Genomic DNA, 68052 nt, shown 5'->3' with positions numbered 1-68052 from the left:
TACACGAATGACTACGCTTTTTTCCTCGAGTAGATCCCGTCGGGAGGTCAAAACGCGAAGCGGCTCCCAAAGCCGCTTCACTCGAGTCGCATTAATTGATCCCGCATGCGCGATTCTGAACGCGTGTGCGTGCGCGCGCGTGGCGCGTTTTCGCACGAGGATAATCCGCGTGGAATAACAAATTTTTAACCGCGTTTTCTTGCCCCCGCCCGCCGGTAACCGGGCCGGCTTGTCAACCGCCGCTAATTTACGACCGCGTAATCCCGCTAGATTGGTAGGATTTATCGTCGGGCCGCACATAAATTCCGCGACGAGCGATTATGCGGACTTATCTCGCCGGTGGCCCGCTGAATTCGCGAGTGATACCGCGAGTCGCGAAGCGCCGCTAAACGCGCGCGGTTTTACGCCCCGGGCGCGATGTCGACCGCTCTATTGGCCCGGGACTCTGCGTGATCCCGCTTTAATCCTTATCGGACCGACGGTGATCCACGCGCCGGTGCGCTGTGTTATTTCTACAAATAGGGGAAACGATCGGGCCCATCCCAGAGCTCCGCCGTTGCCGGCACACAGATGCCGGCGGAGCCAATCATGTAAATTCATCCGTCCATTCATAAGCGCTGTCCAATAATACGGCGATGCAATTATTACGCGCGGCGTGATAATGGAAGAAAATATTTTTACGGTCTAGCGCGAAATTAGGACGCGTCGATACGACAGCGGTGCATGGCGCGACGCGAAAAATCGACTGATACGTCCCTCGCCGGAGACGATTCGTCAAGTGACTCCGATAATTCAATAACGTTGGAGGAGGTTTGCACAGGTTCGCACAAGGGGCAGGTTAGCCAGCCGGAAGCTCGTACGCAATATCCCTGATTGGTCAATCATATTGTTCTTAAGATGCAAATAGGATTCAGCACATTGTTAATAACGACGAATCGATACCGTAATCCCGGAGAAGCAAATTACGCTATTAGGAGTTAGTCTGAGCAAAAATCACTGTGCTCTGACCGCCGAAGATATTCTTGCTTTTTCGTCCGAAGAATAACGCGGTGATTGTAAATCTCATTCATCACTCGGACACGAAATTTCATCTTTACTTCTTTTTATATTACAGCACATTGTTAATAATGACGAATCGATGACGACCGTAATCTGGGTGAAGCAAATTACGCTAGTAGGAGTTAGACTGAGCAAAAATCACTGTGCTCTGACCGCCGAAAATATTCTTGCTTTTTCACTCGAAGAACAACGTGGTGATCGTAAATCTGATTCATTACACGGACAGCAAAATTTCATTTTTACTTCTTTTCATGTTACCGTTCCGAGCTACGCGCGCGTGAACCTGCCCCGGCAGGTCGGATCAGGTTATTCCGATTGTTGCTGGAAGAAATAAATATACGCTGCTCTGCACGATCGTTCTTGTTATAAAAGCGCAGAGGAGCAAAATTGCCTCCGTCGTCTTCGATCGGAGTCGCTCGAACGGCAACGGACAAATTACTCGCAGTCATAATTCGCCTCGCAATCGTAGCCAATCATAGTTCCGCTCGAACATACGTACGAATGGGTACGTACACGGGTAACTGCTGCTGCTGCTACCTGTTTTAATCGATAAATAACTAAAACGGAACCGGGAGCACGCTACATGTATACGCGTACCATGATCGATAAACATGTAATCATGCTGAGGTGCATTTCCTCTGTTTGCGAATGCAAGTAGCGAATACAGTCAGCACGTTCCGCGGGCGCTGCAATAATTACAACTAACTGTCGGCGTATTGAACCCCGACCGCGAATAGCTGAATAATGGAACTATTTTCCGGAAACGGGGATTATTCTCGGGAATCTATTTACGCCACCCGGAACAAGGCGTTTTCGCCTGGCGACCACTAATTACCGCGCGAGCGTACTCGTATATGCCTCTCTGCATATATCGCAGGATATAAATCTCGTGTAAATCGCGGCTGGTCGCGGCACCGGAAATGGTGCGCAGGTCCTTCCATTCTTTCGTTTTCTATTTCTTTACCTTTAATATCTTTACACATCCTTACGAACGCGAAGGATCGTCGATGTATCATTAATAAATAAGTCGTCCGTATATATATATATATATTTATATATATATATATATATTGGGTGTACAAATTAGTTCGGTCCGTTTTCAAAAGATGGCTCCGGCTGTTATGAATGGTTCATAGTGACTGGCGATTTTGGCGGTTTCAGAGAGATTGGACATCTGCCAATAATATTCAGTTTATATCGCTTTGAGTTTCATACAAAAAACTTGCTTTTTACAGTGTTGAAAATGTCGAATTTTGTGTTAACCAAGCAGCATTTGCGGGAGGTTTTAATTTTCTGCTTTAATTGGAAGAAAAGTGCAGCTGAAGCCCATCGAATGCTTGTTGAAGTTTATGGTGACGCTGCTCCAACTGATAAATCATGTAGGGAATGGTTTCGACGTTTCAAGGATGGAGATTTCAGCGTCGAAGACAAGCCTCGCTCTGGACAGCCAAAAAAATTCGAGGACGAAGAATTAGAGGCATTACTCGAAGAAGATCAGAGTCAAACGCAAGAGGAGCTTGCAGAATCATTGGGAGTGACTCAACAAGCCGTTTCCGTACGATTGAGAGACGTGGGATTTATTCAAAAACAAGGAAATTGGGTGTCTTATGAACTGAAACCGAGGGACGTTGAAAGGCGTTCTTCATGACAACGCTCGGCCTCAAGTCGCAAAAGTCATAAAAACATATTTGGAAACGCTCAAATGGGACGTTTTACCGCACCCGCCGTATTCTCCGGACATTGCTCCTTCTGATTACTGGTTGTTCCGAAGGATGCAGCACGATTTGGCAGGTCACCGGTTCACTTCTTTCGCAGATATCGAAAATTGGCTCCAAACTTGGATCGCCTCAAAAGACGAGTCATTTTTTCGAGATGGAATTCGAAAATTGCCTGAGAAATGGGAGAAAGTAGTAGCCAGCGATGGAAAATACTTTAATTGATCTGTTCATTCATTTCGTATTTGAAATAAATACATCTTTTAACACAAAAAAACGGATCGAACTAATTTGTACTCCCAATATATATAATATTCTTTCCCCGAAACTGAGCGAAATTCGACTTTCAGCTGTCGTTGCGAGTCAAGTTCGCCCCGTCATTTCCATTCACACATTAATTATTAATTATCTGTGTCTCATTTATACACGGTCGGTCCACATTTCGGTCATCACGGTATTCGCGTATCTCCGTATACGCGCAGGGAAAATTTCCCTTTCTTCTCCTCGGGGCGACAAGGGTCACCTATAAAAATTCCGCCGTTCACGAGCGGGGACAAGGGGATAAGTCGACGATATCGTTGCCTAATGACACCGCTGATGTTAGACGTGAAATTAACAGCGTCAAAACTAATGCTCGTCATCGACGGCGATGACTATGATGACGAAGGCGTCCATCGTTAATACCCTCATCTCGGGATAGATACGAGGTCTCGGGGCAGGGGTGCGAGCGGGTGCAGCCCGAAACGAGTTAATCGACCGTCGCCGTCGTCATCGGACGACGTGTCGAATTTCGGATCTCGGCCGGTCGAATTGGCCGGATTTCCCGATTCCGCCGCGGAAATCGGCGCCCGCGCGCGCCACTTCGCGAGCCGTTCGATGCCGCGGTGCGCTCGCCACGTTCGAGGAAGCAATCGCAGTTGCGAAACAACTCGCTATCTAAATCACCGGCCCGCCGCCGCCGCCGCCGCCGCCGCCGCCGCCGCTCTCGTGAGAGAGGGAGGCCGCCGAAAGCTCATTTAACGAGCATGCAATTACACGGCCGCCTCGCCCGCCGGCGAGTGTGTTCACCGCGCGGGAAACTTCTCGGATCGCCCGGCCCGATAACATATCTTAACTCTTGTCCTAAACCGAAAACGGGACGCGGTGCATGGGACGGGAATGGGAAGCGAGAGTTTTTTCCTCTCTTTTTCAGAAACTCCGTTCGGTGGGTGCGAGAGGGCGAGAGAGGGGTAGATTTCGCCGTTAAAAGGAAACGCGCGTCGAAAGTGGTTTCCCCCGCGCGCTCGAGGGAAACGGCGGCTCGTTGGATGACAAATTAACACGACCACCCCTCGGCGCGGGAGACGGACTCTGGAATAATAATATAATAATAATAATAATAATAATAATAATGGTAATTCGACAAACTGGTCGCGATTCATTCCTTCGCAGTCAATTTGCGAAATGTTATTTGTTAATTGGCTGATGATACATCACGTCGCGTCGCGCCGAGCCGAGCCGGAATTCGCGGCGGGCAAAAAATCCAAGAGGCAATTTGCCGCGCTCGTTCGGGCGAATTAATTCGCTAATAAATCCCTATTTTTCATCGACGTAACAAATAGTGTCGTTATTAACCGATTATTTCCGAGCGGCCGCGGCTATCGGGGACGCCGAGCGGTTCGATAAACGGGAGGAGGAGTCATAAAGTACCGGCAGCCGCGCGACTGTTTATACGACACAGTTCTCCCCTGAAATTGTCACGGCCGTCGCGAATTCGTCGAGTCCGTCGTTCTCGTGATGAGACGAACATTTTTCACGCTCAGTTGCAGCGACGACGATATATGACCGTTTTCTTCGAAGCTCGCGCAATTACAGCGCTAAATTGAAGATTCTCGTTGAGCAGAGAGACGCGACCGATAGCAATCGCACGATCATAATAATAATGTATGCGCGACCGGAACTGCCGTGCCGTGACTCTTCGTATTTTACGGGAAATTACATTATTTGCGCCTGTCATCCTCGTAAACGCCCAACTCTGCTAAAATATTATAGAGCCGAGTGAATTAATGATCGCAGAGAAATTTCGATATTTATATATTCATGATATGTATGTATATATATATATATATATATATATATTGATTTTATGCGCGATATATTAACAATATATATATATATATATACAATATATATATACAATACATATATACAAATCCGGCACCCGGTGAAAGCGACAGAGAGAGAAAGAGAGGCGGAGAATCATGCCTTTCGGGAAAGCGGACAAGGGAGCGGTCGTGCATTACCGGCGATGTAGTCGATGATACTCCAACCGCTTTCAGCCGAGAACTTCTGCCGCGCGAATTCCAGCTATCTCGTCCGCGTCTATCAACGCTCGGGACGTTTGTTTTCTGCACTCGAGCTTTTTCAACTTGCAACGTCTCCAGCAAAGCGTTCTCTTTCTCTCGTTCCCTTTCTCCCCGGTCCCGCCGTCGTCGTCATCGTCGTCGTCGTCAGTTATTATCCCGGCAAACGACAGAATCGCGAGAAAGGAGAGAATCGCCGCCCGCCGCGCGATTCTACTTCCAAAGCGAAGCTCGACTCGGCTGAATGTTCGGTCGGACATGACACACGACGTCCGCACACGACGTGTGCGCGCCCGTAACGAAAGCAGGAAAATTGTAATCACGGGAAATGGGCGAAACAGCGTATCACTCGTGCGAGCAAAGCGGCGAGGGAGGAGCTGGAGGGAGGGCGTGTGGTCGTTGGATGATGTAGCTTTTCCACGTTTTCGCGACGAGCGAAAATATCTTGCCGCCTGTGCCGTGTTCTCGTCTCGCTTTGATCAGAAGCTCGACCGTGGGCTCGATAATAGCTGTTTCTTTCTGCCGACCGCCTTTGACTTCCTTTTGCCTTCCTGCCTTGGCGTTTCCGCTCGCAAACGAAAAAGTCGAGTACTGCCCGAGGTGCGGCCAGCCGGACGATATCAAGATAATTAAACTCTCAGAGCGATGCGTGCACGCGTCCAATAGACCGTGGCGGTTTCTCGTTTCGCGCAGATTCCACCGCGGCGCCGACTGAGAAATGTCTAAAAAATGTGTAAAAATCGTGATTTATCTAGGAATCAAAAGTGATTTCGCGACGACGAGTGCGCGGGTAATCTGAGCTTACCAACAGCCCGGAAAGAGGGAAAAAAGGTGGGAAAAACAAAAGAAGAGGAAAGAAAAAATATATAGCATTATATAGCATTTTCTCACCTGAGGATTAAAAGGAATTTCGAGCGTGACACACGCTGCGAGCGGCTCATGAAGAAGCGGCAAAATATCGGAGCGCTGCCACGTAAGTGCCGCCGTAAGTTTCTCGGATAAACGTTCTTTTATCAGAAGAGTGTGCATTTTTAAGACCTGATCGAGGCGGAGGGGGGAGAAGAGGAAGGGTGGAGGATAGTAGCGTGCATTACCGATAAACGTTATGATACAGGTACGTGCGACGGCGGCGGCGGCAGACCGTGTCGGATTCGCCCGCCGCGAATTTACGATATCCGCTTACGGCGCGCCGGCGCTGATAAAAGTAGACGCGGCCCGCGAATTATCGCCGGCGAATTTACGGCGTTATCCCGTTATCTCGATTGGCGTGGCCGAAACGTGTGTACGTGTCACCGTCCCGGAAATGGCCAGCGTACACGCCGCAGCCGATGTTCCGTCGCTGTTCCGCGCTGCGTAACGAGTCTCGGGACGAGACGTTATTCCGGCTTTATGGCGGCTTGACCCGCCGCGACCCGCGCGCGCGGCTGGTACGCGCCGATAGTCGATCCTCGTCCATCTCGCCGGAAACGAGAGACGTTTTCATGATTTATCCGCGTATTAAGAGGGAGAGGCAACGCGCGGCATAAGAGAGGGTCGTTCCGATCGACGACGTAGAACCGACCGCTGGTCGAATTACGGCGAAATAACGGCCGAACGACGGAACGTTCCAAGAGTTTGGAGTAACAACATGCTCGACGATATGGCAGAAAGCTCTAAAAGCGAGCGGCACGGAAGAAGCTGTAATAATATCCCGCGGTGAATTGGCGCGGTGAACTAACGAGATCGGACGCGCGCGCGCGCGCGCGGGGAAAACTCGACGGTAGGAAGCGGTAAATGGCGGCATCGCGGGAACGGGAGGGCTGCGGACATCTTGTGTCTTCAGGTTCGCGCGAGAGCCGAAGCGACGTTGCCGAGGTATTAATTACGAATTAATTGCGCCGGTGGGTCGCAACAAAGGTGACGAGTGTGCCGTTTCGTGTGCGACGCACGGAGTGAACGCGGCGGCAGACGATCCGGAATGTCCGCGGATCGCGGACATTCTCCCTTCGAGATCGCGGTCCATTGTTGAAGAAAAAGGTCTCGAGAGAAACCGGGAATGACACGGTTCTTTTATATTGCTCACATAGATCGGCGAACGAGCGAAGCGCAGCGAAGTCCGCGCGGGCGCGCGTTTCCGCTAGGCTACGCGCGATAGTCGGGATTACGAGGGACGATATTGGCAGGACGAAAAGAGGACGAGGACATTCGGGTCGGACCGTGGTGCGCGCCGGTCCCGGGAAACGTTCCTGGTATGAAGTTTCTTGCGGTGCGGGACTTTTTATGGTGTTCCCCTCCTTCCCGCGGTGCGCCGTATGGCCGCGCTTTTAACGCCGCGGATAAATGCGATCTCTCGTCTCGACGAGTGAGCGCGCGCGCGCGCGCGCGAAACCATAAAAGGACCAAGACTCGGCGGACGGGACGAATCCCATTCCCTTGGCCGCCCTTCCGTCCTACCGCCGCACGCGACTTTCCGTTCTCGTAAAGTTTCTTGCCGTCTAGGAACCGCGCATTACCGTACGCCATTAGCGTATCCGCCGGGCCGCGCGCAGCAGCCGCGATCGCATTCGACGAAATGCACATGCCGCTGCCGCCGTTATGCCCGCGATAACGGATTGCAGATAGGACGGCGGCCCTTCGCCTTCTCGTTTTTCGTCGCAGCGCGCTTTCCATTCGCCGAGCGTATCGAAGAGGCGCGGATCGCCCGTGCCGCTCGTGAACACGCTCGGGAACACATCAAATGGTCATCACAGTAGCCGAAGAGTGTATTCGACGTCGCAACTAGGACGAAGAAATAGGACGGGAATGGTGTGAGGCGTGTCTCTGTTGTTGTATTCTTAGTGGATAAAGTGTGATAAATGGCTCGAGGCCTAACACTTGTTGCCACTTGGATTCCACTCGCAACCGATTACAACTTTCTTACGCTCTTACCCGATGTATCATCTCGTCATCTTGACGTCGCTGTGATTCTCTGTTCTATCTGGGTTATACCGATTACTCACACGAGCCGCCCATTTACCCCCGAAACGATCACGAGAGTGTGCGTGCCTTTCTTCCGGCGTCATTAATTCCCGAAGTCTGGAGAGACCGCGACGGACGATCCCTCTCTCTTTCACGAGAGTGAGAGAGAGAGAGAGAGAGAGAGAGAGAGAGAGAGAGAGAGAGAGAGAGAGCGAGAGAGAGAGGAAGGATAGAGCCTTTGGCAACCTCTTGTTTATTCTTCGATGCTAGTGAGGGGAGAGAAGGGGCGAAAGAGCCCTCCGGCCCGAGGCACCTCATCGATCTTCTCTTTTACTTTGCCCTCGGTTTACCCCACGTGCAACACCTTTGGCCCCCATCGAACCACTGGCGACTGGCCGCTTTTATTTCGCCACGCTGGCCGCCGCTTACACGCCGGAAAGCTTATTTATTTCCTGCCTCCGGACGTGCGGCTCGTATATAGTTTCGCATTCGTCTGTTTCCGCGAGAGCGGACGAAAAAACAGCGCAATGGGCAACGGGTGATTTGGAGCGGTGGAGAAAGGTCAACTTTGATTAAAGCCGCATCCGCGCCCGCTTGCCCATTCTCTCTCTCTCACTCTCTCCCTCTCTCTCCCCCTCTCTCTTTCTCTCTCTATCTCTCTCGAGCGCGCACGGATTTCGGCAATATCCCCGGAAAAAAAAAAAAGAGGAACGTGTGTCGACTGCATACACACACACACACACACACACACACACACATGTCCCTTACAGTCCTCCCTTCGAAAGAACGGTGGGCTTGCGGAGCGATATCAAAGTTATATGATCTCGTAAAAGCTTTATTTCGTGAATCATGAACGAATAGATCGTCAAGGGGAAAGTAATTGATTTTGATGTACTGATCTCGGAGGTGGATACGCATGTTCAGTAGGGACGAAAATAAAATAGAAAAAAACGACAGAGAGAGAGAGAGAGAGAGAGAGAGAGAGAGAGAGAGAGAGAGAGAGAGAGAGAGACAGAGAGAGAGAGTGAGAGAGATAGAAGCGTAAAGTTACTCGAGCGTATTTTGGAAATGCGGGTTAGCGTTTGCAGATTCAACGAGGGACCATAGAATTCATGAACGATATCTTCGACCAGCACCACACGCAAACACACATACACACACACACATCACACACACACACACGATGGGAGTTCTCTTTCATTTTTAAAAGAGTTATATAATTTATTAAAGATACCTCTCTACACACAGCTTTCAAGATTCCTTCTTCACGCGATATTATTCGAGAACGAGGATGTGATCTCTTGAGGATAACGTCGGCTGAGCGGAATGAAGGAAAGTTGTCGGACGGAAAGCGATAGTCCTCTCTAATGAAATTGGAATTCGAAATCGTCCTTTTACGACGTGGCCGTCGCCACTCGTCGACAATTATATCAAGCTGCGGATATAATATACATAAAAGAGAGAGAGAGAGAGGGAGAGGATCAAAGTGCGCAAATAGAAGGTTGGTATGAGTGCTGACGATTCACTCCGGCGTCACTCACTCACCCGCTCGCCTCGCAATTTCACCGATCGGCGGGGGGGGGGGGGGAGAAGTAAGACAATCGGCCGAACGTAATTTCCACGAGCGGAGTCGCCGGCTGCTGACGTGCCGTTTCTCGTCGCGTGACACGGCGATTTAGCAGTTCCCGTATCCTAATTAAGAACTCCATTTCGCGATTCTTATTCCCGATAGAGTTCAACAACGAGGTCGACGTGCTAGCCGACAGCGGTTGCTGGCAATTGAAATTGGCCAACTGACACGTAGTGGCGGCTGAACTGAAACGAGAGGAAAGGGTATTCTCAGCTCGCGCATGGCACGAAGTTGAATTTCCGGCTACGAGAACGACGACGACGACGACGGCAACGACAATGACATTTTTTTCCACGACGTTGAAATGCTTGAAATTACGATGATCTCGTCTTTTGTCAACATCACGTCGTCGTCGTCGTCATCGTCGTCGTCATCGTCGTCGTCATCCGTCGCGCAGACGGGAATATGATACGAATTGATCCTTAATGTTTCATTAAGTAATGGCCCCGAGAGTTCGGTTACCGTTGAATATACTTCTCTCCACTTCCAGCACGGTCGGTTTGCCAGCCTTTCTCGCGCATCGCCGTAATTAAAGTCAATATTGTAGCTGTACTTACCTGGGATGATAACCCGAAAATGGAATGTCGGTAAGAAAGAGATAGATGGAGAATGAGACAGAGACCAGCCGAGAAGGCTGAACTTGACGCAGGGGGATGCCGGAGGGAGGCGGGAGATCGCTGAAAGAAATTCACTACTCGAGCGCGTTTTTCTCTCTCTTGTACATGTCTGTGTGTACATATATGTATATATTTATAATCGCGGTCATCATAAAAGTACAATAATAGCTTTATATCAAATTACAAGGAGAAAGTCAATATTCACACGAGTAGGCGTGGGCGATGGCTTTTCGAGAATATCGATTCGCTGCGGATCGTTGCGTGTGATTTTATTTTTTACACTTCTTTTCCCTTTTCCGTTTTTGTTCGTTTTTTTTTTTTTCCATTTAATTGTTCGTCTCTTCTGCGGTTTCGTTTCACTACTTTTTTTTTTACTGCTTTTTGTTTCTGCTCGACGAGTTTGTTCTCTCGTCCATGTTCACTCTTCTCGTGGCGATCTAGGAACGAAACGCGGGGGAAAGAACGGACGCGAACGACTGACAAGAAGAAACAGTAAGAACAACGCGATAAGCGTTGTGATGGGCTATTAAACAAAACATCGTTGTAGACAATCAAATAATAACAACAAACAGTTTACAAAAACGCAAAATGGCCGTTGTGGGCACGCGTTGGGTCTCGGGAGGTACTGGAATGACGACTGACGTCGCGCGTCGGATAACTGGACGATCGCAGGTGGCAACGAGAGTATAAGAGTCTGTTGGTTCTGCCGTGTATGGTGCGGATTGTGTCGATTAGTCGAGAGACAATGTCGAGGTGGGAGAACGAAGTTCATGAGCGCTCACGGTGAAGACCCTTTTCTCTCTTTCCGCTCTCCTTCTTTATCGTAATCATCATCATCTTCTTCTTCTTCTTCTTCTTCTTCTTCTTCTTCTTCTTCTTCTTCTTCCTCTTTTCTCTTCTCTTCCTCCATTTCGATCTCCACGTTTCGTCCTCCCTCCCCCCGTGCTCATTATCTCGCAATCCATTTCTTTCGCCTCCCTCTCATGATCCTTGCGATTACTCCCCCTTTCGGTCGCTCACTTGTTACTATTATCCTTTGTACAAATATATAACATTCATAATTCACGATTAACGATTACGATTACGTGGTCCGTGGTTCAGCCTAATGTACGGAGGCCACTTCACGTGTCCCTTTTCACCAGCGCTGAAGCCGGGAGGTGGGGGCGGAGGGTGTCGGCGTGGTAGCCTTGTCTGTCGAGGAGAAGTGAAGAAAGAGACGCGTCTTCGCGAACTTCACGGTTGTTGGTTGTGTCAAGAACAGGTGTTCCGCGAAGGAGATAGATACGTCGATAGGTAAATAGGTGGATACAATTCGAGGGGATACTCTGTCGGGCGAACCGTCAGGTAAACCGTTTTGGCCGACTGTCGCAGCGTGCAACACTCGTAGCTTGTTCGTATTGTTACCCGTCGCCCGGCCCAAGTTCTACTTGTTCTACTTGTTCTTGTTGTTCGGTGTTTCCGAGTTATCCGTTTTGTACGCGACGTTAGTTCCTCGGCGGGACAATCGACGGGGGGAAGTCTCCTTGCTACTTCGTTACTTCGAGGGGGGCAGACAGAGATAGATAGAGACAGAAAGAGAAAGAGAAGAGAGAGAGAGAGAGAGAGAGAGACAGAGAGAGAGAGAGAGAGAGAGAGAGAGAGAGAGAGAGAGAGGGAGGGGGAGGGAAGGGGAGGGAGAAAGAGAGAGAGAAAGAACGTCGGAAGGGGAACGCGAAAGGGTGTGGGATCAAGGGCGTCACTAATCAGGCACTTTATAATGTCCTTCACCCTTTCTCTCCGTGCTTCATCCGCCATCCGGAATCGAAAGTGTTTTCGGTACGTGTACGCTCGACGACGACGGCAGTGGTGGTGATAGCGACGAACGACGACGACGACGACGTACTCGACAACGACGACGGGCAAAAAGTATACTTCTAGCTATGGAACATATCTCGTACACACTCACACATTCAACAATTTTTCATTTTATCTCTCGCTCGCTCGCTCTCTTTCTCACTCACACTCTCACTCTCCACTCTCTCTCTCCCTCTCTCTCTCTCTCTCTCTCTCTCTCTCTCTCTCTCTCTCTCTCTCTCTCTCTCTCTCTTTCTCTTTTCTCATTCGTACATTACTTTACGAAGTTCTTCTACTATCACGTTTTCGACGAATCCTCCTTCGTTTCCTCCTCTTGCTACAACTCCTCCTTCTCTTTCCACTCCTCCATTCCTCCGTGCGTGTTCACCACCGTCTTCTCATTGTTTACCCCTCATCGTCACGCGACGAATCTTATATCCCGTCGCGCTCCATTATCTCCTGCGCGCGGCTACCCCCGAACCTTTCGCCGGCGCGAAAGCACGTAACTTCTGACTCGCGAACCAATCACAATCGAGACTCGTCGATCTCCCTGCGACTCCTCGACGAGAGGAGAGGTCCTGTCATTGGCTACGTTGCTGTTAACGAGGTCTAGGTCATCAGTTCCGTCGTGTCGTCGACGTCCGCGTCGTCGGGCGGCTCTACTCGTACGGCGAGCTGCGTGTATCCCAGGTTAGCCTCCCTTCTGCCGGACCAGGCCTGCGAACAGAGCGATAACACACGCGCATTTATCTCCCCTTGTTCTCGCAAGGGTTGTTTTCCTCGACGAGAATTGCTCGAGTAAAATTCTCTAAACACGCGATGATAATCATAATAATAATTTTTTACAAAAGAAAACTCGTATACCCGATAAAATATAAAGCTACTGATGGAAAGACAGAGGAAAGAGGAGGAAGAGAAAAAATATGAAAAATTTTGAAGAAAAATAATGTGACAAGAAGTATGACAAAAAGCAAACGACAAAGACGTTTAGTAAATAAAGATAATAGCAGAAGATCCGTGAAATTTTGACAATTTCTTAAGTAGGTGTCGCATTTCTCTTTTTTTTTAATAGATGTCATCGGATGTGTTCACCTGTAGAGCGATAAATATCGTCGCGAACAATGCGATCGACGCGAGGCAGATAGCGACCGCCATGGTTGTGGCCGCTGTTACAGCCAACGTAGCCGAATCGTTGTTACTACTTGTTCTGCCGTTCTCGTACGCCTCGGGGACCCCCGAATCGGTCAAGAACTCTGTTCCCGGTACCCTCCTCTTGCCAGCCGGCGAGCTATTTCTGCAGCCGCCTGGGAACACCGAAGAAGCTATGAAAACTCCATTTCCCAGTCACTTTAACCTCGTCGTGATTTTTTGCTCTTCCTGAGATCTTACCGGTTTCCGGGTCACAGAGACAACACTCTTCAGCCTGGGGCCCCTTCTCGTTGCCCGTACAGCACGGCACGCACTGGTTGTTCAATTTATCCAAGTGCAAGGGCGGCGAACACGCGGAACAACTGAACTTGCCAGGACCGGTGCACCTTCGGCAGTCGGAATGGCAGCTCTTGCAGAGCTGCGTTAAGGGATCGTAGTACTGAGCGCCCAGGCACTCCATGCAGAGGCCGCCTTCCAGCATCGAGTGTGGCGGGCAAGAGGTGCATTCTAGCGGACCCTCGCCTGGAACAAACGTCTCAACGTAGCGCATTCTCCGGCTCGAGTGGCCTCCGGAGAAGCGTGAACTCGATCGATCGGCCGATCGATCGGATAAGCCGGCCGATCGATAGTGAGTGAGGTACCTTTGCACGTGCGACAGTAGTGGTGACACTTCTGACAGCCGTAATTGGACTTGAAGAACCCTTCCGGGCATTCCGGATGGCACTCGCCGGCTGCCAATTGCCACCCGCTCGGACAAGTGACGCATTGGTCCCTGCGTGGTCCCGAACACGTTTTACACGACAAGTAACACTTGGCGCATTGGCCTCTGTCGCTGTAGTAACTGAAACCGAGAAGCCACCCTCAAGAAAGATACGCATACACGCGTGCGTACACGTACGACCATCGAACTCGCTCCGTTACGTTCGTCTACTCTTTCTACCCGCACGACGTGCGAGAGAGAGAGAGGGAGGGGGAGAGAGAGAGAGAGAGAGAGAGAGGGGGAGAGAGAGAGAGAGAGAGAGAGAGAGAGAGAGAGAGAGAGAGAGAGAGAGAGAGAGAGAGAGAGAGAGAGAGTGCGTCCGTGTGTCCGACGACAAGCGTGAGCGCGTAAAAATTCGGTGAGTGATCCGATGAACTTGATCACTGCGCGTATGACATTAGAAGAGAAGAAAAAAGATAGTATCCTCACGACATTCTCTCTATCAACGATATTTTTCTCGTGCCGATGACGAGGAGGGAGAAACGCAAGTATCCCTGCATCGTTTTCTCACCCTTGCGCGCAGGACGACCTGCACTCCCCGCTCTGCAGCTGCAGCCCGTCCTGGCAGGCGGTGCAGTTGAGGCGGGACACACAACTCTTGCAAGTGTGCAGGCACGGGACGCAGACCGGCCGCGACGGCTGCACCACCGAGTAGTAGCCATCATCGCACTGGGACACGCAACGTTTGCCCTGGAGGAGCGTCGGGTTCGGGCAGGAAATGCAGTAATCCTCCGTGGGACCGGCGCAGGTCTCACAGGACGAGTGGCAGGGCTTGCACTGGCCGTCCTCGTAGTACTGGTTGAGGTCGCAGTTGTTGCGGTTCTCAGGCGCGCACAGGCCCTTCTTGTTCAGGCTCCAGCCCTCGACGCAGCTGGTGCAGCTCAGCGTGGCGCAACTCGCGCAACCGGGCGGGCAGGCCACGCACTCTCGCCGCTTCTTGTCGGCGCTGTAGCCGGCCATGCACGACGCGTGGCATGTGCCTGGGACATTCGGGCCCACGGGGACCGTGCGTTACACGCTACTCGGATGCTTAATCCCTTATCATGTGAGGCGAGTATCATCTGTTAAGTCTTTCTAGGTGAGAAGTGAGAAGGTGTGGCTCCTTAAGGGAGTCCCAAATGTTCAGGAATTTCACCGTGCAAAATTGCTCAGATAATATGGATTATGTTCCGGCCATAAAAGGACGTCCGGACGTCCAGATGGAAATCGAATTCAATCGGATGCAAATCAAGCAAAGAAAATGTATCAATTTAACGTAACGTAAAATTGCATCACGACATGAATAAGTAAAGTTGCAAGTCGCAGAGCATATCGCGTCATCGTTGCGCGATGCAGCTCTTCACAGCGGAGAGAACGAGAAGGGAGGGAAGTGGCAAAACTAATCGAGATCACTCACCGTTCAGAGCGAACAGCCCAGACCGACAGACGATGCACTGATTCTCCGCGGTGCCGTTGCAGGTCTCGCAGGTGGAGTGGCACGGCGCGCAATTGTAGTCCTGCGTCTCGTACGTGTAAGCGGGACAGGCGGCGTAGCATTTATTCTCGTGCATCACCAAGTGATGCTCGCAGCTGGTGCATTTGTCCGGCCTGTCCTGGCAGCTGGCGCAGTTCGCCTCGCAGGGCACGCATGTACTGTTCTCGGTATCTGTTCGCGGAAAGACGCGGATCACGTTGATCATTAACTGTCTCGACCTCGGCGGGACGTTTCGGAATAGCGCGTCGCGGAATGTCCACGTACTTTCGTAATAGCCCTCGGGGCATTGCTGAAGGCAGACCGCCAGGTCAGTGACTCGCAGGTGGGCGGGAGCGCACGACAGACAGGAGTCTTGACCGGCACCGGCGCACACCTCGCAGGACTCGTGGCACGGCCAGCAGACGCCACCTTGATTGGGGAAGCTCCTCGGCGGGCAGCGGCTGACGCACGTGCTAAAAAAAAATAGAAGGTCCCGCGTGTGGTCGACTGCAGGATAGTCGCTCTCGTCGAGCGAGCTGGAGGTGGTGAGACGGGTGTATGAGGTGTGAGAGCGGCGACGTGCATCCGACGACAAGTGTGAGCGCGCAGAGGAAGCGCGGTGTGACTGACCGGCCGACGCTGGTTCGATCGTTTTTCAGTGTCTCGTTGCGCATACGAAGCAGAAAGAGCAAAAAAAGGAAAGGAAGAAAAAAGACATCTCGCCCACGCACAGAGTCGTGTCGCACATTTAAGCGTTCCTACCGTGGTCATCCGTAAGGTGGCTTCGTAAGGTTACGTGTCAAGTTTCCATTAGTCTCGTCAGCATCGCATGTGAGTCAGTCGGTGCGTTGTATATATTGTGTGTATGCACGCGTCGCTAATCGCCTAGCTACGTTTCGGCACATGTGTGAACAGAGAATCCGAGAAACACACAACATCGGCATCTCGCTGCAAGCGAGGAGACGGGCATGGGGGATGAAGCAATTTTACCTTGAGGGGCCTCGTTTGCGATCGGGGGATCGAGAATCGGCGAGCGAGCTAAAAAATGTATACTTTACGGGCTATATCTTCCTATCGAAAGACAGACATGACAGCGATTATACTCCATCCATAGACTGCGCCTTCTCATGAGAGCTCTCATCAAGTCAAGAGATTCGTTTTCTACCGCTGGGATAGTGTACGCTCTCGGAATTCAAACCGAGACAGGTATAGACAATCAGATTAGTGAAGTGAGCAGGAGAGAAACTGGTGCAAAAAGTAGCGCAGCCAGTTCGGCAACAGGAAACGAACCCAAGATACGAAGGAGATTCACAGACGTGCAATCTTCGTCCAGGCTTGTTCAATAGGAGTCAAGTTGGACGAAGATCGAACGTCCATGACACAGGCCATCCTTCTTAGACGAAGTCTCCTATGTATATGAGTTCCATCTCACCGCGAGAGACTCCATATCTTACCGCGATTCTATGATGAAGGGAAAATGAGAGAAGGCCGGATATAGTCTACTCACTTATCGAGTCGATAATTTTTACAGGCGACGCACTGCGTCGGGCCCTTGCCGTAGCAGCCTTGCGAGTCACACTGGGGATCGCAGTCGTGCAATATCCTCCTGGTGGTGTCCAAAGAGCCGTCCGCTTGCGCGGACGACGCCGCCAGGGACGAGTCATAAGCGGACGCCGACGAGACGTCGCCGGGCAGTCGGTTAGTCAGTAACGGCGCCGACGAGCCGTCCAAGGTCGCCACGGATGCCTGTACGTTCGACGCGGCGCCGGTGTACGGACCTTGGTAGCTCTGAAAGGTAGACGGAGAAAAGAAGTCGCTGTTGTCCGGATAGTCCAGCTGTAACGACGGTACGTCTACTGTGAACGGATAACGCGCGGAGGCGTATGCGGAATGTACCGGGTTAAAGTGCCGGTTGCGCAAGCGGATCGGGTTCGTCGCCGTGCCGTAGAAGATCAGCTGCCACTTCTTCAGGATACCTGTGAACAGCGTCGGCGTAGGGCGCCGGGTTATGACACGGTAGCACGACTCTGGCCGGTCGCGACGACTTGCAGCGTCCGCGCGCGAGGAAGGTTCGAGGGCGAACGGACGGTTCATTCGACTTGGTTGTATTGAAAAAAAGCGGAATGTAATTCTCTCTCCTCTCTCTCCTCTCTCTCTCTCTCTCTCTCTCTCTCTCTCTCTCTGGAGCGCTTGAAATTACTTCACCAACAAAGTTATTAAGAAGAGTTGCCCCCGAGTTCGAGATTGTTCCCGAACGGACCGTTCTGTAGTCGTCGAACTTTCCGGTCGCGCTTTGCCGTAAAGTCGTACGATTTGCGCGGGATCAACGGGGGGGAATGAAGGAAGAACTCGCCTGGTGAGTTGACGTGTCGATTCCCGGCGTTAATGATCTGCAGGGTCCATCGACCGTCTGCCTTCTCGCCCCAGAAGTGCACGCTGAGGAAGGGCCAGTCGTCGAAGTTGGAGCTGAGGACGTCGCGCGGCCGCTCGAACAGCAAGGTCGAAGTCGTGCCCATCGGCGAGGTCAGCAGCAGTCTTAGATTGCCTCGAGGGAAGAACCGCAGGGACACCTGTTTCATATGACGCACCATTTGAGTCTCATTGATTTAAGAATCTACCGAGCCGATAAAAGCCAGAGAGCTATCTGTTATGTAAATATTTAATTAATCGTTGTAATTAGTTGAACACTATAATTAAACTTTTTGTAGGCAACTTTTTGTAGATAAGTTTATTTATAAAAATCTATATAATTCGATTTTAATTATATTTATGTATAAATTATTTATTTATAAATTACAAATTAAATATTATGTAAGTTCAGGCTATCATGATAAATTATAACAGTTTGGTAAAAAGTTATACATCGCAAAGTACTCCTCAGGAAGCCAGAGATCGACTGATTCGAAATTACTACTATTTACGAAATTACGAACTAAGATGTTCAGTTGGTTCTTGAAAAAATACTGCCGAAAGTAAAATATAATAATTAATCAAATATTCGTTATACTTAATATTTCTCGCATTGGCTCTTATTGACTGGTTTGATCCTCTTTCGAATGTATACATCCGAATCGGTACATCGAACGTACCGAGAAGTACCTTGACAAAATTTCCCGGATTTTTCTCGCGGGTTTAATCCGACGATGGTAAAAGGGGAAAGCAAAGAGGATTCGAGAGACCCGAGTTTCACGAAAGACAACGGATCACACATCATCACGCAGCGTCGATTCCGAGAATCGCTGGGACTTCTCGCCGCACGACGATCTTACCTTGCACTGCACATGTTCGAGGAAGCGAACTTCGTTCAAGGAGCCGGCGCAGCCACTGACGTCCATGTATACGCTCAAAGTATAGCCATAAGTGGGGTCGATCGGCCTCTCCTCGTTGATCTCGTCGGACTTGCAGATGTGCTGAGGCGGCACGTTGGTCCACTGCTCGGCCAAGGTGACCATCGCGCCCGCGTCCATGAGGCCGTAGCCAAACTTGTGGGAGACCTTTCTCTTCACCCCGTTCAGTATCCAGCCCGACTCGTTGCTCAACGGCTCGGAGCGCGAGGTGAGCACCACCAGGTATTGCATGTCGCGCCACGTCAGGCCGGGGTTCGCCTCGAGAGCGAGGGCGGCGATGCCGGCGGCGAGCGGCGCCGAGGCCGACGTGCCGGTGTGCTCGACGGTGCAGATGTGGTCGGGCCGCAGTTTCGCGTCCATGTCCACGGTGGCGACGCTCTTGTCGTTGCCCGGGGTGCCGGACGAGTACGTGGACGCCAAAGTGGAGCTGCACTCCTCGAGGTACCACGGCTTGTAACCGCCTTGGGTCGCGCTCGATATCGAGAGCGTGAAGATGCTGTTCGTGTAGCCGTCGCAGTTGCAAGAATCGGTGTGCCTGCCGCCGTTGCCCGACGCCCACACGAAGATCGAGCCCTTGCCCTTACGGCCCTAAACGCCAGTGGACAACAACGAGTGTGTGAGTGTGCTGGGTGTTGGTGACGCGGCCGTGGGCGAGCAGCGAAGCGATGGGATGCTCTTTCGAAGCGGCGCCGGCGCGAGCGGTTCGCGCGAAGCGGAAGATTCGGGGTGTGATTCGGGCGTAAGACAAAGCAGGACACTCTCGGCGACACGTCTTCTCGTCGCTCACTCTGCGTGCAGCAAGCGTCGTGTGTGCCTTCACACTTGTTTGTTTGTTTGTTTGTTTGTTTGTTTGTTTGTTATTATTAAAACAAAGCTGTTTGATCTTCAACCGATTTCACAACTATCAGAAATTATTATTATTGTTGTTGAATTATTATAATTTATTCAGTGCTCTGCGGCAGAGACCACACTGAATGTGTATCGATGAAAATATAGTTCGCTAAGGTTCCCTCTGAAGTTGCCGACTTTATGCATCAGATACAACGTTCAAGATTGCACAAGTAATTTGAGATATAACACTAAGACACGTATGGTATCTAAATGTGAGCCGATAATTTTAATACGTTTAATGGCGCAATAGTAACGAAAACTTTTTCATCGAAACAGACTGTGTTTACATATACGCGCTTCGGAATTCTCGATTATTGATTATTCGAGCAAATGACAACGATACTTCAAATATTATTCTTCAGATGAGCAGCGTTTGTAATAAAAAACACAAAATCGCGTAAGCTGAAATAATATTGAACGTACCATCGATGTTTGCTCGAGTAATAAACAGTCGCAATGCGCGAATGAATACGTACGCACAATGCGTGCGAATGAAAAATCCTAGTCGTCATTGTGCCATTGATGCGGATGTTTAGGCTATTGTGTCGGTCAGGGTGTATCTACGTCAACGTCCTTTGCCGGCGCGAGGGTCGTGGAAATGAGTCTCGTGCGCGCGGAATCATCGCGCGCAATTTTAATTAGCATCCGTTCGCGGGCGGACGGAGAGGAAAAAAAAGCGCGAATAGCGATCGAATTTTTCCGGGCAAAGTAAAGTACACGCGGAAAAAAAAAAGTAATTCCGATGGCGTATCGCGGCGAGACCATTAGTCTGCGAGAAATTACGGAAAATAAAATTCTCGATAGAGAAAAAGCAATTTGCCGCTGCTCTACATGTTAAACAAATTATTCCTCGCGAATCGATATCTCTCTCTCTCTCTCTCTCTCTCTCTCCTCCATCCCGAGCGAGAAAAAAACAAAAATGAGAAAGATAACACGATCCAACGCGCGCCGGAGTAATTTGTTTACATCGAAAGCGGAGCGCGGTTGCGTCTGAATTCCCGGCAAGTATTCGTACTTCGCGAGACACGGGCCTGTCGTATCCGGTGAAACTCGCTTCATCGTCGTCATCATCATCATCGCCGTCGACGTCGAAAATCGCGACGAGGAAAATTCTCCCGCGCACAATTAACGCCGACAATTTTCACTTCACGCCGCCACGTCATTGCGACGTCGAGCGACGTCGGCGGACGCTGAGAAGGGGGGCACCGCTCGCTCGAGATCCTCGAGGTGATGGAATAAAATGTCGAGGCGAAGAAGGTTCGCGCGACAGCAAATAAATTGATCCCTTCGCTTCGCGGACGCTTTCGCGCGCGCGCGCGCGCGCGCAGAAAGCGCGATGCAACTTACGCTCGTCACTCCGTAAATAAACGCCCTTCTGGCGAGAGGACCGGGCCCGTCGACAGTCTTGCCGTCGTCCTCGGGGCCCCAGGAGGCGCTGTATATGTCGATGTGATCAGGATTCAATCCCAGCGCTTTGGCTTCGACGGCGTCGTTTACCGGGCCATCGAGCATTCGCACGCCTGAGAACACGGCAGATATGTGCGTGAGAGAGTGAGTGAATCCTCCTTCCAGCCGGGCTCTCGCGAGCCGTGCGAACGACCCCCCCGTCGTGCTTGTCGTCGCGCGAGAAAGGAGCCAATGTGAATTAATCGGAACGCAAATCTCGATCGATCGCTCATTCGAGAGCCTTCTCTATCAGACTTTCCCAACGTTTGTCTGCGTTTGTTCTGTATCTACTTAGGGAATCTATATACTTGTGGTCGTCGTCGTCGTCGTCGTTGTCGTCGGGTGTGCGTGGATCGTTGCAACTGATGACAATGCAGATAATTCCAACGTGCAGCTGCTCACAGTGCGCAACAAAACAAAAAAGAAAAAATAGAAAGCGCGAAATACGTAGATTAATTGGAATGTAAACGCGAGTCGATCGCTCATCCGTGTCTTCGACTTCTCGGCGCGTCTGCTCATGTTTTCTGTATCTGCTTGGGGAATCTGTCTAATTGCGGTCGGATGCGCGCGGATCGTCCGGACCGATTTCGCAAAACAAGCCGACGTGCTCAGAAAAAATAGATAGCACGGAAATATGTAGATTAATGAAAAATCTGGACTTCTGATTCGCATCTGATCCGTATCTACTCGGAGATTCTGTGCGGCAGCCGAACACACCTTACACCTTAATCTTCGAGACGTGAGTTTTGCAATTGCGCGCGCTGCTTTGACGATATTCTGTCTATTCTATTTTTGCGATGTACGAAACCATTATTCAGTCGGCGAGCGCGAGGTTAACACCAGAAGGCTAAAACTTATATAGTCCAGTCATCTCCACCGGATTTAATTCGCGAAAGCACGCCGTCTAGTGGTAAAGATATAAATGACGAACATCGATATTCACATGATCGTATACTCGATACCCTCCGAAATTAAATCTAAAGAGATTAAACCGGCTGAGGTCTCCGGAGAAAATAACTGACTACGTGTTATTCTCATTCGCGTTCGTTGTGCCGTTTAAGCAGCCTCTTTTTGCCTGTTAAAAGGGGATTTAAGAGCACACGAATAGTTTCCAATTCCGCAATTATCCTCTTAACCCCTTGACTGTGGAGGCAGAAATGTACTAGTCGTGCTATTATTGTGTTGGAAAAAATGTCGAATTTTCTTTATGATATTTTTATAATAAGGGTTTTCGGAGTCGCCGAATCCAAATTTGATATTAAAATTCCGAAATTCAAAATGGCAGATCCAATATGGTGGGTCAAAATTATGAAAACAATCGGATATTTATGAAAGTGGGTATCTATATGTTTTTGGGGTCGCTGAATCCGAATCTGATATCAAAATTTCAAAATTCAAAATGGCGGATCGACTATGGTGTGTCAAAATTGTGAAAATAATCAGATTTTAATGAGAGACGATATTTATATGTTTTTGGGATCGCTGAATCCAAATATGATATCAAAATTTTAAAATTAAAAATGGCGGATCTAAATTTTGAAAATCAGATTTTCATGATTTTTATAATTTTGACTCGCTATGTTAGATCCGCCATTTTGAATTTCGAAATTTTGATATCAAATTCGGATTCAGCGATCTCAAAAACATATAGATACCCACTTTCATAAAAATCCGATTATTTTTATAATTTTGACTCGTCATGTTGAATCCGTCATTTTGAACTTCGAAATTTTGATCTCAAATTCGGATTCAGCGACTCCAAAAACATATAGATACCCCACCTGTATGCAAAGAAACAATAGTTTTATTATTTTTCTTCTTCGATGCGTGTATACACGTCATCCACAGTCAAGGGGTTAATACCGTTTATTAAATAAGTTTAAGAGATGAAGTGGGTTGAATGTAACATTCATTCAGCCTCTTCACTTACAGACCGAGAATCTGCTCAAGGAAACGAGTTTGAAATGTTTGGCAGCGGATGCTGACACTTCGTAAATAGCCTCTATTCCAGGCTATTCGTTTCTATTCTTGTTCTTCACGTGGAGCAGAAGGAGGGAGGGGACGGGTAGAGCCGCATAGAGATTCTCATAAACGCAGGACGCGATCCCGATCCCCGAGAGCACGCGGAGTCTCCGGCAGGGGCGGCTCATACGGACGTTTCGCTTCGAAGTGGGTTAGCGGATAGAATTAATAGACGGCTCGATAGCATCGTCGGGAGCAGCGACGGGCGCCCGGAAAAGCCGGCTTATTCTTCAGCGAGCCGAGACGTCGTAATCGGCGTCGGCTAGCAGTCCTGACATTTCCAGCGGCCCCGGGACTATTTATCCGCGCGAGCCGATCCGCGAGAGCAACGGGTCGCGCGACTGCAACAACTGCAGTCGGAGGCGGGGGAAGGGGTAGGGGGACTCGACGTAAGCAATAAAAGAATAAAATAGTTCTCAGAAAATGGGGCGCGCGCCGGCAGCAGCCTCGTCCGTTTGTTCCGCGACGCGCGATTGGCCATCGTCGTCAATATCGATGCGAGATCACCAAAGATGCGGCCGAGAGATGCGGCTTGGACACGAACGCGAATGATTGAAAAAGGGATTTTCAGTATTTTCATATTCCGGGAGGCTCTCACGGTATGTCGCGAGTCTTCCTTGCGCGATAGGAAGAAATAGAAGGAGCGGGAAGGGCGAAGGAGGAGCGGATGAGCGCACTCTCATCACCCGGAATGCTAACAACCGCGGATAACAACCTATCTCTCGAATTTCAACAAAATCCGCCAGGACATAAAATATCTACGCCAATTTCCGGGCTATCAAACGCAGGTCGGAATCAGTAAAGGGAAATATTGATCCTCGCCATACGTTATCCATCGTCGTGCTACTATTCAATTTTCGCCCGATCTGCAAGATATACACGCCGTAATTTAGGATTGTATAAAACTCAACTCAGCTCCCTCTCCCTCTCTCTCTCTCTCTCTCTCTCTCTCTCTCTCTCTTCCGTACCGCTCCGAGAGCATAATCTGTTCCACAGAGCGGAATGAAAATTTCTACAAGTGGACATATTCCTGGAAAATTGCACGTCAACGGAATGTGTGTGTGAGAGAGAGAGAGAGAGAGAGAGAGGAGGAAAAAGGGAAGGAAGGGAGAACGCGATACACGCGATCCGGATTAATAGGCGATCTTGCAACTTCTCACGGCGGATTCGGATCTCATTACGAGGCAAGCTCTCCAATTAATTTGCGCTTTCGAGGCTTTCCTCGTCTGCGAACGTTAAGATTGCATTACGCGGTAATCTTCTTGACTCCCGTTTTTATCATTCCTAATTAATTCCCCCTGCCTCGGGCCTGTAATCGCCTGACGATCCCCGCCGACGGGTCGGAGTCGATCGACTTCCCGGCGACGATCGGCTCGACTCGCGCGACTCTCTCAATTGACGTCGCGAGTGAGCGGAAATAAATCCTCCCTCGAGGACAGCTGTTTCTAGATCGATTCTCAGTCGCGGCCTCCTCATCTTACCTCCGATACTGGCGTTGTAGGCGACGCCGACGCCGCAGTACTGGTTGAAGGCGACGGCGGCGACCTCGCCGGCGCAGCGAGTGCCGTGCTTGTTGTCGCCGTTGTCCCTTGGCATCGGGTCGTCGTCGTTGTCGTTGATGTCGGTGCTGGCCTCATGGTCGTAGTTGAGCGCCAGGTCGGGATGGTTGGTCTGAATGCCGTCGTCCAAGATGGACACGACGACACCCTTGCCGGTGTAGCCCTTTTGCCAGGCTGGGGCGAGGTTCATGTCATAGCCGTCCTTGGCGCCGCCGTTCTATGGCAATGAAATGTCAAACTTCACGCTTTCGGAAGAGATGGAGCTTTCGAGCTGATGGCTCTCGGTTGTGAAATCGTAGAACAAGAGCACCTGGCCGAGTGGAGCGGAGATGCCTCGAGGCTTTATTGCGGGGCGGGATTACAATTTCGTTGACCGAATTCAATTCCTCCCCCCTCCTTACTCCGAGAGGAAGAATCTACGCAAGTAGGAAGTAACGTAAAAAGTACTCCTGCAGCCGGGCATCGATGTCACGATATCGTGAAAGTCCCCGCGAGAGAATTGGCGAAACGACGGGTGCGAATGTTCTCGCGCGCGGCATTTTACCTCGGCTAAAGATCACAACGATGATGAATCACGAGCGCGCGACACTACGTGATTCTTTGACAGGTATTAATTCATGAATTTCGTGTTGCCGTGGATGGCAACACGATGATTGATATTCGTGTAACGCCCGCACTCACACAGAAGTAACTCGCGCGCGCGCGCGCGCGAGAGCGAGTGTGATTTCCTAGATTAATGGATTACTAGCCACATGGCAAATTCGGACGTTCCCCTTCTGGGAATACCGCAAATTTCGCAGTGATCCGCCGCGCGCGCTGCCGCGGCAAACGACTTCGATTTCTCATTTTTCGTCGCTGGTCAAACTGGAAACTATGCGCGGGTCTAACGCAAACGCTGGACGAATGAGATTCGAGTTTTGAGCCGGGAAAACTGCAGTCGAGAGACCGAGCGCGCGACGATGGTGGCCGACAGTCCGAAACGCCGAAACGAGCGTGAAAAGCGGCCTTATTTTTCCACGTTCTTTTTGTGACACATATGTGACATCGCATCGTGGATAATAAATTAGATCACCGACCTCTTTGTCTGCTTGCGCGCATTCTCGCAAACCCCCATCCGCGAATGACTTCACTATCGAGCCTGGAGAATTTCGCCGGTTCGCGTTCGCGGCGGATTCCCCCACTTGGGATTTTTGCAACGGAGAAACGCGAGCTCTCAATTTATTGCCGTATATCGCGCGCGGCGCGCGTCATCGTTCGCATAAAAAATATCGAGCGCGTTAAAATTCCAAGCGAATTTTCGACAGAGCTATATCTCTTCCGATACCGCCACCGGTGGACATCTGAAGCTCTATATACCGAGCCGGAAAAAAATATACGTTATATACACATGATCGTGTGTGCGTGTGTGTGTGTGTGTGTGTGCGTGTGCGTGTGCGTGTGCGTGTGTGTGTGTGTGTGTGTGTGTGTGTGTGTGTGTGTGTGTGTGTATGTATGTATTCGAAACACGATCCAGCCGAGCTGGCGGCGCGATTTGTATCCTCTAACAAACGTCCATTTTATGCATTTATAATGGATTGATTATTGCAAGCGACCGCGGCAAGCGTTTGCATTTACGTCGTGAATTTGCGTAATAAATGTACGATATGGAAATACGCGAATGTTTCGTACGTGCCGTTCGCGGCAGGTAACGCGAGGCAGGCGAGAATCCATGTGTGTGGCGATCGTGATCGCCTCGAAACGCGGCGAAAAAAAAAAAAAACATTCGCGACGGTAACGAGATAAATTCGCTCGTGCGTAGAATAATATCGCAGCTCCCGTAGATTATATCCGTCAGCAGATTCACGCGCGCGCATGTGTGTGTGTGTAAGCGGGGGGAGGGGGGGGACGGGGGTTGGATGGCCAAGAATCGCGAGCGCCAATCGCAGGTGCAGCAAACATACAATGACGATCCCTCGGTTTCTCTTCCTCGCGAGAGAAGAAACCGCCCGCTCCCTTTCTCACAAAAATCATAAATATGTAAACTGATTATAAATTATCATAATAGATCCGACTAAAAATGTCTTCCATAGTTACGCCGAAGGCAGTTATTTCCCACCCGTCAACGTATGGGCCGACACGCTGAATACGTACAAAGCCTCTCTCCTGAACAAAATCTCTCTCTCGGCGCTCGAAAAGCGCCGGACCCCGCTAATTTAAAGACCACTCTCCCCCCTCCTCCGCCCTGTCCAGTTGCGCTGGAAACTTGGTGCGCACGTGAGGTAAAAAGCGCGCGCAGAAGGTACACGTTCGCCGTGATCCCGAGGATTTTGCACATTACGTCCGCAGCTCGTCGAAGTCCCAGAGAGAGAGAGAGAGAGAGAGAGAGAGAGAGAGAGAGAGAGAGAGAGAGAGAGAGAGGGGGGGGAGAAAGAGAGAGAGAGAGAGAGAGAGAGAGAGAGAGAGAGAGAGAGAGAGAGAGAGAGAGAGAGAGAGAGAGAGAGAGAAGTGGCAGGAGTGTATGCGCGTCGTACGTGTTCTCTCGCAGGAACATCAGCGGCAGAATGTGCCAATCTCCGCGACGATGCACCCTCTCAGCCGTGCTTTTTTACCCGGCCATTCGGTCGGGACGGTCCGCGCGCGCGGTGTACTCCGCTCTCTCCGTTTTCCCTGCGATTCCATTAACTAGATTGCGCATTGTCGTGCTCAGCCGAGAGGAAGCCGGGAGCATCGATGCGTGTCCCCGTCGTCCGTGTCAGCGCTTATCTACCAGAGATTTCGGCGCTGTAGTGAAGCGGGGAGGGAGGGAGAGAGAGAGAGAGAGGGGGAGGGGGGAGGAAAGGAAAGGAGAAACAGAGAGTGTTATGTGCGCCGAATGCAACGGGATCAGGACTCGATAGCTCGACGAGGAGGAGGATCTCGTCGCTGGAAGGGCCTTGATGCCGGATACCGGGCGAATACAAACACGGCATCACCGAGCCACCCGAGCCGAGGTTGTCTTCTCATCAGCTCGTTCGTCGACTGCCGGAATCGCCGACATTGAATTGTACCAGCAGACGCCGTAGACGCGTTCGACGTTCGACAAACCCTGTGTGGAACTTATCGCGTGGTTATCCCGTTTATGCCGCGAATAGTGGCGGCAGAAAGGAACAGCGGCCGAGGAGATCGCTTGGACTTTCCAAAATGTGCCACCGAGCCGCCTCTCACGTTCGGGAAGCTCCGCGAACTCTGCTCGTGCAGCCTCTCGCGACACAGGAAGAGGGAAGGACATGTCGAGGGAGGGAAAAGGTTCCTCGGATTTTCAAGGATGCCTCCGTCGCCGTCGGGCGATATCCAGCAAGGACCGGACTTAAAAATTGATAAAATGGAAACGAACTGTTCCATGCCAGCGGTTTAATTTTCCCCAACGCGGCTACGGTTTTAATCAGAAAAACGGGGGAGGGGGAGAAGGCCCGATTGCGTGGCGCCGCCTCACGTCGCTCGTCCTCTCTCGCGATCCGCGCCGGGTGCATCGATTTCTACAACGCGGCTTCTTCCGGTCTGGAGAGAGAAAGAGAGAGAGAGAGAGAGAGAGAGAGAGAGAGAGAGAGAGAGAGAGAGAGAGAGAGAAAGAGGGAGAGGCGACGTGGGCAAAATTAGCCGGCAAGAAACGCCGAATTTACGGAGCATCGCGCGTATAAGAACGCGTCGTAATCCCGTCAGTGGAACGCGCGCGCGAGCAGACTGGGGGCGGAGGGATGGCGACGGGATGGGCTCGTGCACACATTGTGGGCGCATATTGTGCCCATGGAGAAGACAATGCGCCCCATTGTCTCTCGCGACGCGTGCGGTCGAGCCGGCAAAAAGAGGACAAAAAACACCGGGGTCTCGGCCCGGAGGTTGCGAGGAGCCGACGCTCTGTGTGTGTTCGCTCGGAGGTGCTCCCCCTCCTCCTCCCCCTGTCTTTGGGAGCAACTCCGGCGTCTTCCACGGCCCGACAAAAGCGAGCCACCCATCCGAATGAAGCGTCGCTCTCATGTCGAGCATGAACATAAGAATATAACAGGCTGTAAGAGTACAGGCTTATTTAGAGACACGCGGTTGGGATCGCAGGGGGAAAGGACGCGTAAAAAGGCGAGGCTCCAATCCCCAGAGTACCGGCCCTTTCATCCGCGCCCCTCTTTCTCGGTCTTCCTCATGCAAGATTTACTCTTTGTATCGCTTCTGTTTGTCCCCATCTTCGGGACGATATTGCGCTCAAACGTCTTTCTTACTGTGCGCGCACCTGAAGGGTCGAAGATTGATAAATCTACCTGTCATGTTTATTTTCAGTCTTTTTTCACTGCAAGTCTAAGCAGCGGGGGCTGGGAAGTATAGATCGACGAGCAGCCTGACGATTAACCCCCTGTGTGCGGAGACCCTTTGCGGGATCGTCGGGATATCCTCGATGACGTAGTTGCGCTCACTTCTCCATCAGCGGCAAAGCGATCGCCGCGACATTTAGCGCTATTTATGCGTTAATTAGTATTTGTGTGCTGATCCCGATTTTTACGCTTCGATAACCAAACAGGAGCGTTAGCTTGACGTCAACTAATGAGCACACACATAAGCAAACTAACTAGCGCATAAATAACTCAAAGTGCTTCCAATTGTTTTGACATCGGCGTGGGTTGAGCTTGACGGGGGTGTTCCTTGACGTGTACCGAAAATATCCCGCCACGCTCGGCTGTTTGTTTAACGCGCGCCTCGAAGCGCGATTTATTATCGTACGAGATGTTGCGATCGAGACGCATATATCGGCAGCTGTTGTTTTTCTCGTTGTAAATAACAAACGCCAGCGCGCTCTCCAAAGCTCTCCAGTGTACCAACAAGCGTAATATAAATTAATTCTCAATATTGCGCGGACACTGCGGCAGGAGCACTGCAAGAAAGGGGCAAGGGGGGGTTGCAGTTATTGGATTCACCGAGAAACACGTCTCGCGCTTGTAGGAGAAGGGTCTATCAAAGTCGCCGGATAAAATATCGATGTTAATACATTTATATGAACTTTCTTCCGTTCCTCGTATTGTGCCTCGCTTCGTCGCGGATTTCATCCGCCGATGCAATTCCCCGCGGTGTTATGATTTCATACGGAGAACACGAGGGCGAGCTATGAAATATCTACTCGGATAGCCGAGCGATTCGAGGACCAGAAACGAGGAGCAGAAACGGCAATTGGCAATATCGGGGATGAGCTGCGAATCTAGATGTCGAATTCGTCTTCACCTTCTGACCTCTCTCCGGTCTCCTTGCGTCTCATTTGCTCGGCAACAAGGCTGAATAAACAACGGCCCTTTGAAACAATCCCCGTGAATTCGGGGACCGCCACTGCGACCCGACGTCTCTCCCCAGCGTTTGTAAAGAGACAGGTCGATAAATAAGCGCGCTTATCGACGCCTATCCAGAGCAAAGCCCGTTGAAAGCATCGCGGCCGAGTAAAGAAGAGCGGGGAGAGAGAAATTTATAGCAAAGTATGAAGACAGAGGTGGAAAGAAGAACAAAGACGCCATCGCCAAGATCGCCAAGGAAAAGCTCCGTCAGGAAGAAAAACCTCTTCGATGAGGTCGACAAAGCCGGCCGCCGCCGGCGCAAGGAGTCAGCTTCGTCCTACGCGGAACATAATGGAAGGCTGGCATAGCGAGACGGGTCAAGTGCTCCGACGCTGAAGTGTAGACGAGGATACGTCTCTCGTCTACGTGTCACGCGAGCGGCCGCATCCTCGGCACCCTCGCGTGCCTCCGCAAGCGGTATCAGCTCTTAATGAAGTAACATCGAGCCGCAGGGATTGAGCCGCTGGATTTCGTCGGAACACCCTTATGTAGCAGGGGGATGTATCACGCGAGAGGGGAGGGGGAGTGCTTTCTCGAGTTACGTAAGCGCGCTAGCCCCTCTATCTGGCACCTCGGGCGACGCTCCGGGCGCGTCACGAATACTGCATCCTGTGGTTTTATACGCGGTCGGCGGTTTCCGCCCCCCCCCCCTCCCCCTCGGATATCGGCGGCATATTTGGGCATCGTCGTTCGTAAATAGAAGCCCCGGATGCCTCCCCCCCCCGTTGCGAAGGGGCATCGCCCGAGCTGCTCGAATTTCATACCGCGCGATATCACGTCCATTATGCGAGAGATCCCGGAGTTCCCCGGAGTGCTCTCGCGTTCCTGCGTCTCGCAGCGACGCGTCAGATCGCCCCGAAGAGAGGTCTCTCGGTAAGCCCCTCGTACCAATGCGCGCGTCTCGCCGACGACGCGCTTGTATCCTATTCTGCTTTCCTTTCTTTCTCTTTCCTCTCTCATTTTCGGAACCGTCACCGAAATTCGCCGCGGACACCTCACGTTCGCTCACTTCCCCGCCGCAGCTGCTCGCTCGACCTCTTATCGTCAAGGATACCGAGGCGGGTTTCATATTTGAGACGCGTTCGATCCTTTTGTCTTCCAACTCGGATATCCTCGACGGGATATAATGGACATCGCTGCGAAGAAAAATACTAATCGCAAAATTCCACGAGAGAAAGAGTCTCGTCGTATGATTAACAGACGAGACGAGCTCGAGTCAGGTAATTTCCTTTGCCGATTGCGATAAATCCTGCGTCTCTGAAGACGCTCGAGTTCGAAAGTTAAAAGCCCGATCTCTCTCCGCGGATAGGAGTGTCTCAAGTGGGATTCCCGAGGGATAAATCGACGAAAGCAAGTCTACATCGATAATCGCGGCTTGCTGCGAGCGGATTAAGAAGCCGAGTAGAACGAGACCACCCGAGCAACCGTATATCCTCGCAAGAACGGGCGCAACCGGAATGTTTCCTAGGTCTTCCCGGCCGTTCGCCAATGAAAAGTAGCGGTTGAGCAGTTAAGGGAGCGGGACACTCGGCGCAATCGAGAAGTTCGCAACTCAGGCTGAGACGACGCGCCGGCGGCGGCAGCGGGCGTCGGGACGACGAGAGAGAAGTTTCCGGCGGGATCGGGTGAGCCTTGCCAAAAGCCCGGCCGTTGCTTCCGTTGTTTCTCGCCGCGCCGGCCGTTCCAGACGGAACGGCCCCGCACCATAAGCTGTTTACGGCATCGCAAGAAAACGCACGGCACAACGGCGGCTCCATTAAGGCCCGAGAACGAGCGCGGCAGCGCGCGAGAAATAAGCGCGAGTCCGGCCGGCCGACCGATGCACTTGGCGCCGGCGATGATTTACCGGCTTCGCCAATGAGGCCGTCGTCATCTTCCTCCACACGTTCATCGTCTGTCTTATTTGCCAATTGCATCGCGTCGCTACGAGTTCATCGGGAGCATTATCGTATTAAGCCTTAAAGGGCACACCTTCTGAGGAAAAACGTAAAGAGCACACTGGGACAAATTGATCCGAGTAGTTTCAATCGATCGCTACAAGGTTACTATTCATTTTTCTGAGTTAAAAGATTCAGGTATATAACTTGGACATCCAAAAAATAAGGTGCAACAACTGCGTAATATGTGGAAGGAAGAATGTTAAATATTAAAGAAAAATTATAATTTAAAGGAAAACCGAAAAATTGACTTTTTTCACTTCAAATTTAATAACTTCTTCATTTAACAATATTTTCTCGTAAAAATTTAACTTGATATTCTAGAAACCCTGCACCTTAAGATAAAAACGACTGCAAGTATGAATATTAAAAAAAAAAGGGGATTTATCTGAACAACTGAAATATGATTTTTTTGGAAAAAATTGACACAACATTCGTCACTGAAAAATGTTGTTAAAAATATCCTTATTATACTCTTATCATATCGAAATTACTTATATATACAAAATACATAAATTATGAAACCACCGTACAATTTAACAATAACTGGAACTATACGGAAGAATAAAAGTGAAATCCCAGCGGAAATGACGGTTGCATCGAAAACACCGCGTTATATGTGACAAAACGGGGCCAAAACTGATGGAAAGTAGATCATAAAAGATTTCGTCAGAAATCGCACTCAGGGCACACACGCACAAATTGACCCGGGCTCTTCGACGTATCTGTTTCAAAATCCAAAATGGCTGCAAGCTGGAAACTTAAGGCCTTGAGCCTCGCAAGCAATACACAGTCATAAAGTAGGAGAATCAAGCCAACAATAGATGGCGCCACAAGTTCCGATTTCAAATATTTTCTTGCAGATTTTTAATTGCAAATCCTCGCTCGAGTCAATCAGACCTGTAGTGCCCTTTAAGAGTTAAGAGAAACGACGGCTGATAATGGAGCAATATTCGACGATTGAGAGATCGTCAGGCTTGTGAGGTTAGAGAGAGGTTAATCGAGGTCCGATTCGCTCTGATTCGACACGATGGTTCATCGTGTGGTCCACAACGAATCAAAAAATTAGGGACCATTATAGGACCACGATAAATCATCACGATCATCAAATCACGACGGACCGCAATAAACCTCATAAACCCTCGCTCCCCCAAATTCGCAGCGGTTTTATACGCTCGCTCTGCATCTCGGCACGACCGAGTGAGTCCCGCTTCAAGCCGCGCGTGTAATGCGCTCGATGACGTTCGGATACGCGGAGAATGAACCCCGGCTCGAACGCTTCTGCGATTAAATTCGGGGACGAGGTCCCCGATGCGACGTGGCGTCTTCGACACCGGAGGCGACAGGCCGGTCGGGAGTTAATTTGCAGCGATTAACCCACGCGACTGGAACGGAAGAGCGACGTTTCGCTCGACAGCGTCGGGAACGGCGAGCCGTGGCGAGGAGGCGGGGGAGAGGGGATGGGGGCGGGTTAAAATGGCGCCCTCGTTGTTTTCGATAATCTCGTCCAGGGCTGGCGATCGATCGCGCCGGCCGCTCCATAAGATCGCATTAGTCGCGGCCGATAATCGGATAACAAACACGCTGATTGACTGTCCGTACGAGGCCCGAGTAATTACCGTGATAATTGTTTACACGCCCGCGATTATGCGAGCCGAGTGGCATTTTGCATGAGATACCTCACGCGTTTTGAGCGCATCCGGCTGTAATGGATACGCCGCGCCGGGGCGCGCGCTGTTTCGCCTCGCGTTCGAGTTGACGAGCGAGAAGGCGCGCAATAATTTAGCGGGTAATTCGCCCGCACCCCGAGAGACGAGCAATTGCATACGATCGTTTCTCCCTCTTCTCTCTCTCTCTCTCTCTCTCTCTCTCTCTCTCTCTCTCTCTCTCTCTCTGCTCTCTTCTTTTCTCATTCGTCGCTGTCGAGGCGTAACATCGACGTCTCGCCGCGGGCGCGGGGGAGTATCAGGACTCGGTCGGGCGAGCAACGATGTGACCGCGAAACTGATGACAGGGTTTCGGCCGGGAGAGAGACCGTTCGCCGAGAATGACGGTGAAATAACGAGTGAAATATAACGCGCGCGCACACGAGCTTCTATCGGCTCGTTATCCGTTTTACATATAATATAATGAACGCGCGATATATCGGCTGCAGGCTATTTGCGTTGGAATACGCGCCGAGTTTATGCGCATATTTCGAGCCGCGATTATAATTTCTAATGGCGCAAAGCGATATACGACCTCGTGTTCCTTTTGTTTCGCTCTCGGCGATTTATATAAAATTTCGGGCAGAGTCATTGTCTCTCGCGTGACCACAGAGCGTCGATAGGATACTCCGCGGCAGGTCCCAATAGGGACGTACGAAAGGAGCTTGCCAAGGGGAAGGATCGTCTCAGCCCCGATTCGTTCGATTCGCGTCACGTAGTGCCGTCGCCGGCAGAGAGACGCGAGAGAAAGTGGGTCCACTTACCAGGTACCACTGTTCCTTGAAGAGCGGGTCCGTGAAGAGATTTTGGAGCGGCAAGCTCGCGCTGATCCTCGGCGGCTGCTGGGTCGTGCCGACATGGCGCGAGCGCGGCCGGAAGTCGAAGAACGGCGGGAAGCCGACGAAGGCGTAGGGCGCGCTCTCGAAGTCGCGCTTCTTGCGCTTCTTCTCGTGCTGCTGCTGGAACCAGTGCACCTGCAACCGAAAGCACACACAGGCCGAGCCTGCAGTCATCGTTCTTGTGGCATGCCCGGCCGTCTCGATCGCCGCGTCATCGCGCTATAAACTTGAACAACGGCGAGCTATTAGCCATGCGCGCGCGCACGAGGAACCGCATTTTGTTATCTCATACCCGCCATTTTACCCGCCGAGTTACACGCGAAGAGTGCGGCCGTGTAGACGTTGATGTTGAGGTTGTCCGGCAGCAACGTGGCTGGCGCGCACGCGCGCGCGCGTGTGTGTATTGTGCGAATTTTCCTAACCTTCGGAGGAAGCCGGGGGGTGGCTCCTATAGGAGCCATATATAAATCGGCATTCAGTGTTTTCTTAAAGGTTATATTATAGTTATTTATGCACTTATGTCGATGTTTATGTGCTCTAAACATATATTCGCATATGTGTTCGTGTGATTTTTACCTTACTCGTAAATAAACATTTATTAACAAGTACACATTTTAGCTGCATAATAATTTGCATTTCAGTACGTTTTTATTTATAATGGACCCACTTTTTCTCAGAATTATATAAAATCACAGCATACAACACTATTAGAGTTTTCGATTGCGCATAGTGCGTGATAACAATCACTCTAAAAGTAACGAATAAGTATAAAAAATACAGAAAAATAGTTTTTGAAATAAAACAATTTTCATTATTTTTTAAAACCAAAATTTAAAAAATTATGAAAAAATAAAAAAATACGTTAAATAACAAAAAATATAAAAAAACAAAGGAGCTACATAACTTTCTACGTCCACGTTGTTAGTTCTGGGTTATGCTAAAGGAAAGTTTTATTACCGTATGAGATTACTTATAGTAATATAGATTTATCTTAGATAAATAATTGCCTTTCTTTGCAAAATTTCGATAATCTGATATCAAAATGATGATCAGCGATATAAAAAAAATCCCTAAAAATGCCAAGATCCAAATTTTGAAAATTCTTTATTTTGGCCGTTCCGTTCCAGACCGGGGTGGCTCCTACAGGAGCCACTAACTCGAAAACTCTACGCGACATAATGGTTACATATACATATATATATATATATATAAATTTTCCGCGAAAAAAATTGCAAATTTTAAAGAAAAAATGCCGGTCTCTAAAGGTTAAGTGTCGGAAATATTTTAGGTTGTCGTCGGACGGCTTCTTGTCAGCGAGAAGGCGCGAGACGCGGCTCGTGTTAATAACATGCAGAGAGAGAGAGAGAGAGAGAGAGAGAGGGAGAGAGTTAGAGAGTGGGAGAGGAAAAGGAAGAGAGAGCTGCACAACTAGGACGACGTCGCCGACACAATGCGAATGACGTTCTAATGCCTCCACTAGCGAAATTTATCAAGCGGCCTCGCGCGATATTAAATGCAAGTTTTAGTCGTTTAGGTACAATTGTAGTTTCCTCTTGCGATCGCGTCGCGGAACATTCGGTCCGTGTGTGACTCCGCGTCTAACACGTTGATATATTTGATAATTGATTATTACGAATTGTCATTAAGGAGGATTTAAGTTTGAAACAAAATGTTCGGTCGGCAAATTCAAGTTAATCGAGATTGAACATAACGCGCGACTCGTGCAAAGATAACCGTGCGCAGGTTCTTGATTTATATCTTGTTCAAATCAGTCGTTGAAACCTCGAAAATTTATTTTATCTTGTTTTATCGGATAAAAAAAGAATCCAATCTAATTCCACTTCTGCTTCTTTCAATATCTTTCAATAAACCAGCTATTTTTTATGAAAAACGTGTACGAACACCGTTGGAACTTTGGCGTAGAATCACAGACAATGACAACGATTAATGAATAATTTCTTTGTAATGGATGTGCAATTTAAATTAAATTTCACTCCAAAGTCAAAACGAAGTGAGCTTTTCGCTCGATTCGATATAATTACTACAGTATCAAAGAGCTACTGCAAAATTTTTAGAAATAGTGGAACGAATAGCACAAAGAGGCTCCCATTAACGTCTAATAGAATTTCGGAGAAAAATATAACGCAACAAAACTAGCCTGTTCTTTAAATAAAATACCAGACATATTAAAGGAATGATGTGTGTCTCTCGTCGACGTCCATATTCGTCTATCGACCGTCGCTTCGGAGAGTGATTTGATCGAGGAGCGAAAAAAAGAGCCAAACGCGCGCACGCTCGTTCGCTCGCTCGCTCGCTCGCTCGAGAGAGAGAGAGAGAGAGAGGGGGAGGAGAAAGGGAGAGGGAGAGAAGAGAATTAAACTATGCCGCTCTCCTCCAATAAATTTTTCGCTCAAAGCACTACGAGGCTACGGGGGACCGATGGCGGGCGATCGCTGTTTTTTATCCTGTTGATTGGTTAAGCGGGCATACACCGCGATGCTCGGCGACGCGGAAAATCCGCCGGCGCAGATTGACCGAATCGAGGGGGGTCATAAATCGCACAATCACCGAAAAACGCCTCGGGGGCAACGAGCTTTAATTCTGGCGCTCTTCTCGTTTCATTCATAGCGTAGCCCGGTGGTACGAGAGCAGACACGCGATGCCATTCGGCGTGCCGCGCCCCCGACAGATTCGCCGGCCTTGCACATTTTGGCGAGACGCCAATTTCGGCAGGATCAAGTGAGTTAGTGTCACGGCCGTGTGTCGCAGCGGCTGCGCGCGTCGCTGGAGCAGGGATTTTAGAATTTTCGAAACAACGGTACGAATACACAAGCGCGAAATTTGCCGCATGTGCCGCGCCTCGATCATTGAATATACGTTAAAAGTCCCCTAAAACGAAAGGGCCGTATATAGCGGACAAATAAGCGGCAGATGTTGCTCCGTCCTTCGCCTGTGAATTATAAATAGCCTTTCCGCTCCTCCCCTCCGCCGTCCTAGAGCAGAGAACAGTAGCCGGTGGTATGAATCGCTAATGGGTAATCGGGCGAAAGTGATGACGTGATAGTTAACGAAAGTCACCCGTCATTTGAAATTCTAATTTCCAAACTTATACTCGCGAACAGCCTACCCGTCTGCTTGCCAGCCGCCAGCCAGCCAACCAGTCTGCCTGCTTGCCTGTCTGTCTGTCTGTCTGTCTGTCTATCGAAAATTCGTGAAAGCAAAAATGCGAGGAGCAAGATCGAGCGAGACCCCCTCTTTCTTCTTCTCTTTTCCTCCCGCAGAATCGCTACTTTCCACCGATTCCCCGGCAACATTTCGTTTCTCTTTCTCTCTCTCTCTCTCTCTCTCTCTCTCTCTCTCTCTCTCTCTCTCCCTTTCTCTTTCCTTCTATCTTGTTTCCGCAAGCGATGTGCGAATGAAGCGCATAATACCGCCGCGTGAGATTTCATCCGTACGACGCACGCACATCGCCGCGCACACACGATCCGATTAAAAAAAGTGAGAAAATAAAGGGGAAAAAAAGAAAGGATAAAACGTCGCTCCTCTATTTTTTAACGAGCAATTAAGCGGTTAATTAAGCGTGCTGCACAATTAATAAGCAGCTAGTCACGATCGCTCCGCGGATGAGAGAGAATTCCCGGTCACGTAGCCCTGTGCTCGGCTTTGCCGTCCATAAATCCCGGCGATCTCCGCGGCTGGCGTTCGACGAAAAAAAGAGAAATAAAAAAAAAAATGAGAGAACGAGCGAGAGAGGAGAGGGGAAAAAACGCATTGCGCGAAGGCTACCCGCCCGCACATCCGCACATCGTGCAAATGGCATTTTCCTCGCGATCACGTGCTACCGCGTAGCTCATAATTAATGTTAACGCTATCGGGCGCATGTGAAGAACCACACTTCTCTCGGCCGCAATATTTTTCCGACGTTATTCGCCACCAGACTTCCCTGCCTCCCCCTCCTCTTCTCCTGACCCTCGCCGTTCGATGGCGCGATTTTCATCCACGTCGTGGAAGAGGAGCAGCTTATCGAAGCGAGGACGATGGAGGGAAACACGACGGCGACGGCGGTGACAATATTGTCTCTCGAAACAGTGAGATATTTTGCCACGTTCTCGTGAGAAAGACAGACAGAGGAAGAGAAGGGGGGGGGAGGGGAGAGAGAAAGAGAAAGTACGAGGCTCCTCCGGAGAGTGCACTTAAAGCGCCCAGCAGATATTTCCCGCGCGTGCACCAAGATGCCGCGCGACGGTGGTGGCGAAAAATTTTGCGAAAAGCCGAGAAAGCCAAGACGCCCGCGGAGGACGTCTCGACGAATAATTTATGATTCCCCGCCGGTGTATCGCGCCGGATGTCGTGTTATCCGTCGATGATCCGCCGACGTTCCGTCGCGTGATATCTGCAGGAATGGCCGCCCGCGCGTTTCATACTTGCGGAATATTCTCCGCGACGCGGCGTGAGAGCGCAGACTCGCGTCGCGGAACTCTGCGGGATGCGAATTTGTCACGACTGCAACGTTTCGGCCGAGCGCTGTGTCTAACGAGAAAGCTGTGTGGAGTTATCGCGGCCTCTTCTCCGCGACGATCAGCCTTCGTGAACCGTTGCTTATTGCCGCGCGAGCGCTGTCATCGCGGGGATTAATTTGATTTTGGTAGTTTGGAAGTGTCGAGAGGGGATTAAGTACTATGAAATGATGTGTAATGTAAGTACGATATTGTTATGTTCTGAGAACTGTCTGCTCCTCGAATTATACATGTAATTCACGGAAACGGGATCGCGCGGCTGTATATGGAGATCATGTGGCGGAGTAATGAAAGAGGAGCTGCGCCGGAGAAACTCGAGACCTTGAAGAACGAGAACGGTGAGCGACGTAGACCATTCCTTGGAAGGAGCAATTTGGAAATAAAATATGCTAATCTAAGGTATTATGTGAACGTAATTAAAAACTTACGAGAGAGAGAGAGAGAGAGACCGCCGTGCCACTTTTTCTACGAAGAACGAAAGCCGGAGGACTCACATTGTAAACGAGGGGATAATGAAATCCGTGGAGAAACTTGAAACTCCGAGGAGTAACATTAGAAACTGAATAGCAATTGTGTGGACGCTGCTGAAAGAAACTCACCAAAAATTTGAAGCTATCAATCGCGCCCGAAATTCACCGTTGCTTCGTTTGCGGATAGGAATTTCGCGACCATTGCGATCTACTTTTCTCGACGAGAGGAAATCGGAAAATAATTCTCCCCTCCCACCCCTCCTCTCTCTCTCTCTCTCTCTCTCTCTCTCTCCTCTCTCTCGACCTCGTGAAAAGCGTCGCGATCTTCGATTCGCTACTCGCTGCACGCGACTCGCGAGTGTATTCTCGAGACGAATCTGGAATTTATCGCGCGATTTTTCGTTCAAGTCGTTAAGCGCCGTTGAAATGACCGCGGTCGAGAGTGCGGCGCGGCGAAGCGAAGTGAAGTGAACGATCGACGCCTGGACGCTGGACTCAGCGGCGGGTTTCATCGCTCGGATCTGAACGGATGATGTCGCCGTCGCCGGATATCGACGCCAAATGGCGAAAAACCACAATCCGAACGCTCGCGGAGCGTCGCATGGCGTATGTTTAGACGTAAATCGCGTTGGTTTCCGGCGAGAAGAAGTAATCAATGGCACACGCATCGCAACCGGCGACAATGAGAACGCATTTCCGCTCGGCAGAAAACGGGAGGGATGAGGGAGAAAACAGAAGGTAAAACGTGACTATCATGCGAGACAAAAGTATATTGTTGCACTTCAACATTGACAAAGGAAACCGCGTGTAAACAAGAACATGATTTTTTGAAAACGCAAAAGCCACATACTGACGAAGGGGTGGGGTGGAGAAGAGGGAGAGACTAAAGCTACAGCGGAACTATTTGCGCAACGCATAGTTTTTTTTTTTTTTTTTTTACATAGTTTACCGTGAAAACACCTCAACACAATGGCGGCTTGTCCCTCCTGACGACGGTTTTGTCCGCCTTCGCTGACGTTGCCGTTGTCCGAAATTGGAAAAAAAATCACTCCTCGACCCGGCAGCCTTCGCGGCGTGACGGACGTCACGCGCGACGCGTCGTCGTGCATAGCAATAGTAATGACGATAATCCGCGGGTTAAAAATCACTCGACGACGAGTTCTCGTCGTGGTCCTCGTCGACGCGTCTCCAGCGAGACCGGCCGATTATAACGGCCGCTTCTACCAACTGTGGCTAATGTAACCGTCGTCTGGTTATTCCATCGGAATTGACCGCTCGCATTAGTCAATTCTGATTAACGAGACACATGGCGATTGGCCATTTCCGTTTGGAATAACCAGCCGGTTAAGTTAACCGAGGTTGCTAGAGACGGGCATAAATCTGTTTGTCGGAACACGCGCGCGATCGTTGATCGATCGCGTTAAGCTCGCGGCCTCGCTGCCGCGCGATTTAACGCGCCTTTCCCGGGGCGTTCTTGACGCCCGGGCTCCCGTCGCTTTTAACGATCGTTACAGACGACGCGGGTATCGGCTCGTTAACTCGTCGACTATCGGCGGAATTCGCAAAGTGCGCGCTCTCGTACACGAATGAGTCGTAGCTATTATTTGCGGTCGTCACTTCATCTCAACTGCACGGGCAGAATTTTTTCGGATGATAGCAGCGTCCGGTAATGGAGGCGAGTACAAAGCGCCAGCTTGCATCCGGTTGCTGCATTATGTGCGTATCGATCGAAATAATGGCCGGCGAGAGAAGTTCGTTCGGTTTCTTTTCTCGGCTCGATTCGACTATCCGTTCGCGATCAGAGCGACGCACTGTGGGATGTTTGGCCTGAAAAGTTGGCCAGAAGTCAATTTTCTTAAAATCATTCCTGCTACTACACGAGTGACTGTCTTAGACAGTTGAATATCTGTGGAATAATGGGCCGCTATGCTTCTGTTCGTCCGTGATAACATGAAGCGGTTTGATCAATCGGAATTTGGACGTTATTCTCGTATCAATGCACGCATCAATTCTCAGCGCTTTATTATAACACACGATCTTCGATCAGAATTTTGAGGTTCTTAGAAGTGGCAGCGCGAAATTTTGCGTCACGGATTGTTTGGAGAAAGGTATGAAGAAAGACGTTTTAGACTATATTTATTACAATTGAATTGTTATTCACGTAGATATATAATTTTCAAAATAGCATTCAATAAATGTATCTTTAAATAAAATGTATCTTTTTGCGTTCTCGATGTCAAACTCCGAGGATTTAGTTATACTTCAGAGTCTATCCCTGTTACGTTTCTTGGATGAGACGAAAGAATAATCTCTCCTGGTAAAATATCAGACAGAATTAGCAGCGGAAAACCCCGGTTTTAGTCATTACTTTTGTTTCCCTAAACGTAAATTAGATTTTGTTCAAAGGTTACTTAGACATAAAGTTTCCTTTTGTTTCTTTTTATTTCCTTTTGTAACATGGACATAATCAACAGACTTCTACTAAGTTCTGACCCGTTACTAAGAAATATGAGACGCGTACGAAGAAAGAAATCTAAAGGATTTTTAAAGGAAACATTGGACATGCTTCTTCTCACTGACTTCACACTAAGAAGAGGAGACATTTCAATAGATGAAAATGATGTTGATTCTGAGGATGGAATACACTCATTAGATGAAGAAATTTGGAGTTTGTTGTAGTTGAATACTTATTAATGTGCAATATTACGCTTTCTTAGTTATTAAAATATTTTTACATACATATTTGCACTTTATTTCATGAAAAACTCATACGAAGTTTTTATAATGATCATATATGTATAATTAGTAGCACGTTTTAAACCGTAATTCGTCAAAAAATAATTTTGGCCAATTTTTTGGCACAAACATCCCACTGTGCGACGGTCGACGAGAGGTGTCCGGAATTAGTGAATATAATGACGAGACGTCATGTTCTATTAAGACGTCGCTTCTTTTTCTTCTCCATGGATCTCCGGCTTTGAATATGCCTTCGATTACTAAAGAGAACCAAACCTAAAGGAATTTCACAATATTGGTCGTCTCGATATGGGAAACTACTCTCGTATGTGGTGAATTTTTAGAACGCTAGGCTAAAAGCGTACGTCCCCGGCCAAGCCATTAATTAATGATAATGCGCAATTTCGGTTTTAATACATATTCATGCAAAATATATTCCGCTCGCGTGATGTAACATATTATTGATGCATTATTATTGACGGGTTATCGGGCAAAAATTCTCTCCGCTCGCCTGTACGCGCCCTTATCGGGCGCGCACCTTCTGTCATTTTGCGCCTGTCACGTTGAGTTAAGCCGACGTTGGCAATTTCTCCGCCGAAATTAGACCCTCGATTTCAGCCTTCGAAGCTGTCCTCGGCTCAAGGTGACAGACGCGCTCGTCTGATAATTAGCGCGTCTCGTAATGAGCGAGCGGGGAGGCGTGTCAGTCTCCCTACTTACCCGCGTTTCATCTCTCAGCGCCTTGTGATGCGGCTCGCTCACGGCGAGGGACCTCTTGTGCAGCCGTTTGTGGGAGAAGAGATAATAATTCTTCAGCGCGCCGATCTGCAACCAAAAAATACACCACTTTTATTGCACCGACTCTCGAGTGTCGGGTGATTGAGGAAGCCGCGGGAGTCGTAAACACGAGGGGGTAGGAGCAGCGGCAGAGAATTGGCGAATCCTCTCTCTCTCTCTCTCTCTCCCCTCTCTCTCGTCCCCGACCTTCTCCGACCGTTTCGATGGTTGCCAGACCATCGAGACATCGTCCCGATCGACAATGCCCGCTAGATCCCCGTCCACATTCGCCGAAACTTTGACCGTGACATCGTCATCGTGTGTGCAGCCGGACGCGATTCTTTCGGGATGAAACGTCCCGGGCTCTCGCACAGGTCGACAAAGAGAGCGCCCGCACGTATGAGTCAAGTTGAAGCAAGTGTGGAAATTAACGATCGATTTCATATTTGTAGAATTTCCCCGCGAAGTATCGAAGGAAGGTAACAAATGGATGCCGATATTCTAATCTTTCTAGTCGTTATTCGCATATATACATTCATACATCGACTCGAATGTGACACCGACCGAGTATCTGGATCACCAATACGTCGACATCTATTGGGGACTTGAATAAGTTCTCGCTGTTTTCTCGTGAAAATGAATGCTTTATTTAAAAAAAATTAGTAAAGAACATATCATTGAAAGTATTGTCCATCGTTAGTCCACTACTTTCTCCCATCTTTCTGGCAGTATACGAGAATACCATGTCGAAAGAATGACTCATCTTTTGAGGTTATCCACGAATCGACCCATTTTTTGGCATCTAGAAGATAAGAATGGAAGTGCTGCTTAGCCAGGCCATGAGTCATCGATCGGAACAAGCGGTAATCGGAAGGAGCAATGTCCGGTGAATACGGCGGGCGGGTGGGGTAGGACTTCCCATTTGAGCGTTTCCAAGTAGATCTTGGCCGGTTTTGCAACATGTGGCCGAGCGTTGTCATGCTGCAAAATTACTTTGTCGCGTCTCTCCTCGTATTGCGGCCGTTTTTCCTTCAATGCTCGGCTCAAACGCATCAATTGTAGTCGATTGCGATCTCCCGTGATGGTTTCGTTGGGTTTGAGGAGCTAATAATATACTACACCCAGCTGATCCCACCAAATACAGAGCACGAGCTTGGAACCATGGATATTCGACTTTGCCGTCGATGTTGACGCATGGCCGGGCTTACTCCACGATTTTCTACGCTTCGGGTTATCGTGGTGTATCCACTTTTCATCGCCAGTCACGATACGATGCAAAAACATCTTTCCTTTTCTGCCGTTGGAGCAGCTGTTGACACGTGAGAAAACGCCGTTCGACGTCTCTCGGCTTCAATTCGTACGGCATCCAATTCCCTTGCTTTTGAATCATTCCTAATGCTTTTAAACGTTTGGCAACCGTTGCGCGATCAACTCCTAACGATTCTGCAAGTTCATTTTGCGTCTGACATGGGTCTTCATCGAGTAATGCTTCCAGCTCTTCGTCTTCAAACTTTTCCGCTGCGCCAGAGCATTCTTTATCTTCAACATCAAAATCATTATTTTTAAGTCTCCACAAGAATTCTATGTGCTTCAGCTGTAGATTTTTTTTGAAGAAAGTAATGCAGTAAAATTCCCCGCAGATATTCTTTTTTTGGCACGAAATTCAACATGTTCAACGCTATGAAAAAATATGTTGTTTACGCTTCGGCGGAATAACATATACAGTCACTTCGAGCCTAATGGTGGAGCTTCACGATGAAGTTGGCTGTAGTGTTGCCCGATGCAAAAAGGCTGAGATAACACCGTCTGTCGGGAAACAGCGAGAACTTCAATTCAAGTCCTCAATACATATGGCATTTGTTAAATATTGGGAGTACAAATTAGTTCGGTCCGTTTTTTTGTGTTAAAAGATGTATTTATTTCAAATACAAAATGAATGAACAGATCAATTAAAGTATTTTCCATCGCTGGCTACTACTTTCTCCCATTTCTCAGGCAATTTTCGAATTCCATCTCGAAAAGATGACTCGTCTTTTGAGGCGATCCAAGTTTGGAGCCAATTTTCGATATCTGCGAAAGAAGTGAACCGGTGACCTGCCAATCGTGCTGCATCCTTCGGAACAACCAGTAATCAGAAGGAGCAATGTCCGGAGAATACGGCGGGTGCGGTAAAACATCCCATTTGAGCGTTTCCAAATATTTTTTTACGACTTTTGCGACATGAGGCCGAGCGTTGTCATGAAGAACGCCTTTCAACGTCTCTCGGTTTCAGTTCATAAGGCACCCAATTTCCTTGTTTTTGAATAATTCCCACGTCTCTCAATCGTACGGAAACGGTTTGTTGAGTCACTCCCAATGATTCTGCAAGCTCCTCTTGCGTTTGACTCTGATCTTCTTCGAGTAATGCCTCTAATTCTTCGTCCTCGAATTTTTTTGGCTGTCCAGCGAGGCTTGTCTTCGACGCTGAAATCTCCATCCTTGAAACGTCGAAACCATTCCCTACATGATTTATCAGTTGGAGCAACGTCACCATAAACTTCAACAAGCATTCGATGGGCTTCAGCTGCACTTTTCTTCCAATTAAAGCAGAAAATTAAAACCTCCCGCAAATGCTGCTTGGTTAACACAAAATTCGACATTTTCAACACTGTAAAAAGCAAGGTTTTTGTTATGAAACTCAAAGCGATATAAACTGAACATTATTGGCAGATGTCTAACCTCTCTGAAACCGCCAAAATCGGCAGTTACTATGAACCATTCATAACAGCCGGAGCCATCTTTTGAAAACGGACCGAACTAATTTGTATACCCAATATATCTAATTGTATCCGCAATCCCGTATTATATTCGATTTTAATTGTCTCCGCCATTAATTGCATTATCTCTTCTAACATAATAATAGAAAATATTCCCGTGTGTAATAATAATATTAACAGCAACAATAATAAGTTGATATTTAGATCAGGCTGTATGTGTGTGTGTGTGTGTGTGTGTGTGTACATCGACATGATATCAACGAAATGTCGCTCGGATTGGTCGTCAATATAGCGTCGATATCATTAGAATCTAATCATTATCAAATTGAACGGTTCGAAAAATTATAATCGTCATCGATTCGACGACTGTCGATTTGCGGAAAACTCGGACTCCAATCGAACTGTTTGATCATTTTTATTATTTCATCACAGAGTTGACTCGACGCGCGAGTTCGACGCGGCGTTATCGTAAATCGTTATACGTATATGCGCTTGAAATATCCCGCGATTCGTAAATAACATTTCGGCACCGAGCTGGACACATACACAAGAGCCGGTTTTTCGGTCGCCGCTTGTCGACTGCGGCGACATCAAAGCGCGTTTTTGTATTTAACGATCTCTGCCGGAACGTTAATGAACGATATGCACGCGCTACGATGTTAGCTACCAATTTTGGAAGTTTAACGCGATCCATTAGAGATAATTAGCAGGTCACTGGATGCTGGGTGATTATAATTATATCTATAAATGTATGTATATAGCGGGGGAGTGCGGCTTTTGAGGTTAAAATTGGAATAATCGTCGATAATTCTGCACGTAGCAAGGGAGGGAATGAGAGAGAAAGAATGAGAAAGCACGTTTTAACGACACGATATATAGCCAGAATATGCAAAGCATTTCAATCGACAATCTTTATTTTTTGAAACCGTTTGGCACCGCCAAACCAGGCAAAGAAGAACAAGCACGAAAGACGTTCGCTCTAGATTTGTTTTCCCCCATTATAGCAAAAACTCGCGCTTTTTCTTCTTTCTCTTTAATCGGTAGATATATATTTGTGGTGTTAAATAGACAATCACATTTTTATATCAAATATGCAATCCGATGGAATATAAAAGACCAAAAGGTAAAACATATAAATTTAGAACACGGAATATTTTTACACTTTTTAAATATTTATACTCTAGTGAAATGTAAATACTCGCGGTGTTCCACACATGATTTGTCCAATTCTAATGGAAAATGCAGGCCCGGAGAAATTGATGGGGAACATCGGGTAAAATCGAGTGAGATTGTGTTTGGATTTCTCTCTGAGAATTTTGTGCAGATTTCCGAACCAGAGCCCATAATTTCTTCTATGGGAAATCAGACCGCATCCTAATTAGATCCCACGGCATTTTCCGCGCGAGCGCTCTCCCGTGCACTTCGGCGCACGAGGGAGAGCAATCGTAAAAGGACGCGGCGGCGTTCGCCGACGAGATTTTCCTAACGGGAACGCTAAAAATCCGACGAAACTGCGCCGCCAAGTACTGAGGAGTCACTCGCCGAGGGCGTTTTTGCGTCGCCGCGCCGATGCGTTACAACACGTGTCGCCTACTTGAAATTCCCCCGCGGAAAATCCCCCCTACGAGCCGCGTCGGAATGGAGGAGCGAGCGGTGAAGAAGCCGGGCGCGATTCTCGAAGAAAAAGGAAAGAGAAAAAAAAAGAAACAGGGGAAAAACGCGGAGGAAGAGAAATAGACAAAAAAACGGAAGACTAGGCAAGCGAGCGCGCGAGCTTTATTTCGCCATCGAGCCATGGCCGAATTTGCGCGCGGCAAGCTCGAGACAACTATTTCGGGATTTCTCTTCCGGCCTTCTCGAGGATGTAAGTAGCTGAAGAGTGGCGAAGAGTGCATCGCTCGCTCCTCTCAATTTCGAGTTATCTTCCGTGCGCGCGCGTGCAAGAGAGAGAAGGGGAGAATTACTCGCCCTAGTTCTTCCGCTTCGGCTATTTTTATCTCTTCAGGATACAACGATACAGGTCGTGGGAGTTTATTTTACTTGAAAAATCCGTCAGCACACTTCGCGCCTTCCTCCTCACGAAATTCTAGATATCTCGGCGCGGTCGCGCTTTCCGCCCCGCAATAACGCGAGTTCCGCACACAAGTCCTCCTCTTTCAGCGGGACTGAAAATCTAACGGATTTTAATTTAACGAGTTTTCATTCTGACAAACATACCCGCTCTCTCTCTCTCCCTCTCTTATTTCGTGGCTCGGCAGCGAACGTAATTTGAACGAATCTTGCGGTCACGATCCGGAATATTCGAATCGTTCCACAAGCGGCTCTATATATCTCGGCTCTCGATCTCTCGCAAAGGAGTTAAGGCGAATCAATCCTGCCGAACTTATCAAAAGCGCCATTTACCTAACAGGGTGAGGAACGGGGGGACTCTATCTCCGACGCTCACGACGGAGGAGAACGGAAAGGTTAAATTGTACGTATCGTCGAAGCTGCCATCACCATCAGCCGGCTACGTCGTGCATTTCCAGCGGATCGTACGAGCAGCGTTCTTCTATCGCTAAGCCAGAGAGAGAGAGAAAGAGAGAGAGCGCTAGAGACACGTGCATACCGGGTGTCGACGTGAGAAAAATCCCGTATACGAAAGAAATTTTCCTCGAAACGAACATTCGGTCGAATTAGACGAAGAAAAGCCAAAAGTAAAAATATCGCGAATGTCTCGATATTTTCGCCTGGGTAGAAACGACTCGAGAGACAAAGGGAGAGGGAGAGAGAGGAGAGGAGAGGGGGGGGGGGGGAGAGGAGAGGGGGAGAGAGAGAGAGAGAGAGAGAGAGAGAGAGAGAGAGAGAGAGAGAGAGAGAGAGAGAGAGAGAGAGAGAGAGAGAGAGAGAGAGAGAGAGAGAGAGAGAGAGAGAGAGAGAGAGAGAGAGAGAGAGAGAGAGAGAGAGAGAGAGAGAGAGCGAAGCATCTTGCTGACGCAATCCTCGGCTTCTCGGGCCACCTTGTATAGGAGAAAAAGGGCGACGAGGGACTATCGCTGCCCCGAGATATCCCGCGAGCCGTGATGGAGCATGCTTCGTCGGTTTCACTAGAGACGCCATAACTTGGTCGGCGATGCCGGAAGACCCGTTCGCATATTTCCGTATTCCGTCGGCAATTTTACGTGTAACTTGCACGGCACGGCACGGCACGGCACGCCCGCCCGAAGACGCAAATTTCACGACGGGTCAAGGACTCGCCTGAGGGCTTCCTTCTTCGCTGGCGCGGTCAAACGGCGCCCGCCGAAATTCCCGGTAGACCGCGCGGAATTTTGATAATATTCCGGTGCACGCGCGCGATTATTTCGCGAGCGTGGGAGCCGAAGCGTCGTCGTCGGGTTATATTAACCCTAAACTCGCCGATGTATCCTGCAGGCGACGGCGGTGGCCACCGGTCCCTGTATGCGCCGAAGGATCTCGCACTTCGCGAACTGCAGTCCGCTCGTCGTAAACTGACTCGTAATTGAAAAGTTTGCGCAACGGTGGCTCACAACGACGCAGGGTGATGCGAGCGGATTTCGCAGGAGGTGTGCGAGTGTAATTTGCACGAATCTCCGGAGAACTGGCGCGTTCGCTGCCAGCGTCACACATGTGTGTGATGCACCGGTCTCTCACAAGACACACACACACACACACACACGCGCGACAGTTTCTTCTCTTTCGAAGAAGAGTTCCTTTCAGACACTTTTTTCTTTCCGGACATGTAAACACAAATTGCGGCTGCTTTGAAACCCAAAAGACGTAATGAACAAAGATGACGACAGCAGATCGCGAATTTAATTCGCGCACACCTGCAATATACCGCCAACGCGGGTGCAAATTATTTCACCATAGTTTGGGACTTTCATGGGTTCTCACGGCCGCAACTGCAAGCACACGCGAGCGAAGCAGAAATTCAATGTAACGGCGAAATATCCCACCACTTCCTTGAGCCGTTCGAGCGCCAAGGAGCGCGATCGCGTTGCTTCGTTTCACACGCGAAAAATGCCAACGAGCGCTATCGCGCTCCTCTTGTTCCGCACGAGACCATCTTTAGCAAACGCGATCGCGCTCTTTCGTTTCACACGTGAGAAATGCCAACGAGCGCTCTTTTCGCCTCGCACGAGGGGATCTCTAGCGAGCGCTATTGCGCTCTGCTCTTCTCTCGCTTCTATGAGTTCGACATTGCCAATTGCGATTTTCGCTTAGAACGGCACATTAGACGCATCTGACTAGTCTAGTCTGAGAAAACTTATCTCGTGAGGAATCGCTCAGAAACAAATTTCCTCATCGAACGTGTCGGTACACACAACCCTGGCGAGTGAAATTAAACTCTAGAACGTCTCGCAAGAGATACATAAAGCGTTCCAGGGGTATATAACTTCACACGTGAAGTTCATCATGACCGATCGATGCGCAGCGGGAAAAAGAAAATGCGGAAACAGTTACGCAGGGAAAGCATCGCAGTTAAGAAAGTCATTTTTACAGTAAATGCTATTCTAGCGTTCCTGGCGAAAACTTTACACGCATATTGTCGTTGTTACTTTTTTTTTTTTTTTTAGAATCATAAAGTCACGATTGGCGTCGAAATCGACCATAGCTCGCAGTATGAGACAAAGAATTCCTTCTCTCGGTGTATCCACAGCCGCGTTTCAAGCGTGGAACTCGATTAAAGTCTGTCTCACGTGAGACAAGCTTCAAGTAATGACTATAATAAATACGGACCTCTGTTACATCCACGTAACTTTTCAAATTCAATCAATAAAGAATTATATCCGGAAACATGACTATGAATCGATAAAAGAACGGGAGAATGAAATGACAGAAGACAATTGGCAAAACCATATTGATTATTGATTATTACTCCTATGTCGTGAGAAACATCTTTCCTCTACTGCTAAAAAGGTGTTAAGAACTCGCGCGGGAGTATCTCACCACCTGCATATAAAAAGGCCACGCGCAAACCAGCGAAACGACTGATCGATTTATTTCACGGATTTAGACACGATTTCTTATACGGGTCCACACACACACACACACACACACACACACACACACAGATTCCAACATCTTCAAACTTATTTTTAACGTTTTGGTCAATTATTACGATACAATGCGACAATCCTTTACGAAACGAAATTCTTAATTGTTTACTTGAAGTGAAAAGACTCTCAACTGTGATAGGTAAATATTAAAGATTCGGTACTTAAATATTCGTCTCCTCAGATAAAATCCTAAAGATCCTGTTTCATTCCGGTCCAATATAATTCACACCGACCTGTCCGTCCCGAGGTAAATTAGTTAAATCTATTGACCTGAAAAAGGACAAAAATATAAACACTCACGATCGCGACGTGACACCTCATTGTTTGAGAATGGTACTCGCGATAGAGTTTAATTTATTTCCCGAATGTGTTAGTATCGAACCTGCCGCTCTGCGTGACACTTTTGATCATGCATTCCTGCGGCCTCTCTCGGCGCTCAAACGCTCGAGAAAGCTAATCATCAAGTCGAGTCGAAAATGAATTCCCGGCTAAATTTTCTCGCAATCTCAAACTCGTCGCCGAATCCGTGCTTGAAAAATACATTGGCGGCGCGCAGCGAAGCCAACAACGTTGGCTGGCCAGTGACCGACTTTCCATCACTGATGGATGCATAACGAGCGGATCCAAAGGCAAGATGTAGCGACCATAGTAGATCATGCTTGTCCCACAGTTGCACGACCGTTGCGTTCGCTGAACGCAAGCATTCTCCCATTCCCCCTGCGCTTCCATCGGCATCTTCGAAAATTCTCAAATGTATGGACGAACGCGACACGACAATGCTATACGCGAGAAGCCTGGACAATCTCGATCGCGACATCTCTCCCCCAACTTTCGCCTCATCCTTCCCCCCCTTTGAACTTTCCCGTTGATCGAATAGACGGATTCTTCCGGCTTCTGAGCGCGCGTGAAGAGAACGACGAAGTGACGCGGGCGGCGGGTCGCGTTGTCGTGACTAAAAATGACGTAGCGACGAACTTCGCTCTATCGCCGCGGAGACTCGTAGAAGCAGAAGCAGAAGTAGCAGTAGTAGAAGAAGAAGAAGGAGGAGGAGGAGGAAAAAGAGAAAAAGAAGAGAGGAAATAGTTTCACGCGGAGCGTTTGTTACCGGTCGCATGAGCGATAGCTCCCCAACCTGCTTCTCGGCTCTGTGTCATCCGCTCCATTAACGCCTTACTTTCAGCTTCCAGCCGGAAGAGGGGGAGGAGGAGGAGGAGAAGAACGAGAAGGATGAAGAGATGGTGGCGGCGCAATAAAGCGGGGAGAAGCGAGCGGGACGAATTGGGCTGATTTGCTTCCGGCACGATTAGCGTGGAAACTCCGCGCGAATCTTCGGGCTGCCTTTGTAGCGATCCATTGTGAGCAAATTCGGCCAACTTCAAGCAACTCAATGCGAACTGCTGCAGGCGACATCGCTTGAAGCTCCTGCTCGACCGGCCTCGCCGGTCGGCCGCCATCGATACCGTGTATCCCGAAATTGCGCCTTCTTACGAGAGACTCGAAGACAAGATGCGAAGGACAACTATGTTATCCTCCACTGTCCGCAGGGACACGCTATCCTCGCCCAGCTTTCTCCAGAAGCTTCGCTCCTGGACAAAGATCAAACGCCTGTGGCGCAGGCCGTCCTTTTCGCATGTAGACTCCGTAGCCTATTGCGGAGCGCTCAGTCTACGTGAACGGAGTGTTTGAATTGAGTCGTCCGAGCGCGGATAAAACACGTTCAACCACCCGGAAGAATCCTCTTATCGAGGTCCCAATGAAAGAAAATTGCCCACCCAAAGTATGCTCTTCATCACACGCGTTCGTTCGCTTGGGACTTTCAGCCTGAGTCGCTTGCAAAATGATAAAGGACTCTCTCTTCCGCTCGGTGTTACGAGTCCTACTCGCGCTTCGGTCAGACCTCAGTCAGGCCCTCCGTCGGAGAACAGAGCGCAAAGAGCACGCGGAATTGGCGGAAGAACGGAGCCCGTTTTCGTAGGAAGCTCGCCGGCCTGGACACTGCGGCGCAGCTCGCGAGGAGGACGCTTTGTCCCGACACTTCCGCTCGGGCCTGCAACAGGACTCCGCTCGTTCGCGGCATATCTATTTCGCCGTTTGCTTCTGAGGATGCTACGAGTCCCAGAGTGTTAATAAATTGCCGGCGTATTGCGCGCCGTTCTCTATACCAGTCCCCCACCCTCCCCTCTCCCCGCCGACCCCGGGCGCGCCGCTTTGCGCCGCTCCCCGCGCCCGGCCTAGCACTCATCCTCGTCTCCTCGTATTTTTAACTCCTCGTATTGCGAGCCAGGTACGCGGCGCGCAGCTGCCGCGACGAGGATCTCCCATCGGGATTACCGGCGCGTCGAAACGTAGCGACGCCTCCGCCGCCACTATCATCTCCGAAAAGCCAGCGGAAAGATTTAGAGGATTTCGCGAGGAGCGCGAAGGTCGACGGGGATCGAGGATTTCGCTTGTAACACGTCGCGGGTGATGCACGGTCCCACGGTCGAAGGAGCGTTGGTCATTGTCGAAGGAGCTTCGCCGTCGTTTAGCGCCGGCTGATTTACTCCCCGCACGTCTATCGAACTTTTCGCCCCCGGCGCCGTATTTCAGCCGCGATAAAGCCCGCTCGGCTCCTCCTGCCACCGCGGGCTGTCGGGAATCGTTGCTTTCGAGCGCGGGACTGAGCGTATAATCACTTGTCGCGCTCGTTCCCGCGATCGCGTCGCTTTTACCTCCGCCGATATTCGCCGTAATGGCGGCCGCCGTCGTGACTGCTCTCGTCGCAGGCAGCTTGGTCCTTCCTTCGTATCTTGTCTTGGAGTTTCTCTCACGGGAAGGCGCAGTCTTCTGTGCGCAATTCTACGGCTTTCTTGCTCCCTGCCCCTCCCCCCCTCCTCCAACCCGCCCCTCGCTCGTCAAGTCGCGTCTCGGAGGCTCGCTTCGGTCATATTCTTCAATTAATTTCGTGGCTTCGAGTCGCAGGGGTGTATCTTCGGCTTGTGAAGCGGCGGGGAAATGCAGACGCGAGCGTGAATTGCGGGGTCGCTGGCGGGGAAGCAGGTCGGCGAGGTACAAGCGTGCCGACCAACGTAACCACGCTATAGATAGCGCGCAGACGGCTAGTCGGAGGGGTAGCTCGAGGAGAGGGTGAGCCGCTAAATCAAACCGCTGAAGAATGTCTCGGGGTGACCTGCGGGTTATCGCCAGCTATATACGCGGCGGCGCCGCCGGCGGCCCTCCTCGACATACGGAATACTCCCGGAGGGTTCGCTCGCGGTCTTGCGAATTGTCGTGGACAACTTGAGATCTAACGTCGTCGGCAAGAGAGGGTGGGGACGATGCGGAGGAAGAGAGAGAGAGAGAGAGAGAGTGAGAGGGGGGGAAAAAGTCGACCTCCAGTTCCTCCAGCGAAACGTCGCAAACGCGACCGCGAACGGTCTAGAACAGATGGGAAAAACCTCCTTCCTCTCCTCCCCGTCCTCCTCCTCCTCCTCGTCATCATCGTCGTCGTCGTCGTCGTACGGAGTTCTCGGTGAGCAACTACCGAAGCGAAGTGCAATCGTTTCGTTGGCGCTGATCAAATCGCGAAATTATTCGGCAATTATTCCGCTTACACCGTCCATCTACATTCCCGACGAGAACTCCGCAATTCATTTCATCCCCCGGCTCCGGCTCCCGCTTCCGCTACCCTCGTCGAGTCGTACGTTTCGGTACATTTAGAAACTCCCCCCGGATGATCTCCGGCCTGAAAAAGTTCGACGGAAAGAGCCATTTCATTTTTCCGTTACGACGCCGAGAGCCGCGCGCCAGGGCGGGTGCAGCGCGACGTTCGCGGTGCACACACACACACACGCATACACACATGAGCGCGATCGCTAACAACCCGGCGATGGAATATCGCGCAAATTGCATCCCCGGCGCATTCGCGGCGCGTGCGGCGTCCCGCTCACTTGGACGTTCACGTCGGCCGCGCCGCGCCGCGCCGCAAAATCCTCGATCGCGGATCGGCTTTCGTTACGCCATGCTAACCACGTACTACCGATATCGTTGCCGCGATACCCTATTCAGCGCGACCGCCCACGACGATGCCATGTGTGCGTGCGTGCGTGCGTATGTGTCTGTCTGTGTGTGTGTGTGTGTGTGTGGCGTTGGCGGCGCGCGTGGGAGGAGTGGCGGGCAGGGCGGATAAAATTATCCCTCATATTCGGGGATACTTAATCATTCCTCGTAGCCGCCCTTAAACACTGGCCGATAGCGGATAAATTTGCGGATGACATTAACGGTGCGATATTCCAGAGCGCCGCCCGGAATATCGCGTGGTTACTGAATCGAAGAGGCACGCGTGCGTACGTGCGTTCGCGAGTTTAATAATATTATATTTGAACGCGTTGACATATCGCGGTTAATAATGTGCGGACAAATGATTGACGGAAGGCGCAAAAATCGCGCGAGATATTGAGGAGAAAGAAAAATGCACAGCTGGAAAGCGGGATTTTCGGCTGTATGTGCGTGCGCGCGTGTCTCGCGTTACATAGCGTTGCGCGGTATTGTTTTTTCGCGATTATTTGCCAATCGCGCATGAAAATTCAGATTAGTGATGAGTGCGATATTGAAAATATGACATTTAGCGGTCAGGGGGCGAGAAAAAGTGGGATATATATATATATATACATATATATATATATATATATATATATCGGAAAACGTTTAATCGTCGAGAGCGAATAAAATAGCGGCGATAAATGAAAAAGCGCGAAACACACGAGGTAACATAGATAAAATAGATAATGTTGTGTATGTTGTGGTATATTGTAAAATCAAACAAGACAGCTCTTGTTGGTTTATGATCTTTCACACGCACACGCGCGTGCATGCGGATACGTCAACATATTGCGGCATATGACGAATGTCATAAAATTACAAGGATCTATTCTGTTAGTTATAAAATAGTTATAAAAAACAGTTTTAGGAACCAGTGTGGTTTCAATGGACAGGAGGTTGGGCATAAAAAAAATATGCTCGCTATTGGTCAGTAAAGTGGCCGCTCGAAAAACAAATATCGTTTACTGCGGTATGAGGAGCGGTATTCTCTCGTCGAGATGATCGTCCCCGCCGCCGCACCCTCGATTTCGTACCATCTGCCTTCCCCCCTCCCCCCTCCGTTTGCTCGTGAGCGATGTCCACGCGCGTTGCGAGCACAAAGCTAACCGCGAATGTAGAAATTTTTTAAATGGACGCGACCGCGGGAGATAAAAATTAAATTTGCGGCCAAAGAAGGCGCCGTGTGAATTATCCTTCCGTGTTTACATCCCCGGCTGTGGTTCAAATGAGAAAAAGGACAAAGAAGAAATACGCGAAGATTCCGCTCGACTGTCTCTCGGCTTCATCAAAGTTCCAAAGACATAGTTTAAACGGTTCTAACGAGAGAAACAATTTCTTCATTTCTCTTCCCTCTTGTTCTCTTTCTTCTTTTTGAATTAATAATATAGCACACATACATACATACACACACACACACACACACACACACACGGTCTCCCTTTTTCTCTGGTCTACCGTGACGTTCTTTCTAGATTTACTGGCGTGACGGTTAATGGGGAAATTGCCGTGACGTGAGCGTTAAACTCCGGTAGCCGAAGCCGGGGCGAAAAACGCATCAAAGGGAAGGAACGCGATACCATTGTCGTCGGAGTAACGTCAACGACATCGGCCGCTTACCCATCCGGTTTCTCGTTGCGTTTCCGTGCGAAGGAGAAAACGATCGCGCGTGTGCGGAAGCGCCGACGTTGAAAGCGATATGACGACACAATCGCGGGAGTTTGTGAACGACGTCGATTAACCGCGAGATCGCGCGGACCTCGCGATCTGCTTCTCTCGCTCATCGCTCTCGCTGTCTTCAATTCTCGACTTTCCGGCGCGCGACGACTCGTCGAACTTTCGATCTCGACGCTTCCGAATCGGCCAATGTCGAACTCTTAATTAACCAAGAGCGGCAAATCTCTAACTTTCGATTTTCAACTGCCAGCTTTGAGCCATCTCTACTCACAATTACTTTAAATTTCCGACTCGACTCTCTCGTTGTCCTCTTCTTTCTTTTTGCTCGCTGATTCGCGCCTCACTCGAGAGTCTCGTCAGCCGGATATGATTCGTAGCAACTCAATCCTCGAGACTGTGTTTATCTTCGCGGCGACTGTGCGCGTTGCGGGAGAATTTTCGATGGCGGAAACACAAGTGGAAAAATGGACACCTCTCTCGGTGAGATTGACACCGAAGCAGCAAAGTGACAGCGGCGGATAATGTTGAGCACGTGGTATCGTTGCGCGATACAAACGATTACATCCGACCTCCGGTGATAAAATCTGACGCGCATTCGATTAAGCGAGAATACATTATTGCGTTGGCTCGTTCGCGCTGACCGACGCGTCCGTCCCGAAATTTCTCTTTGCGCAATGATTGGACTCAATTTCCGGCGCATTAGTCTCGATTGGTATCGCCATTTCCGCGGAGGGGACCGCGATGTAACATAATAAAATCTATCACGGCCGCTTTCCCTGTTTACAATTAAACGTAGGCGTTGCATCATTGACATAATGCCCAATTAATTGCCCAATAATGGCTGCTGCGTCATTGTGCTCCTCGAACGCCCGTCGCGCGAGGCCCGCCTTTTCCGTATTGCTTCGGCCGCGACGCGTAATAACAGCAGCGGGCGATGAAACTTTCACGCTCGCACCGCGTTATACGTCGCGCGCGAATACAGCTCTCGGCCGCTTGGTTAATGGGTCAATGCATTTTTACCGAGACTTGATAAGGGAACGACATTATAGCGGCAGCGTAACGCGTGAAAAATTTAATTCGCCACCTGAGACTCGCGCGCCAGTCGGCGGTGCCTACGTGTTAACCGTATCGCTGTAAAGCGGATGAATGCAAAGGACTCGTAAAACCGACCGACCGACCGACCGACCGGGCCCCTTCTTCCCGCGCCGCGTTTGAAGTCACCGGTGTAAGCCAGGTGACATGAGCCACCTCGGGCTCGGAGAGAAAGGGGATATTACGGGGTTCCCTTTTTTAATACTGTAAAGCCGGCCATTTCGTAGTCTAAACGTTACATTTTTCAAGCGCAATGTCGCCGCGCGTAAATGGAAGAGACACACGCTCGCGTGTGTCTCTTCCATTTACGCGACGAGACGGTACAAACGATGTAAAAATCCGCCCCTCCTTCATTGTCCCTCTCGGAAGGTATCTACCTTCAAAAGGTACGGCGAGAAAAAAGGACGAAAAGAAAATTACACACATATATGGGTTGGATCGGTCGGCCGATCCAACCCGATCTGAATTTCCGCGCGCGTTTAATCTCGAGACCCAATCACTTGGTGCTATCCGCGTGCGCGAATGTGGCTCTCACTCTCTCTCTCTCTCTCTCTCTCTCTCTCTCTTCCTTCTGCCTTTCCACGCTATAGTTACAGGAGGGAAAACAACCTATTCCCGGATTAAGGGTGTACCGATCAAAGGATCAGAGCTGTCGGTACGAAATAAGGCGGGCGCCGATGGCGGCCGACGCGGAGCGGGCGAAGCGTGGCGCGCAACAAATGGGAAATTCGCAGCGTGACGCGCGGTAAACGGGGAAAATCGAGGCGTGGTACCGCGCAATAAATGGGAAAATCCAAAATAGCGACGGGAGCGCGCGCGTGCACACACACACACACACACACACACACACACACACACACAAAGCATCACGAAAAGCGAGAGGGTAATGTCCGTCGGATCTCTCGTCTTCCCTCTTCGTTCCTCTTCAGCGACGTGTCCTCCGCGTCCCGTTCACCGGCGAATAAGCCGACCCTCCTCCTCCTCCTCCTCCTCCTCCTGCTGCTGCTACTGCTGCTCGTTCCGGATCGACGGAACTCAAAGCGGCGAGGCGAGAGATCGGATAAGCGCTCGTCGGCGAAAGAGAGAACGAGAGCATTTAACAACGGGACGGAGATGAGACGGCGCGCACGCGCGCGCGCGAAGGGCGGGAGGGTGAGAACGGCGAGGAGACGGAAGAAAGGAAGGGAGGAAATTGCGGTTCAGGAATCCGAGCTCCTACGCGAAATTCCGCGCTACTTTCGGTAATGCTCCGCTGTTTCGCGCGCTCTACCCCGTCGTCGTCGTCGTCGTCGTCGACGAAATCGGAGGAAGATACTGATGACGACGACGACGACGACGACGACGACGGCGTCATCGATGCGGATAACACTGGCCCGTGCTTTCTCTCTTCCAGAGGCAGGCTATTGTCTGAGGGACGCCGTTCCGAGGGATGTTCTTGCTATACTGGAGGACGAGACGCGAGAAAAATTGCGTTCGCGGTGAGATACGATGAGCGTGTATGTCCGCCACTTATTCGCCGTTATTGTCTGTCTCGACCGATTAACGCGTCTCTCCTATGCTCAACGCATTCACGTATGTACATTCATCTCCGTGAGATTGCGAGTTTCTCCATGGATAGAGAAAGAGAGAGAGAGAGAGAGAGAGAGAGAGAGAGAGAGAGAGAAAGCATTTACTGACGTCTCAAGGCAGTCCCCTGAGAGAAAAGAAAATATAGCAACGTACATACGCAACAAAGAAATAAAAAGAAAATAAATTACATCAGGAATAATAAGAAAAGAATAATAATTTGGGAATGACAAGTAAAACTAAGAATTATGACGATAATGATAAGAATGCATGGACCTGCCGCTGCACAAGCTACAAAGAGAGGAAGAAAACAAACGGCAGAGAGAGAGAGAGAGAGAGAGAGAGAGAGAGAGAGAGAGAGAGAGAGAGAGAGAGAGAGATCGTTGTTCTACGCGCGTCCACATAATCGTATAACACGCGACTTACGTCTCTTCTTTACGAGCACTTTGCTCTGCAAACACGACACACCTTCTTCATCGATGGTTCCGCCCGCCGCGCCGTTTCCCCTCCCCCGCCCGCTGCGGATACGTTCATGTTCTCCGTCAAATGAGTCCTCGTGCCAAATCGCCTCGCGCTGAATCGTCGCAAGATGGGCGCGACTCCGTGATGTACACTGTGCAAACGGGCCACGTATGTACAAGGGCGGCGGCAGTGACGTTTATGGCGAGGGTGCGTCTCGAGCGTCCCTTTTCGTTGCACGATTCTCTTACAATCCAGCAGATGACCACGACGACGACGACGACGACGAAGACGCTGACGCTGACGACGACGAGCGACAACGACGACGTCTCCCTAACGACTCGTCTTTCTTGCCGCGCGCTCCCGTCGCGTCCGAGGGAACGAGCGTGCGAGGAACGCCGACTAATGACCGGAAAAAGATCCCGCGCGATCTTCATCGTGCGCTTCATCCAGCCACCATCTCACCGCCGCTTTTCCCTGTCTGTTACGTTTTTTCCTCATTCTCGCGCGAGCCCAATGATCCGGCCAAAGGCGCGGTCACCCCCGGCGCTCTCTCTCTCTCTCTCCCTCTCTCTCTCTCTCTCTCTCTCTCACTCTGGTGGATTTAACGTAACCGCGACGGTGAAAAATTCGCGTGAGCGGCTAACGAGGCCGGGCTCCGTTATATAGGGTGCTCGGGCGACGCGCGAGCGCTCCCTTTAAAACGGGAAAAGATGCTTCTGATGTCGGGAAATCAATAATTCCCCGGTTACACGGACCGTCGTCGAAATGGGTCGAGGAATTAAGCTTTAAGTGGAAGGTAAGAGCTTTACGCGATCGTTCGCGCTTCCGTCCTCTCATCCTGTCTCTCTCTCTCTCTCTCTCTCTCTCTCTCTCTCTCTCTCTCTCTCTCTCTCCCTCCCTCCCTTTCTCTCTCCTTTATCTTTCATCTCGTCCCACGTGATCTCTCGACGCGATCCACGTGCGTGATTTGATCGTCCGTGTGTTTCGTACGGCGAACAGAGAGACGTGATTGATCGGATCGCAGGCAAACCGAGATTTTCCCTTTCGACCTGAATGCCGGAAGCTGCGTTCATGAGGGAAAATGCGAGGTGGAGGAAACACGCGCAGCGAGACACCCTATAGATAGCGTCGGGGCCGATCGCCGGGAGATTTTACAGCGCGCGGGTACACGTCGGATTGGATTTTTCCCTCGCAATGTTTAATTTCTCCCCGGCCGGAGGTGGCTCGAAATTACGGCCGCGGCAGGTAAAGCGGAATTGCAGTTTGACACGCGAGTCCCGACCGGAGTCGACGATTATACCGAGTGCGAGCCTGGTATGTCTAAATTCGAACGTCGATACGCTCCCGGCCGCGTGGAAATCTCGAGAAAATGGAGAAAGCGCGAGCGAGAGGAACCCCCGACTCGGTTCTACACGACGAGTGCCACAGGAAAGACATCGGGGAGCGCCGCGAGTCTGCTTGCGGGGGCGAAATCTCGGCCGGACCGCACGTCCGAAATACCATCAGCCGTGCCGCACGTCGCGGCGATCGGGAAATCCCCGATGGGAGCCTTATTACGTCGGAAAAATTGAGGGGAAAATTGAGGAACGCGGATTCGCTGGGGCGACGACGGCGAGGACGAGGACGAGGACGAGGGCGACAATAGCAACAGCAGCAACAAGGCGCATAGCTACGCACGCTGTGCCGAGGAGTAAAAACGAAGTAAGCCCCGCTCCGACAGCGACAGACAATTTCCTTCGAGATGTCCCCGGGGGAACACCGGCGACCGACACGTGTCACCGGCAGAATACGGAATCGAAAATCGATTCGCGCCCAACGAAAGAGAAACCGAGAGATCGGCGTGCGCCTTAAATATGAATGCATCCCGATAACAAACCGATGAACGTGCGCGTCGCCAGCGGCAGTTTCGTCGCCCGTGGCGACACGCGCTGACGCGCGTCTCTTTCCGTCTTACGGCGACGTGGACCGGAATATAATACCAGTAGACGATTCGTCTCAACGCCAATTTCTCCTCGGTGCAACGGCGACTGATTTTGCGGCTCGTTTATACACGTTCATATTATTAGGTATGTGCAAAAATAATAGGTGCGCTTTTTACGTATCGAGTATAAAGACGCAGCATATCAGTTGAAAATTATGGTAAATATACATATAGAAAAGGGTACATCTCATCGATTTTTTTTCATTTGGAAATATGTTACAAAGGATGAAATTCTGAGTGACTTTTCCTAATACAATTATACGGGGGTCGCTTATAGTTTCTGAGATATTTGACTTTAAAGTTTTATAATTGTACGTTGAAGTATGTATATTTGAAGGAGAGGTAAATATACAGAAAGGAGTACACCTCTCCGGTTTTTTTCATTTTGAAATATGTTATAAAGGATGAAATTCTGAGTGACTTCCTGATACAACTATATGGGGGTCGCTTATACTTTTCGAGATATTTGATTTTAAAGTTTTGGAATTTTGATTATCCTGGGATTAAATTCCAGGATACCATAAGCTGACGTCATTTACAGTACAATCCAAACAGTTAATCCAAACATAGTGTGTACATAGAAATATAAGAAACAGTACATATAAGCGGGAGAGGGGCTCCGCCCCTCCTCAAAAATATCCTAACTTAATCTAACTTATTGCATCTTTATATATATTGTTGGGCGATGTTGAAAAGATCTCCTTAAAAGCCACAACACCTAATTATGCAGATATTATAAGTTAAGTTGAGCCAGGTGATAGATCTTAAGAGAATTTTTTTCAACAATGTCCAAAAATATATAAAAATACAATAAGTTAGGTTAGGTTAGAATTTGTTTGCGGAGGAGGTGCGGGGGAGGAGCGGAACCACTCTCCCGCTTATATGTACTGTTTCCTATATTTAAAGTGAACCAAAACTGCTTGTCTACTTCAAATATATTTCAACGTACAATTATAAAACTTTAAAGTCAAATATCTCAGAAACTATAAGCGACCCCCATATAATTGTATTAGGAAAAGTCACTCAGAATTTCATCCTTTAAAACATATTTCAAAGTGAAAAAAATCAGTGAGGTGTACCCTTTTCTATATATTTACCAAAATTATATTTATTAATCAAAATGAAGGCCTGCACGCATTTCTCCCAACGGCGAACAAATGTGTTCCAACAAGCTCGTTTATTCCTGCAAAATAGATTTTTGGAAAAGATAACGGTAACTACAAAAATTGGCGCTAAACTTGAAATAAAAACCGCAATTATTTCTGCACCAGCCTAATAAGAGAGAAATCCCATGAGGAGCAAGTTTGTGAGTTAAAACATTTTTACGAGCATAAAGCGGCACTGTCGTTATCGTTTAATCGATGAAAAGTCGCCATTTTCCTTTTTCCGGAATAGACTTTCTAGTTTCTCCTTAACACGAGAATGGATAATTATGGTTTGAGATAATTTTAACAATAATGGCCATTTCATATACATATATGATGTCGACGTATACATGTACGATCATGGAGACGTAACGGAAAAATTAAGGTCACGGTGAAACACGACGAGCCGATCGAATCGACGAAAGAAAACAGAGGGATTGACTTCAATTTCTTCGGGAAATAAGAATCCCTGAAATTTAGCGCGGCACTTACGGTCCCGAACAAATATACGAGCTGTTATCCGAATCCTTTCCCGCCATCGCGCGTGCACGTATGTGTATGTGTGTGTGAACCTGACGTTCGTATTTCGGTCTCCACGACTTATATCGAGCAGTTTTGTTCTTTCTGGAAAATCATATATCGGATACTTCCCTGCCATATTCGCTGCAAATCGAGCGCGAGTGAACAATTTTCCCCGAGCACGCGGGACAACGAGCCGTAAAACAATGTCAGCCGATAGAGGTATCGAGGGTGTACGCGAAGCTGAAGTCGAATGTAGGCGATTTCCACCCTGTCGACGATCGTATCTCGAATAAATCACGGTTAATACGCGAGTGCTTTCGTCGTTTTCAAATTTTGCGAAATTTGCGCGACGAAAGCAAAAGGAAGAGAGAGAGAGAGAGAGAGAGGAAAGGAAAGGTTCATCACTACTTTTCTCTAAACGATCCCTCTCGTGTCCTCTTCGTTCCGGCCGCATAATCCATCGGGGAAAGCGCTGAACGAACTCTTTAAAACTCATTCGAATGGGCGAATTCACGAGTCGAGGCGAGACTTCATGAGGTCAACGTGCGATTATATCGCGTGTGGCTGTAATCTTCCTATCTATTATTCGCACGAATCGGCGGACGTTACAAAACGCCACGTCGTCGTCGTCGCGGAGACTATCGCGCGTCCGCCATTACATTTACTATTACTACTGCGCCGCTGGTAATTCGATTGCGCGGCGCTTTGAAGCGCCGTCGGAACGCGCGCGCGTGTGCAAAAGTTGCGACGAGTGAGACGCAAAGTGCATATAATTCCGCGAGAAACTTCCGACGGGGAGTTAACGCCACGCGCGCGCGCGCGCGCCAAACTTTCTTTTTTCGCCGGGGTTACAGTTACGAAACTCTCCCTTTTGAAGAAAGAAACGCACTAAATAACGTCGCACCGTGCGAGCGGCGGCGGCGACGGCGCTCGCGGGAGTGATCGCTGCATCGCGTAGCGTCGCGATCTCACCTCCGGTTCGCTCTTTCGCGCCGCGAACTTTCGCGTCGCGATAAATCAGGGCACGTCCCCGTAGCTTTTATCGGCGAGAGCGGCAACAACGATCCGTCGTCTGCGGGAGCGCGAAGGGCTCGGCGGCCGAGAGCCCACGCCGTCGTAATTTCTACAAACGCTCGACCGTTCACTTATTAATTTCTATCGTCGTAAAGTGGTCGGGATGGCGGACTCGGTGGGTGAAGTTATGACGCCCATGGCGACACGTCGGGACGACGTCACGTCGCCCGCCCCACATTCTCGCGCACAGTTCCACATCCGCAGCGGATTGCAAATTGCGAAAAGCGCGGTCGCGAGCGCGCGTGTTTTCCGGGCCGGTCCCCGCCGATTATTGGATTTCCTCGAAGGCAAGCTCTCTCGCTCGCTCTCTCTCTCTCTCTCTCTCTCTCTCTCTCTCTCCCCCTCTCTCCCTCTCTCTCTCTCTCTCTAGTCGAGCTCCGTACGGATGCGGATAACAATCTCAACGACATACGGTATCCGTTACGGATACGTATCGGCGCACGCCGATCTCGTACTCGGCCGGGCTTTCAATTTCCGCGTCATCGACGCTCTGATCGCGACGGATCGACGCGTTATTTACTCATGTTTATTGCCTCAAGGAATGGCAGGGATAATCGAGCTGAAATTAAACAGAAGGAACTCGGGAATACGACGGACGTGAGACTCTCTCTCTCTCTCTCTCTCTCTCTCTCTCTCTCTCTCTCTCTCTCTCTCTCTCTCTCTGCCTCTTTTTCCCTGTGGAGGACCGCGGGGCACCTTTTTGCCTCTCCTCCGCGCGTCGCACCACCAGGATTCGCGGTTCCGCGGTCAGAAGTATGAGTTCGCCGAGCCCGCACTAGCCGACCCGAATCCAAACCCGGCTGACAGAGCGTCCGGTGTTCAGGGATTCGGGACAAACCGCGGCGCGGACTCGACACGACCCATTTGACGCGGAGCCTGACGGGTCGATCGGTAGAAATTTACCGAGGTTTACCGTCGCTCACTGCTCGCGATCGCGTCGGAGACGAGGTTGGAAAAAAAAAAAGCGACGCCGCGCCCGACACACAGCAACGAGACGCGGTGAGAGACTCGCGTGACTCGGACCGCGATTACATTTGACCTCCTTGGGGACAGATCAGGCTCGAGTTGGCTGCACTGAGAGGAAAAGATGGTCAACCTCATTACATGTTGCGGTCGTTCGCGCCGCCGACTGTATATTCTAGTTAGTGTCATGCGCGCTAGTAACAGCTGCGTGCATACGATGTTATTGTCATTAACAATATCGTGACGCTTTTGCTGCAAAAATGACTCGCCGCACGCGAGCGTGCGACGAATGACTGATTATCGCAATCACTAATACACCTGGAAAATTCGCGATAGCTCAGCCGCGCGCGACCGGCCTTTTCACGGACGGGTGAGCGGATGTATTTGTTTTTCATCTCGCGGAATACGAACGTCCCATTTTCACAACGCCGGCGTAATCTCACGCAACTGCTCATTTATGTCAGCTTTATTTCACCTGAATAATTCAAATGTCTCGCCGCGTAACGAACGTCGACGCTCGAAAATTACTTTCTTCCCGCTCGCGGCCGCTAGCCCGTACGCTTTCATGTACGCGTCTCTCTCTCTCTCTCTCTCTCTCTCTCTCTCTGTGAATGTTCAGATATCGCCTTATAAATAACCCGGCATACGTTCACTCTCGATTCCCCGAAATACCGTTGCGGCGGAGCCGCTTGACGTTAACGGCCGACCGACCGTTCAAACTTTCGGACGGAAGTGGACGATTAAACTAAAACGGCGAAATGAATGACGGTGAAGCGTGGCCGAGAGTGTCCGGGAGGGCTGACCGGCTAAAGTACTTCAAGTCGTTTACTCGTCCACATTACACATTTTCCGATTCCTCGTTCTACGCTACGCCACGCTCGCCCGTGTCTCTCGCGTGGATGGATCGAACGTGCGATTCCCAGCTTTACCGCCGCCGCGCCGCGCCGCCGTGGCTCTGGCATCACAGGCGCGGTACCGTGACACGATGATAATTTTTATGAAATTTAATTACACATATTAATTTACTACATCTAATTAACTCGCGATACACCGTGCTGCATTACGCTATATTGCATTGCGCGTGGCGCTAAAAATTAATTAGTTAATTACAGATGACATCTCTTTGAAACGAAAACAGCCCGGAGGAAGCGAGGAGACAGACGGAGAGGAGAAAAGACAGGGAGGCAAGGTGAACAATAATAAATCTTGCCCCGCCTTTTTTTCGCGGAATTCAAAGCGGACGACCGCTGACTGCGAAGCGTCGTGCGTATAACGGCGCAATTTGAAAGTCCAAATGTTCATTATGTATTTGCTGTTTTAATTTAAAACAACGCTCGCGGCCGCTCTCGCGGCTTGCTCGCTCGTTCGCGGCTGCTCGCTCGCGGCGGAACGCTCGCTGGCTTAAGGGAGGAAACGCCGCGACATTAAAAAACGGCCCGGGCATTATGCATCGCGGGGCAAATTTTTAATTATCCTCGTTCCGTGCGCGCAGCGGTGGCGGCTACTAGCAGGCCGCGCGTCGGCCGTCGGCTTTTAATATCGCGAGTCTCGACGAACGGCGTGTGTGCACGTGCACAAGCGTGACCTCGTTTGCGCATTACCACGTCGCGACGCCGCGCGCGAATAGGCCCCGCGCGACGCGCGCGTCACGCTCTATTTGCCCCGGAGGAGCGCGAACGGATTCGCCGACGCGGCCGCGTGGTGCCAGGTACACCAAGGCTCACCTAACTCGTTAGACGGGGCCGAGAGCCTTCTCCTCTTTCTCCTTCTTTCTCAGCTCCTCGCTGTGAGACTAGGCATCGGGACATGTGTGTCAAAATTGTTAAAAGTGTGTTAAAATGTGCGTTAGTACGTGTTATTTTGATTTGACATTAGCTGGCGTTAAGGCACCAAGTGCGTCCAAGTAAATTGTTTTCTGTGACAAAAGTGCGTCTTAACAACACACCGCAGAAATGTGTGATTTTTCCTCAACAATCCCACGACACAGCGTGGAGCATGTTATTTGGACACAGAATGATAATCGAAGTACACTGAGAACACACTTGGATGATATATCGGATAACACACTGGTAATGTGTTCATGATAACACATTAATTTTGTTAACACGCGTTTAAATGAACGCACATATGTGTATTAAAAAAAAATACATGTGAGAGAAACACAAATCGACAAAATTGGCGATTACTCGCCTTCAAAAGAATATTGTGTCTATTGAACAAATTAATGTAATAACAATTTGCTTTCCTATCATTACAGACTAAATTGTTAATTGTATGTTATTCATTATCATATGTTGAAACATAATATGTGAAATAACGCGTGACTTAAAACGGGAGAAATGTGTAAAAAATGATTCATTCATTTACACGCTTGTGCATTTTAAAATAATACACTTGGATTTGCAATGTTGCTCAATTCACCTTCATAACACACTTGAGGTGTGTTACTTTGATATACCTTCCTAACACATTTGAAGTATGTTATTTTAATATACTTTTTCATGACACACTGAAAGTGTGTTATTTTAATACACCTAACCATTAACATACATACAAACAATTATATTTAACACATATATAAATATGTTCTTTTAACATACATATATGTGTT

The 68052-nt window shown here is 49.7% G+C and overlaps 1 protein-coding gene across 1 annotated transcript; it reads right to left on the bottom strand.

The window, feature by feature from the left end:
• Positions 1–11954: 11954 nt before the first annotated feature.
• Positions 11955–43829, bottom strand: LOC105184226 (furin-like protease 2). The gene is made up of 16 exons (XM_025298474.1): positions 43809–43829; positions 43010–43135; positions 34492–34701; positions 24683–24977; positions 21081–21253; positions 18765–19430; positions 17849–18065; positions 17392–17471; positions 17003–17283; positions 15781–15968; positions 15439–15687; positions 14554–15022; positions 13924–14123; positions 13523–13804; positions 13226–13437; positions 11955–12850 (listed from the first exon to the last, which is right to left on the bottom strand). The coding sequence occupies exons 1-16, from the start codon at positions 43827–43829 to the stop codon at positions 12743–12745; spliced, it is 3777 nt and encodes a 1258-aa protein (XP_025154259.1). The 3' UTR covers positions 11955–12742.
• Positions 43830–68052: the final 24223 nt, after the last annotated feature.

This window comes from Harpegnathos saltator, unplaced genomic scaffold (genome assembly GCF_003227715.2).
Source record: "Harpegnathos saltator strain DR-91 unplaced genomic scaffold, Hsal_v8.6 scaffold220, whole genome shotgun sequence".
In the NCBI taxonomy this organism is placed as follows: Eukaryota; Metazoa; Arthropoda; class Insecta; order Hymenoptera; family Formicidae; genus Harpegnathos; species Harpegnathos saltator.
This window is presented reverse-complemented; position numbering and strand designations above follow the sequence as displayed.

Coding starts and splice junctions, on each gene's coding strand:
- LOC105184226 (XM_025298474.1), bottom strand. CDS start 43,829: ATGAGTCATTCTTTCGACATG. Junction 34,702..43,009: donor CGCTGAGAGATGAAACGCGG/GTAAGTAGGGAG, acceptor TTTCGGTTGCAG/GTGCACTGGTTCCAGCAGCA. Junction 17,284..17,391: donor GCAACCGGCACTTTAACCCG/GTACATTCCGCA, acceptor TCTACCTTTCAG/AGCTACCAAGGTCCGTACAC.